The sequence below is a fragment of the Corythoichthys intestinalis genome, chromosome 11 (genome assembly GCF_030265065.1).
Source record: "Corythoichthys intestinalis isolate RoL2023-P3 chromosome 11, ASM3026506v1, whole genome shotgun sequence".
Lineage (NCBI taxonomy): Eukaryota > Metazoa > Chordata > Actinopteri > Syngnathiformes > Syngnathidae > Corythoichthys > Corythoichthys intestinalis.
Window position 1 is genome coordinate 55805062 of NC_080405.1, and position 55235 is coordinate 55860296.

The 55235-nt window shown below is 40.0% G+C and overlaps 3 protein-coding genes across 5 annotated transcripts; 2 read left to right on the plus strand and 1 right to left on the minus strand.

Annotated features, from left to right (window-relative positions):
• Positions 1-750: 750 nt before the first annotated feature.
• rap2c (RAP2C, member of RAS oncogene family) lies at positions 751-16155 on the plus strand. Its single transcript, XM_057851090.1, has 3 exons — positions 751-1633; positions 10739-11024; positions 13623-16155. Exons 1-2 carry the CDS (start codon positions 1361-1363, stop codon positions 11015-11017), a joined length of 552 nt encoding a protein of 183 aa, XP_057707073.1. The 5' UTR covers positions 751-1360; the 3' UTR covers positions 11018-11024; positions 13623-16155.
• A 2742-nt stretch (positions 16156-18897) lies between these two features.
• On the minus strand, positions 18898-49212 carry ubl3b (ubiquitin-like 3b). Of its 2 annotated transcripts, XM_057851093.1 has the most exons (8): positions 49040-49212; positions 48543-48736; positions 37482-37590; positions 33090-33176; positions 32932-33009; positions 31260-31308; positions 20277-20397; positions 18898-20149 (listed from the first exon to the last, which is right to left on the minus strand). In XM_057851093.1, the coding sequence occupies exons 2-7, from the start codon at positions 48567-48569 to the stop codon at positions 20304-20306; spliced, it is 444 nt and encodes a 147-aa protein (XP_057707076.1). In that variant the 5' UTR covers positions 48570-48736; positions 49040-49212; the 3' UTR covers positions 18898-20149; positions 20277-20303. The 2 variants fall into 2 exon arrangements, with proteins under 2 accessions (XP_057707076.1, XP_057707077.1); XM_057851094.1 differs by lacking the exons at positions 18898-20149; positions 20277-20397 and having other exon boundaries at positions 31117-31308; positions 49040-49205.
• Positions 21464-27483, plus strand: zgc:92907 (uncharacterized protein LOC436733 homolog). 2 transcript variants are annotated; one of them, XM_057851091.1, is made up of 4 exons: positions 21464-22056; positions 22391-22553; positions 22693-22831; positions 26420-27483. In XM_057851091.1, the coding sequence occupies exons 1-4, from the start codon at positions 21976-21978 to the stop codon at positions 26529-26531; spliced, it is 495 nt and encodes a 164-aa protein (XP_057707074.1). In that variant the 5' UTR covers positions 21464-21975; the 3' UTR covers positions 26532-27483. The 2 variants fall into 2 exon arrangements, with proteins under 2 accessions (XP_057707074.1, XP_057707075.1); XM_057851092.1 differs by lacking the exon at positions 21464-22056 and having other exon boundaries at positions 22405-22553; positions 22646-22831.
• Positions 49213-55235: the final 6023 nt, after the last annotated feature.

The window sequence follows — 55235 nt, forward strand, 5'->3', positions numbered from 1 at the left end:
CGTTATAAATAAGCGTTCCTGTCAGGGGGGACATTTCACGCGGGGCGGCTATTTTTCGGCACAACACCGGAACTGCGTTCCTGACCGTTCTGGGCCACTTTCACCCAGTGGCGCCTGCAGAAATTTTTCATAGGGGTGGCCAGATGGGGCCACTTAAAATCTTGGGGTGGCACACCAAAACTAAAAGCCATAATTTCAGGTTTTCATTATATTATTGCATTAAAAAGGTCAGGGGAAAACTATCAGAAAGACTTATGGACACGGTTACTGATATACTTTGGTGTCTTGTGTAATATTTGATGTTACTCATGATTTAATGTGCATAGTCCATAACTGTCCAGTCAACATTTTGAGTTCCACAACAATTCTTTTTTATTGTGTTATGGATATATTAGGCATATGGTGTACATTTAACAAAACAAAATAATACAGATACAAATAAAAGCAAGTACAGAGGCAATCATATCTTAACTGGATATTTCCCAACACAATGTTAATGTGACAGAAAAATAATTATTACTGAATGAACAAAATATAAAAAGTACTTCCCAACAGGGATCAACAGATTACCAGGCTATAACAATCTAACGATATAATGGCAAGCAGGGTGGCCAGTGGGGTGGCCAACAAATTTACCCCCTGGTGGCGCCACTGCTTTCACCCCTGCCTATAATGATTTAACCGCCATATCGTGAAATCATGTTTATCGTATCGTTAAGTCGCCACCCCTAATTGAGGATGTGTTTGCCTGCTGTTCCTGAACGCACCGTGGAACTGACGGTTGAGAGAGAGGTGCGGAGGAGTTGATAGCGCCTCCCCGATGAGGATCATCGCTTCGCGGTTTTGAAAAGCAACGTAAAAAATGGCTCGATTTCCTCTTTAAATCCCCAAATTTCTGCGTCCGCCGCCTTTTTTCTAAAGCCGGAAGCAGGCAAGAAGCGGGGACCTCCTGCCGGTCTTCTCCGAGCGGAGGTGGAAACGCGAACAGGCCTCGGGAGGACGCCGTTTGCGTCCGAACTGTTCCGACCGGCTCCGTAGCATGCGGGACACGACCCGGGACTCGACGACTCGTTCCCCGGCGGGGCCTCTTCGTCACCGGCCCGGACTCTCGAGGGAGCTCCGGGCATGCGGGAGCGCGAACGCCTAGCCACCGTCGAGCTAACTACCAGGCGGAGCGGACGGAAAGCAACTTTTTTTGGTCTTCGCTCTCCGGGTTTTTCAAAGTGGCCATATCGGGGAGGACTATGAACGCTCGGATAGTCTAGACGCCGTTTTGTGTCGTCGTTCGGTCCCCGACTTTAGGGGGGAAAGAGGCCCCGTTGCAGCTAATCCTTTAGCCGCTCTGAGTTAGCTAGCCAAGATGAAGGAGTACAAAGTGGTGGTTCTGGGCAGCGGCGGCGTTGGAAAATCCGCGCTGACCGTCCAGTTCGTTACGGGAACCTTCATCGAGAAGTACGACCCCACCATAGAGGACTTTTACAGGAAGGAAATCGAGGTGGACTCGTCGCCGTCAGTGCTGGAGATACTGGACACGGCCGGAACCGAGCAGTTCGCCTCTATGCGGGACTTGTACATCAAGAACGGACAGGGCTTTATCCTGGTCTACAGTCTGGTTAACCAGCAGTCTTTTCAGGTGAGCTTTCATCAAAGTCACATGCAGTGAATTCACTGTTTATCGCCGTGAAAAACCGCGATATTGATAGTTGCTAGGCGTGGGAACTTCGCGATACGATTTGCGATACAAGGCTCATGATTAGGGGTGTGACAAAATATCCAAATGGTGATATATCGTGATACTTTGTGTCCCAAAAGGTTATCGATATGCCCCTGCCAAGAATCGAGATATCGTTTTTAGGGCTGCAACTATCGATAATTTTGGTAGTAGATTAATCGATGAACCATTAGTTCGAATAATCGAGTAATCGGATAAGGAACATTAAAAATTAAATTACCTGAGCTGAGCCTCAAACGGTGTGAAAAATAAATAAATGAGGATCTATGTACAACAAAAGAACAATTGGCTAACTTACATAGCAACATTCTGTAAAATGCTAACTTTTTTACAATGCTCTTCACAAATGGTTTAGACACATATCCCCACAAAAATAGGCTAAGTATACCTAAACTAAATTACGAATGCATTTAAAAAAAACATTAGCTCAAACAAAAACTTATGTTGGTCTTAACAGGGAGCACCTGGATTCAGCCGTGTGAAATGAGGCAGACTAGAAGGTAATGTATCCACCCAAATCAAGAAAACTAAATGCAGTTTCAATATAAACTAGGGCTGTCAAAATTATCGCGTTAACGAGCGGTAATTAATTTTTTAATTAATCCCATTAAAATATTTGACGCAATTAACGCACAAATGCCCTGCTCAAACAGATTAAAATGACAGCACAGTGAAAGCTGTACTTGTTGTGTTTTTCGGAGTTTTGCCGCCCTCTGCTGGCGCTTGGGTGCGACTGATTTTATAGGTTTCAGCACCCATGAGCATTGTGTAAGTAATTATTGACAACAGTGGCGGGCAACTAGTTTATTTTTTGATTGAAAATTTTACAAATTTTATTAAAACGAAAACATGAAGAGGGGTTTTAATATAACATTTCTATAACTTGTACTTTCTAATTCTTTCTATCCATGGATCGCTTTAACAGAATGTTAATAATGGTAATGCCATCTTGTTGATTTGTTATAATAAATACGGTACTTATGTACCGTATGTTGAATGTATATATCCATCTTGTGTCTTATCTTTCCATTCCAACAATAATTTACAGAAAAATGTGGCATATTTTATAGATGGTTTGAATTGCGATTAATTACGATTCATTTTTAAGCTGTAATTATCTCGATTAAAAATTTTAATCGTTTGACACCCCTAATATAAACCATTAAGATGCCACTTAAATGAATACTCGAAGCAGCAAAATTTAATTTGAATCTTTTTTTCTAATCGAATACTCGAGTTAATCAATTAATCGTTGCAGCACTAATGGTATTAAAAAGGTATCATTGTCAAAAAATAAAAAGGAACCAACAAGTTGCTACCAAATCTTCCGCCATAATACTGTCTCAGTTAGGGATGTCCCGATCCAGGTTTTTGTACTTCCGATCAGATACCGATATTGTTTTGCACTTCCGATCCGATACTGACCGATACCGAGTTATCTGAGCATGTGTTAAAGTTTAAAGTTATTTAGCCTCCTTACTTAGTTGTCAGACTCATGTTGAAAAAGGTTTTAGTACTCTTGATAACAACTAGCCAGCTGAATTAGGTGAGTTTGAATAACACACAACGGTTGGTAACAAGAAACTGACCTGTTTATTGAGTGACAAACCCAAAACATTTTAAATAACAAACAGAAATGGCATAGTCAGTCAGTAAAATGTGGAAATAATATTGTAAACTGTCTTAAAAAAGCAAAACACACCAACAACCTCAGTGGAAAATCCCCCAAATCCCCCAAGCTATTAGATGCTTTTAATGTTTCGTGCATTAGTTAGAAAAATTGTATAAAAAGCCTCTCAGGTTTAAATAAACGACTATTTCAGTATCAAGTTAACATTTTAAAACGGCAAATAAAATACTCAAGTCCCCATTCTGTATCAGCAGCTTGAAACTACATTCAATTCATTTCATTTTGCGAATCAACTGTTAAAGTTGTTAAAATTGCTCCCGTTAATCCATAATTTCCCTTCCGTCTGCTTTTGACATGTGAAAGTTTTAAAACTGTTTTGACGATAGATTCAAGTCAAGATTTTGCCGATTTAGGGGTATTTTAGATAAAAAGTTAATTAGGTTCGCTTGGAAGGTTCACAACAGCCTACTAGAGAAGTCTCCTGATTTAAGATGGCGGCCGTTTAGTTTTCCATACTTCAATGTTGCTAACGCCGTCGAGTCTGTCGTAGAGCATCTGGTTCTATTTACAGTGCCTTGCAAAAGTATTCGGCCCCCTTGAATCTTGCAACCTTTCGCCACATTTCAGGCTTCAAACATAAAGATATGAAATTGAATTTTTTTGTCAAGAATCAACAACAAGTGGGACACAATCGTGAAGTGGAACAACATTTATTGGATAATTTCAACTTTTTTAAAAAATGAAAAACTGAAAAGTGGGGCGTGCAATATTATTCGGTCCCTTTACTTTCAGTGCAGCAAACTCACTCCAGAAGTTCAGTAAGGATCTCTGAATGTTGTCCTAAATGACCGATGATGATAAATAGAATCCACCTGTGTATAATCAAGTCTCCGTATAAATGCACCTGCTCTGTGATAGTCTCAGGGTTCTGTTTAAAGTGCAGAGAGCATTATGAAAACACACCAGGCAGGTCCGAGATACTGTTGTGGAGAAGTTTAAAGCCGGATTTGGATTTCCCAAGCTTTAAACATCTCAAGGAGCACTGTGCAAGCCATCATATTGAAATGGAAGGAGCATCAGACCACTGCAAATCTACCAAGACCCGACCGTGTGTCCAAACTTTCTTCTCAAACAAGGAGAAAACTGATCATAGATGCAGCCAAGAGGCCCGTGATCACTCTGGATGAACTGCAGAGATCGACAGCTGAGGTGGGAGAGTCTGTCCATAGGACAACAATCAGTCGTACACTGCACAAATCTGGCCTTTATGGAAGAGTGGCAAGAAGAAAGCCATTTCTCAAAGATATCCATAAAAAGTCTCATTTAAAGTTTGCCACAAGCCACCTGGGAGACACACCAAACATGTGGAAGAAGGTGCTCTGGTCAGATGAAACCAAAATTGAACTTTTTGGCCACAATGCAAAACGATATGTTTGGCGTAAAAGCAACACAGCTCATCACCCTGAACACACCATCCCAACTGTCAAACATGGTGGTGGCAGCATCATGGTTTGGGCCTGCTTTTCTTCAGCAGGGACAGGGAAGATGGTTCAAATTGACGGGAAGATGGATGCAGCCAAATACAGCAACATTCTGGAAGAAAACCTGTTGGTATCTGCACAAGACCTGAGACTGGGACGGAGATTTATCTTCCAACAGGACAATGATCCAAAACATAAAGCCAAATCTACAATGGAATGGTTGAAAAATAAACGTATCCAGGTGTTAGAATGGCCAAGTCAAAGTCCAGACCTGAATCCAATGGAGAATCTGTGGAAAGAGCTGAAGACTGCTGTTCACAAACACTCTCCATCCAACCTCACTGAGCTGGAGCTGTTTCGCAAGGAAGAATGGGCAAGAATGTCAGTCTCTCGATGTGCAAAACTGATAGAAACATACCCCAAGCGACTTGCAGCTGTAATTGGAGCAAAAGGTGGCGCTACAAAGTGTTAACGCAAGGGGGCCGAATAATATTGCACGCCCCACTTTTCAGTTTTTTATTTTTTAAAAAAGTTTAAATTATCCAATAAATTTTGTTCTACTTCACGATTGTGTCCCACTTGTTGTTGATTCTTGACAAAAAATTAAAATCTTTATGTTTGAAGCCTGAAATGTGGCGAAAGGTTGCAAGGTTCAAGGGGGCCAAATACTTTTACAAGGCACTGTACATATGATATCCATTATCTCCAGTAAAACGACGTTGACGTAGTTTGTTGCGGCTGTCATCAGAAGTCAGGTATTCTTGTGTTTTTTATCCAGCGGCATGAGTTGAGCTAAAGCCGTGAGTTGAGCATTGGCATTACCCGGGTCTAAGACAAGTTATGTTTACTTTGCGCATTGCGTCCCGAAGACCGCGCTATCGCTACCGCTTTACTTGACATATTTCAATAATCGGAATTTGGATGTTTGTGAATCGTTCTCGAATCTTCAGCGGCCGAATCGCGTGTTGGATGCTGCGTCTTTACTCACGTGAGATAATGGCTCGTCATCCAGAAGGAATTCTTCAGCAATGAATCTTGATTTCCCTGGGCTTTGGGACTGTCGAATGCCAGTTTGTGACGCATAGTAAAAGTTTCTGCCAGTGTTAGTTGTGTAGGACTGTTCTTTTTGTCTTCGGTTTTCTTAACATACTCCTCATATTGTTTATGGTGGTATTTCGCTAAATGCTTTATTAGGTTGGTTGCAATAAAACTTCTTACAGCTTTACCACTACGCTTGACTTTATTGTGGCATATGTTGCTCTCTGCCTCTTCGTCTTTGTCGTCCTTTAAGGTGAAATGATCCCACACAGCTGGCATTTTTACCGATAAAGTCTCTCGGTAAATTGGGAGACGGTAATGTAAATGTAGTGTGTTGAAGGTGTGCCATAAAACGCGGAACGGATTTTATGGAAACCGAAGCAAAAACTGGAATGGATTATGTAAATCTGTGCGCTGGAAAACCCGGACCGGACTTTCAAAAAAAAACTGAATCGGAAGTCTGGATCGGAATTTTTTCCGTGTTCCGATCCGATACCGATGCGCTTTTTTTGCCCATATCGGCGTCCGATCTGATATTTGGATCGGATCGGGACATCTCTAGTATTTGTATTATGTATTTCCACCTTCAAGCATTGCATTGAATTTGTATGGTTCAGCGTTTCTTTCACGGTGATCGCTTGATAGCCTTCTAGTTTGTGTTTTACGTACGAGAGCCGCTGACAGGTGACAACAACAAGCATGTTGGTAGGGTTGGGCGATATGGGAAAAAATATATATCACGGTATTCCCAAGACAATATCACGGTTTCGATATTATCACGATGTTTTTAAAACACTTTTTAAAAAAAATTGAGTAAGATATATTGAAAGATATTTATTAAAAACTCAATACTATGAATATGGGTGAATAACACAATGCAAGAAAACGTTTAAATGTGCTTTTGCCAACCAACGCAGCCAATCTGAGTTTGATTCAGTGCAAATACAAAAAAATATAGCAGCTGTATAGTAGTAAACATTAAATTACTCAAAAAAGAGAGTATTTTCAACAAACCGGAAATGCGCTGTGCAAAATTACAATATATTAAACAAATATCAATAGTAACACTCATGACATAATCAAATACTTAAGGTCAATAACAAAAGAAATTCAAGTTTTTATAGTAAGTTAGTAAAACGCGGTATAACGATGTCCTAAAAAATATGTACCTTCAGCACTTAAGATCGTGAGACGGTTTTATATGGTCATATCGCCCATGTATACATGTTGGTTTTAATGTCTGGCAGCGAATCAGCGAGCGCGCAGGTCACGCAGTGAATCATGGGAGATGCAGTCTCGGGACAACACTGAAGTGGTGCTTTGTAATCTGTTCGCTTGTGTGAAAAAAGCTACATTTCCTCACGCCATTAGACGCCACTTCCTGCCGAGAGCCCCGAGCTGTGTTCGTACTGTTAGCTCCATGTGTTAATAAAGAAACAAAGTTGTCAGCACGTCGTGCGTTCAATACATTTGTAAACAAAAAGCTCATAACAAGACACAATGCACGATCTGTTTAAGAGACACTGGAGTAGTAGGAGGCGAGGAGAAGATCAGCGAGAAGCAAAACTTGGCGGTCGAATCTGGCGGCAGTCCGCTATTATTTTCTTTTCTTATTGTTGCCACAATAAAGTGGAGAAAGCCATCAACGACTCATCTCCTTCTTTCCCCCCAACGTTTTTGTATTATTATTTTATATGCACGAGAGCTGCCGGATCTGCCAAAATGAACATGAAGTCTGATTTTTTTTTTTTTAAACAATGTCATCAGATAGACAAAAACATAAAATTATGTGCAAATGCCTGCATCTTCAAATCATGAAAATAATAACAGCCTATATCTTACCAACCTTGTAATCTCGATGGGTCTTGTCTCCATTCCATGTCAGGTAGTCTAGGCACATTGTTTGCATCCTGATTAGCGTCTGGCTAATACATGTTAGGTCCAACATGAAATTCCAACCTCCTCTTCTTCCTCCAACGCTTCAAAAACTTGGATCTCCTTCCTTGCGCTCAATCTATCGCTGTTTGAAGGGCTTTGTATGGCGGCCGTATGGAGCGTTGCCATCGCTGTTCTCGGTGTGACGTATCACTTCCGGGTTCGTCCCCTTTCAGGCTCGAACTTCGGAAACGCGATTATTTAGTCAAATATACGACACATGAATTATTTTTTCATGCTTTATTTGTTGGACAATGTTTAATTACTTTAATTGTGACCCTATTTGTCATGTTATGAAATTCACATTTCTGCTTTAACGGCATCGACGTGCAAACGTGTCGGTGGCATTTGTGTACGTAAGAGTCAATGGTTTTGATGTAAACGTGGACGTTTGTGGCCAAAGTGAACAGGAAGTGATTACAAAATGCCTCTAAATTAACAGGAAGAGAGCTGTTAGCAACCAGAAATTCTCCCTGAAATGCCTGCAAATGAAAAGGTAGTGACCCAATATGAACAGCAAAGGTTTTCCAAAATGCCCCTAAATTAATAGGAATTAGGTGAGCAGGAAGTTATTCCAAAATGCCTCATAACAGGAAGTAACCCTGAAATGACCCAACTCAACAGGAAGTTACCCCTAAATGCCCCTATATCAGTAGGAGGTGACCCAATATGAACATTAAGCGACCCCTAAAGGCCCTCGAAATCAACAGGAAGTGATAAGAAAACAACAATAAGTAACCAATAAGATATCAACAGGAATTGGCCAATGAAAATCAACAGGAAATGACAAGTTATTCCCCTAAAATTACCAGGAAGTGACCCCCAAAATGCCCCAAATCAACAGGAAGTGATCTTTAAATGTTCCCATATCAATAGGAAGTGGCCCAATATGAACAGGAAGTTACTCCTAAATGCCTCAAATCAACAGAAAGTAACCCTAAAATGACCCAACTCAACAGGAAGTTACCCCTAAATGCCCCATATCAGTAGGAAGTGACCCAATATGAACATTAAGCGACCCCTAAAGACCCCAAATCAACAGGAAGTGATAACAAAATGCCTCCAAATCAACAATAGCTGACCTGATATCAACAGGAAGTGGCCAATGAACAGGAAGTGGCCTAGAAATGCCCTAAAATCGCCAGGAAATGACGAGTTATTACCCTAAAATTACCAGGAAGTGACCCAGAGCCAACAGGAAGTGAACCCGAAATGCCCCAACTCAACAAGAAGTTACCCCTAAATGCCCCTATATCAATAGGAAGTGGCCCAATTTGAAGCTAACATGAAGTGAAACAGAAATGCCAGAAATTAACAAGAAGTGATCACAAAATGCCCCCAAATCAACAGGAAATGACCCGATATCAACAGGAAGTGACCCAGAAATGCCCTCAAATCAACAAGAAGTGACCCAATATCAACAGGAGGTGACTCTAAAATGTGCAAAACTCAAAAGGAAGTACCGCAATATCTACAGGAAGTGACCCCGAAATGCCCCAAGTCAATAGGATGTGACCCGATATTAATGAGAAGTGATCACAAAATGCCCCCAAATCAACAGGAAATGACCTGATATCTACAGGAAGTGACCCCGAAATGCCCAAGTCAATAGGAAGTGACCCGTATCAACAGGAAATGATTACAAAATGCCCCAAAATCAACAGGAAATGACCCGATATCAACAGGAAGTGACCCACAAATGCCCACAAATCAACAAGTGACCCAATACTAGCAGGAGGTGACTCTGAAATGTGCAAAAATCAACAGGAAGTACCGCGATATCAACAGGAAGTGATCCCAAAATGCCCCAAGTCAATAGGAAGTGACCCGTATCAACAGGAGGTGACTCTGAAATGTGCAAAAATCAACAGGAAGTACCGCGATATCAACAGGAAGTGACCCCAAAATGCCCCAAGTCAATAGGAAGTGACCCGTATCAACAGGACGTGCCCTGATATCAACAGGAAATGATCACAAAATGCCCCCAAATCAATAGGAAGTGACCCCGTATCAACAGGAAGTGAACCAGAAATGCCCCAAGTCAATAGGAAGTGACCCGTATCAACAGGAAGTGAACCAGAAATGCCACAAATGAACAGGAAGTGATCACAAAATGCCCCCAAATCAACAGGAAATGACCCGATATCAACAGGAAGTGACCCAGAAATGCCCTCAAATCATCAAGAAGTGACCCAATATCAACAGGAGGTGACTCTGAAATGTGCAAAAATCAACAAGAAGTACCGCGATATCAACAGGAAGTGACCCCAAAATGCCCCAAGTCAATAGGAAGTGACCCGTATCAACAGGAAGTGACCCTGAAATTTGCAAAAATCAACAGGACGTGCCCTGATATCAACAGGAAATGATCACAAAATGCCCCCAAATCAATAGGAAGTGACCCCGTATCAACAGGAAGTGAACCAGAAATGCCCCAAGTCAATAGGAAGTGACCCGTATCAACAGGAAGTGAACCAGAAATGCCACAAATGAACAGGAAGTGATCACAAAATGCCCCCAAATCAACAGGAAATGACCCAGAAATGCCCTCAAATCATCAAGAAGTGACCCAATATCAACAGGAGGTGACTCTGAAATGTGCAAAAATCAACAGGAAGTACCGCGATATCAACAGGAAATGATCACAAAATGCCCCCAAATCAATAGGAAGTGACCCCGTATCAACAGGAAGTGACCCAATATCAACAGGAGGTGACTCTGAAATGTGCAAAAATCAACAGGATGTGATCCGATATCAACAGGAAGTGACCCTGAAATGCCCCAAGTCAACAGGAAGTAACCCAATATGAACAGGAAGTGACCCCCAAATGCTCCAAAATCTATGTTAGGGTTTAGATTTTTAAAAATTTCTTGTGGTAACAATGGTGCCCTGTGAAAAAGTGTTGTTTTTTTTGGACTCAGGACATCCGGCCCATGCGAGACCAAATAGTGCGCGTGAAGCGTTTCGAGAAGGTGCCGCTGATCCTGGTGGGGAACAAAGTGGACCTGGAGTCGGAGCGCGAGGTGGCGGGTTCGGACGGCCGCGCCTTAGCCCAGGAGTGGGGCTGCCCCTTCATCGAGACCTCGGCCAAAAGCAAGACCATGGTGGACGAGCTCTTCGCCGAGATCGTGCGCCAGATGAACTACTCTTCGCTGCCCGAGAAGCAGGAGCAGTGCTGCACGGCCTGCGTGGTCCAGTGAAGCCCAGGTACCCTTGCCGTCTCCGTTAGATGAGGTCATCCCCTTGATGGAATTTCTGGAGGGAGGGGCAAGCATGTTAATACAGTACTTTTGGAATTATCAATGGTACAAAAACCTCCATTTACTCCCATTGATTTCTGATGGGGAAAAACTACATTGGCGCACCCAAAAACAACTCAATTGGTGGTTGTGATTTTTGACCAAAAACCAAATGGCCACCAAGTCAACAGGAAGTGACCTGATATCAACGGGAAGTGACTCTAAAATGCACAAAAGTCAACAGGAAGGGACCCGATATCAATAGGAAGTGATCCCAAAGTGCGCAACAATCAACAGGAAGCGACATTGAAATGCCCCAAATCAAAAAGGAAGTGACCCGTAGCAACAGGAAGTGACCAGAAGTGACCCAATATCAACAGGAATGGACCTGATATCAATAGGAAGTGAGCCCAAAATCCACAACAATCAACAGGAAGTGACCCGGCATTAACAGGAACTGATTAGAAGATGTCCCCAAATCAATAGGAAGTGACCCAAACCAATAGAAAGTGACCCTGAAGTGACCCAAAAGTGCCACAAATCAACAGGAAGACACGTTAACAAGAAGAAATGACCTGATATCAACAGGAAGTGACCCCAAAATGTACAAAAATACACAGAAAGTGACCTTGAAATGCCCCAGATAAACAGGAAGTGACCTGATATCAACAGGAAGTGATCACAAAATGCCGCAAATCAATAGGAAGTGACCCGATATTAATATGAAGTGACCCTGAAATGTGCAAAAAGTCAACAGGAAGTGATCACGATATGCCCCCAAATTAATATGACGTGACCTTGAAATGCCCCCAAATCAACAGGAAGTTGCCCGATATCAACAGGAAGTGACCCCGAAATGCGCAAAAATCAACAGGAAGTTCCCCGATATCAACAGGAAATGACCCTGAAATGCCCCAAGTCAATAGAAAGTGACCCATATCAACAGGAAGTGAACAGATATCACAAAATGTTCCCAAATCAACCGGAAGTGACCCCGATAAGTGCAAAAATCAACAGGAAGTGATCACCAAATGCCCCCAAATCAATAGGAAGTGACCCTGAAGTGAACCGATATCAACCGGAAGTGACCTGAAAGTGCCACAAACAAACAGTAAGACACAATAACAACAGGGAATGACCTGATATCAACAGGAAGTGACCCTGAAATGTGCAAAAATCAACAGGAAGTGACCTTATATCATCAGGAAGTGATCACAAAATGTCCCCAAATCAACAAGAAGGGACCCGCATCAATAGGAAGTGACCCCAAAAATGTGCAAAAGTCAACAAGGAAATGAACAAGAAATTCCAAAAATCATTAAGATGTCATCCTGAAATGCACCCAAATCAACAGGAAGCGACCCAATATCAACAGGAAGTGACCCATATCAACAGGAAGTGACTCTAAAATACCCAAGGTCAAAAGGAAGTGACCTGATATCAACAGGAAGTGACCCTGAATGCCCCAAATCAACAGGAAATGACCCGGTATCAACAGGAAGTGTCCCTAAAATGCCGTCAAATCAACAGGAAGTGACCCGATAGCGAGAGGAAGTGGCCCTGATATGTGCAAAAATCAACAGGAAGTGACCTGATCTTGACAAGTGACCCTGAAATACGCAAAAATCAACAGGAAGTGACCCTGAAAAGCCCCAATAGGAAATGACTTGTATCAACAGGAAGTGACCCCAAAATGCGCAAAAATCAACAGGAAGTGACCCCAAAATGGGCAAAAATTAACAGGAAGTGAGCCTATGTAACAGGAAGTGATCCTGAAATGCCCAAGGTCAACAGGAAGTGACCCTTAAATGCCCCAAGTCAGCGGGAATTGACTCATATCAACAGGAAATGACCCGATATTGACAGTAAGTGAGCCCAAAATGTGCAAAAATCAACAGGAAGTGACAGGTATTAACAGGAAGTGATCCTGAAATGCCGCAAGTCAACAAGAAGTGACCTGATATCAATTGCAAGTGATCCTGAAATGCCATTTAACCAACAGGAAGTGGCCCTAAAATGTCCTCAAATCAACAGGAAGTGACCCTGAAATGCCCAAAGTAAACAGGAAATGAACGCAAAGTGTGCAAAAATCAATAGGAAGTGACCCAAAATGCCCCCAAATTGAAAGGAAGTTATCCCGAAATGGGCAAAAATCAACAGGAAGTGACCCCAAAATGGACAAAAATCAACAGGAAGTGATCCTGAAATGCCCAAGGTCAACATGAAGTGACCCCGAAATAGGCAAGAATAAACAGGAAGTGACCTTATATAACAGGAAGTGACCCTTAAATGCCCCAAGTCAACAGGAAATGACCCGAAATTGACAGGAAGTGACGCCAAAATGCATAAAAATCAACAGGAAGTGACCCTAAAAGGCCCCCAAATCGACGACAAGAGACCCGATTTCGACAGGAAGTAACCCTGGAATGCCCCAAGTCAACAGGTAGTTACCCAATATTAATAGGAAGTGAACATCTAGCACTGTTCAATGGCAGCCAACAAGCCAAAAATTCTGCTCTCAAATATTTGTGAACCCTGAAACTAAAAGCTTGCGTCTTCTTTCCAGATGCAGTTTTTTTCCCATTTCTGGAGAAGAAGAGAGGACGCTTACGGGGCGCCGTCACGGCTAACTTTCGGAGCTTCCCGGGCGCCTCGACGCTCATCCGCCGACCGAGACGCGGCTCCTATTTTTCATATCCCGCTCACGGGACGTTGACGCCGCCCAGGAAAGTTGCACGAAAAGACATAAACGCGGAGCGGACTACTCTTGAATTTCAGTCTTTTTTTTTTTTTTTTTTTTTGGTGAGGCCGCAGCGCTGTTTTTAAAGCTGCTTTCAATCACACTTTTATCAATGGTATTACTTCATATACGGAAAGCCATTCGCTAATGCGCCCGCTTGTGCTACGAGTGAAGAAAATATATTTCATCATACAAAAACATTTTGGCTTTTAAGCACGCACACTAGGGTCGGGAACCTCTGGGTAGCTAACGATACGAAATAAATCCTTCCCACTTCAAACAAATTGAACGTCAGTGGCAGCCAATGAGTTCATTTTCAAGGCATTTTACGTCATTTCCTGTTGATTTTCGGTCACTTCCTTTGCGAGTCACTTCCTGTTGATTTTGGGTTGCTGAAAAAAGGAAGTGACGGGAAGGTCCCCAAATGAATAGGAAGTGATTCAAAATCAAACTGAAGTGTAAATTAATAGGAAGGGACCCTGAAATGCCTCCAAATCAACTAGTGACCTGACATCAACAGAAAGTGACCCTGACATGCCGCCAAATTAAAAGGGAGGGACCCGATATCAACAGGAAGTGACCCCGACATGTTGCCGAATTAACAGGAAGTGACCCAATCTCAACAGGAAGTGACCCTGACATGTTGCCGAATTAAAAGGAAGCGACCTGACATGCCCCCAAATCAACAGGAAGTGACCCGATATCAACAGGAAGTGGCATCAAAATGGCCCTAGATCAATAGGAAGTGACCCGAAATCAAAAGGAACTGGCCCTAAAATGCCTCCAAATCAAAAAGTGACCTGATATCAACAGGAAGTGACCCTGACATGTTGCCGAATTAACAGGAAGTGACCCAGTATCAACAGGAAGTGACCTGACATGCCCTCAAATCAACAGGAAGTGACCTAATATTAATAGAGTGACCCTGACATGTTGCCAAATTAACAGGAAGTGACCCGATATCAACAGGAAGTGGCATCAAAATGGCCCGAGATCAATAGGAAGTGACCCGAAATCAAAAGGAACTGACCCTAAAATGCCTCTAAATCAAGAAGTGACCTGATATCAACAGGAAGTGACCCTGACATGTTGCCAAATTAACAGGAAGTGACCTGAAATGCCCCCAAATCAACAGCAAGTGACCCAATAATGACAGGAAGTGACCCCGAAATGCCCCCAAATCAACAGCAAGTGACCCGATATCAACAGGAAGTGGCATCAAAATGGCCCTAGATCAATAGGAATTGACCCGAAATGAAAAGGAACTGTCCCTAAAATGCCTCCAAATCAAGAAGTGACCTAATATCAACAGGAAGTGACCTTGACATGTTGCCGAATTTACTGGAAGTGACCCAATATCAACAGGAAGTGACCTGATATCAATAGAAAGTGACCCTGACATGTTGCCGAATTAACAGGAAGTGACCTGATATCAAAAGAAAGTGACACTGACATGTTGCCGAATTAACAGGAAGCGACCTGACATGCCCCGAAATCAACAGGAAGTGACCCGAAATCAACCACAAGTGATCTGATCTCAACAGGAAGTGGCATTGAAATGGCCCTTAATCAACATGAAGTGACCCAAAATCAACAGGAAGTGACCCTGAAATCAACAAATGACCTTATATCGACAGGAAGTGACCAAATATAAACGGTAAGCGATGGCGAAATACCTCCAAATCAACAGGAAGTGACCTGATATCACTAGAAAGTGACCCTGAGATGTTTCCGAATCAACAGGAAGTGGCAATGAAGTGCACCTAAAATCGACAGGAAGTGACCCGATATTAACAGGCAGCAGCATCGAAATGGCCCTAGATCAATGTGAAGTGACCCCAAATCAACAGGAAGTGACCCCAAATTGACAGGAAGTGACCCTGGATGTCATTTGCTGTTGATTTTTTGGTTATTTCCTTTATTTTTTTTGCTGTTTCAGCGCCATTGACGGCGCTAGATGTCCAATCCAGTCAAATTGAATTAGATGTCTCGTGCGGTCAATAGCAGCTAGTGAGCTAGCATAGATGCTATTTAACAGAACATTTTAGTAAGCAACTTTATTTTTTTTTTTAATAGTGACACCTTCTTAAAAAAGATGTATCAAGTCTTGGCGGGAGCATCTTGATAACTTTTTTTGGCTACAAAGTATCGTGATGCATCACCTTTTCGTATATCGTCACACCCCTAATCTGCATGCTTAAAATGAAATTTGGATTTTTTTTTTTTCACACGGGCGCACGGCGGGAGGACCAAAAGTTCTCTTCATTTCAATATTTGTCGTTCTATAACGTGTTAAGCTGATTTAACGTTGCTTTCTGTATTTTTTTAATACTATATTTATTAAAAACTCATGTGAGTAGCCAGTTTGAAACCTTTTAATTTGATACTAGTTTTCTGCTTTTGGTGACATCAGGCTACAAGGTATATGGTGTGTTTGTTTTTTATTAATAAGCTGAAAATTTAACAAGAGCCTTAAAATCACTTCTGGTGCATCCTGGTGTCGTGTTCTTCTTTCTTCATCGCAAATTATTTACGGTGGTATGTACGCCGCCTCTAAAGCGACATCGACAGAAATAAAATGAAACTATCTGGTAAACATTAGCATGATATAGCATTTAAGCTAGTGGACTTTTGCTATGCATGTTAGCCAGTTGTTGTGAACATTAGCATTATATAGAATTTAAGTTAGCGGACTTTTGCGATGCAAGTTAGCCAATTGTTGTAAAAATTAGCATTATATAGCATTTAAGTTGGTGACTTTTGCCATGAAGGTTAGCCAATTGTTGTAAACATTATGTAGCATTTAAGCTAGCGGACCTTTGCTATGCAGGTTAGCCAATCGACGTAAACATTAGCATTATGCAGCATTTAAACTAGGGGACTTTTGCTATGCAACTTAGTTAATTGTTGTCAACATTAGCATTATATAGCATTAAAGCAAGCAGACCTTTGCCATGCAACTCTGTCAATTGTAAACATCAGCATTATATAGCATTTAAGATAGCAGACTTTTGCTGTTGTGGACATTTGCTATGCTAATTAGTCAATTGTAAACATTAATATTATTTAGCATTTATGCTAGCGGATTTTTGCCATGTTGCAAACATTAGCATAATACAGTATTTAGCTAGCGCACTTTTGCTATGCAATTTAGCCAGTGGTTATAAACTTTAGCATTAAATAGCATTTAAGCTAGCGGACTTTTGCGATGCAACTTGGCCAATTTTGTAAATATTAGCCATATATAGCATTTAAGATAGCAGACTTTTGCTATGTTGTAAACAATAGCATTATATAGCATTAAAGTTGGCAGACCTTTGCTATGCAGGTTAGCCAACTGTTTTAAACATTATCATTATAAAGCTTTTAAGCTAGCGGACTTTTACTATTCAACTTAGCCAACTGTTGTAAAAAAAATTAGCTTTATATAGCATTTAAGATAGCAGACGTTTACGTTTTGCTAGGCAAATTAGCTAATTATTGTAAACATTAGCATTATATAACATTTAAGCTTGCGATTTTTGCTATGTTGTAAACATTAGCATTATATAGTATTTAAGTTAGTGGACTTTTGCTATGCAGGTTAGCCAATTGACGTAAACATTAGCATTATGCAGCATTTAGGCTAGGGGACTTTTGCTATGCAAGTTACCCAATTGTTGTAAACATTAGCATTATATAGCATTTAAGCTAGCAGACTTTTGCTATGTAACTTAGCCAATTGTTGTAAACATTAGCATTACATAGCATTTAAGTTGGCGGACTTTTGCTATGTGTGTTAGCCAATTGTTGTAAACATTAGCATTATAAAGCATTCATGCTTGCGGATTTTTGCTGTTGTAAACATTAGCATAATATAGTATTTATGCTAGCAGACTTTTGCTGTAAACAATACCATCATATAGCATTTATGAATGCGGACTTTTGCTATGTTGCAAACATTGGCATTATACAGTGCTTAAGCTAGTGGACTTTTGCCATACAAGTTAGCCAAATGTTGTAAACAATAGCATGATGCAGCATTTAAGCTAGGGGACTTTTGCTATGCAGGTTAGCCAATTGACGTAAACATTAGCATTATGCAGCATTTAAGCTAGGGGACTTTTGCTATGCAAGTTACCCAATTGTTGTAAACATTAGCATTATATAGCATTTAAGCTAGCAGACTTTTGCTATGCAACTTGGCCAATTGTTGTAAACATTAGCATTACATAGCATTTAAGTTGGCGGACTTTTGCTATGTGTGTTAGCTAATTGTTGTAAACAGAGTTATATAGCGTTTAAGCTAGCGGACTTTTGCTATGCAAGTTAGCCAATTGTTGTAAACATTAGCATTGTAAAGCATTCATGCTTGCGGATTTTTGCTGTTGTAAACATTAGCATAATATAGTATTTACGCTAGCAGACTTTTGCTATGCAACTTAGCCAATTGCTGTAAACATTACCATCATATAGCATTTATGAATGCGGACTTTTGCTATGTTGCAAACATTGGCATTATACAGTGCTTAAGCTAGTGGACTTTTGCCATGCAAGTTAGCAAAATGTTGTAAACATTAGCATGATGCAGCATTTAAGCTTGGGGACTTTTGCTATGCAAGCCAATATGGAATGGGACGTACTACGTCACTGTTTGGCTAGGCCGCCATGCTGGCAATATCCTTCCGGCAGACTCAACGGGGATTGTAACGTGTGGTAGTGCTAACCTAATTCCTTTGGTGTATTAGAAAGAAAATATGGGTGTGCATTGTTGTGTTACCGGGTGCAACAGTGTCTCCTGCGACAAAAAAAAAAAAAAGGGCGAGGAAAACTGGACTCACTTCTCACCGTTTTCCTGCATGGAGGACCAAATATCAGATCACGAAGGCACGACGGATGGCTGGGTTGCAGCGGTTCGTCGGAAAAGCATTTCTTTTGATCATATTTCTGCTGGAATGAGAGCGTGTTGCCGTCATCTCTACTCTTGTAAGTTGAACGATTTATCCGTTTTGGTTTCAGTACGTTTTTTTATTATTTTTTTTACCCTTGTGTAAATCTGCCTCGGTAGCAATGCTAACCTACTCCTCCTCCTCACCTACCTGTTGTGTTACTAGGTAAACCTGCTGACAAGACATCCCGATTGGTCACCATCTCTCTTCTTGGATTATTTGACAAAGAAAATTTGTTCAATTGAGTGGTTCCATTTGTCTTGTGTCGGAATCAAACAAGCCCCTGCAGCAGACGCCGTCTGGGTCTGCCTTTCTTGCTGATAAACTGCGGGCTTTTAACTTGTGAAAATGCAAGAACTTTAATGCACATATTTATTCTGCCTGGCTATTTAACTAAGGCCAGTGAAGTGTTGTTGTTTTTTTTAACCACTTTGACAAAGACACGTTTCATTGTAATGTTGAATTGATCAATTCTATTATTATTTATAATTATTCTTGTTTGCACTAATGTAGACTTTAGACTGTCAATTCAAATAGTGTTGGAAAAGTTGCAATACCTAAAATAGAAACGCAAGAACTGTAATGTACATATTTATACACCTTTATCTACCTGAGGCCACTGAATGTTTTTTTAACTGCTTTGAAAAATACAGGTTTTGTTGTGATCTTGTATTTATATAGTATATAGCTTTTTATAATGTATTATAATATTTGCTACCCCCTGTCAGAGTGTGGGCCATTTTGCACTAAAAGGATTTTAAACTGTCAGTTCAAATATTGTGTTGGAGAACTTGCAATACCTAAAATGGAAATGCAAGAACTTTAAACCACATATTTATTCTGTCTGGCAATTTACCCAAGGCCAGTAAATAGTTTTTAAACTGCTTTGACAAAGACACATTTATGTTAAACTTGTATACATTACTTATAATTATATAATATGTGCTGACCCCGTCAGAGGGTGGGCCTTGTTTGCACTAATTTAAAGATTTTAAACTGTCAGCTCAAATATTGTATTGGAGAAGTTGCATTACTTGAAATAAATCTATTGCAACTTATCAGTCCCAGTTCTTGTCTACAACACTGTCCACACATTGTCAATGCATATTCCAAATAGAATAACAAAATTAAGTCACCTGACTTTGTAATTATTACACCTGTTTATTATGAAGACCTGAAGTAAACAACAAGCAGTTACAGTTTGTCATTCAAGTCATGTTTTGGTATTCATATTTTATTGACTTTTCACAACAACACTTGGGATCGTGTTTGTAAGAGCACAGCAAACTGAAGTTTCAGCGTGCACTCTTCGCCTTTCCAACCTCTCATAACGCTCCGATGTGGTGCGCTTGACCTCAGAATAACCCAAGAAGAGATATGGTGACCAATCGGGATGTGTTCTCAGCATTTCATATGCAGGTTTTCCTAGTAACACAACAGGTAGGTGAGGAGTAGGAGTAGGTTAGCATTGCTACCGAGGCAGATTTACACAACGGTAAAAAAAAAATTAAAAAACGTATTGAAACCAAAACGGATAAATCGTTCAACTTACAAGAGTAGAGATGACGGGAACACGCTCTCATTTCAGCAGAAATATGATCAAAAGAAATGCTTTTCCGACGAACCGCTGCAACCCAGCCATCCGTCGTGCCTTCGTGATCTGATATTTGGTCCTCCATGCAGGAAAACGGTGAGAAGTGAGTCCAGTTTTCCTCGCCCTTTTTTTTTTTTGTCGCAGGAGACACTGTTGCACCCGGTAACACAACAATGCACACCCATATTTTCTTTCTAATACACCGAAGGAATTAGGTTAGCACTACCACACGTTACAATCCCCGTTGAGTCTGCCGGAAGGATATTGCCAGCATGGCGGCCTAGCCAAACAGTGACGTAGTACGTCCCATTCCCTATTGTTGTAAACATTAGGATTATAAAGCATTTAAGCTAGCGGACTTTTGCTTTGTAGGTTAGCCAATTGTTGTCAAAAATAGCATTAAATAGCATCTAAGCTAGCGGACTTCTCTGCAAATTAGCCAATTGTTGTAAACATTAGCATAATATAGCATTTAAGTTAGCGAACTTCTGCGATGCAAGAACAATTGGCTAACTTGCATAGCAAAAGTCAGCTCGCTTAAATGCTATATAATGCGAATGCTTACCAGGATGCTTCTGGAGCACACCAGAAAAATTCGGTCCGCAGGGGATTGCCTAAACTTAATTTACTAAATGACCATTTAGGGAATATGTCATCAAAACATGAGAAAACCTATTGTGTTGAATCGACTTGTTCCTGCAATGCACGTTTTGGCCAGCAGATGACGCAAATGGACTCTGCCATTGATAGGTTGATTAGACGTCAAATCAATTTTGACCGGGAGTTCTTGCATCGATTAAATAACTCATTGGATGCCATTGACGGCGATAGGCGTCCAATCCATTTTGACAAATGGACTGGCCATTTGGGTGGACCTCTAAGTCGTCAATGGTGAAGCAATATAAAGGATTTGATGTCTGATTGTCAACGGCATTGAATGAGTTAGCAGGTATGTTATTAATTTTTTTTTTTTTTCATCAAAATGACGTGTGATTGTTTCCATTGTTTTTTTAATTACATTAATCATTGTCATCTTTCTTTTTTTTGAATGTAGTTTTGTTTAACGTTAACTGCATTGGTAGTTGCAGTTCAGCCTCCGCCCGTTAGATGCCGCACATTTTGCCTCAACGCAGTGTGACGTACGTTACGCATTGAACCTGGAAGTGGCTATCAAATGCGCGCGACTATTTATGCTCAAACTTCTTTAAATTTATTGACACGGGACGTTTTTTTTTAATGATTTGGATTCTATTTTAAAGTGTTTAAGTTCCGCTTCTGACACTTAGAAGCAGTATTTCTTTTTTTATTTAATAATTTAAACAGTGGAATCAGAGTGGAACGTGTGTAGCAAACCCGGAAGTGGCTATCAAATGCGAACGTCTCCGTAGGCTAATGGTGACATTTATTTTCAAATTTCTTTAAATTTATTGACGTGATTTTTTTTAACGATTTAGATTCTATTTTAACGTAAGTTCCGCCTCTGACTCTTAAAAGCAACATTTTTAATTTTCTTTTCATTTAAACCCTGTGACGTATGTAGCAAACCCGGAAATGCCGCTCTGATAGCCGCGGTGAGCTAAAGCACGGATTAGCTGGTGAATTTTCACTACATAAGTGCTGGAAAAACCTCTTTTGATGACAAAGGGCGTGAGCAGCGATGAAGACCGTCTTTGTGACTGTGGGCACGACGAGTTTTGACGACCTTATTGAGGAAATCACCTCTGACGAGGCTGTTCAGGTGAGTTCAAGTAGTTACTGATGACGTACAGTGGATTTTTTAAAAATGTCTGCCTCAATTCTAACCCCCCAAAAGAAATGCAGTATAAAAGTAGTTGAATAACAGATATTTTGTGTATTTATATAGTTATCTTGGCATTCTTGCGCCTACATAAGCGCTTGTTCTTCACGCCGTTTTTTTGTGTTTGTCTGTCAGAAGATGGCGCCAAAGCAGAGGTTTCAAATTTCCAACCAGTTATAGCGAATTTTTTGAACGCAAATAGAATATTCAATGCTTGGCTGTATATTTCCAATTGAATCAACCCGCGGTTGTTTCTATTTTTTTCTACCAACAGGCGTTAAAGCATCGCGGCTATGAGCGTCTTGTCCTCCAGGTGGGAAGAGGTTCGGTTCTGCCGGATCCTGAGAATTTTCCGCACGTTAGCTTGGAGGTTTTTCGATTCAAGCCCTCTATCTTGACGGACGTGGAGCGGGCTGACCTCATCATCAGTCACGCTGGTCAGTACACTGTCATGCTCGTTGCTCATTTTTGGGCTGTGTATTTTTCAAATTATGGCAAGAGACGAATAAAAATACCTTTACGCTCTTAGTGAAAACCCGCGAGCTTGTTTAGAAATGTGGATGTCGTTGGCGTCAGGGGCCGGAAGCTGCTTGGAGGCGTTGGGCGCCGGCAAAAGCCTGCTGGTGGTGGTGAATGACAAGCTGATGGACAACCACCAACTGGAACTGGCCAGACAGCTCCACAAGGACTCTCATTTACTCTACTGTACTTGCCCGTATGTACCACAAAAAATAAATGCAGGTAGTCCCCGGGTTACGAACGAGTTCAGTTCTTACGCTGGCGACGTCACCTGAATTTTAGCGTAAGTTGGACTTAACACTTTAAGTACCCCTAAATACCTCCTAAATTGCAAAACAACTATCCAAAAACATGTAATATACATCATATTGATACAATTAAGTGAAACATAAGATACTGTAAGGTACAACAAGGTACTGTTTACGCGAATGAAAAGAGAACAAAAACGGAGACAAAACGACATCGTCGTAAAGTCGAAATCGCATAAGTAGTAACCCGGGGACTACCTGTGTATTATTTTTTAAAAAAGAATCTTGCGGAAAATTCCATGATATTCATTTCTTAAAATGTAATTTAAAAAAAAAAAATACAGTATATAATCAAACTATATATTTGTCAAATGATTAAAAATGTTAATCGAGTAAATCACAGCTAAATTAATCGCAATTCAAACCATCTCTAAAATATGCCATATTTTTCGGTAAGTTATTGTTGGAATGGAAAGATAAGATGGATATATACATTTAACATACTGTATGTAAGTACTGTATTTGTTGATTGTAACAAATTCACAAGATGACATTAACATTCTGTGAAAGGAATCACGGATAGAAAGACTTGTAATTCTTAAAAGATAAATGTGAGTTTGTATATTGTGACTAAATATTGCCATCTAGTGCATTTGTTGAGCTAAACCAAATGTTTGATTAGAGTCTGACCAAAGTGAGTATTATTTTGGATAGCTATCTTGATTGGAAATGCCACTTCTCTTTGCATTGAGCGCTTTTCTTTTTGTGAACATTATTTTTTTTTGGAAAGATAGCAATATTTTTGTTGTGCTTTCAGTAAATGAAACTATAGCGACTCAAATGTTCCGCCCAAATGCATGATGGGAAGTTGGGTAACCATGACTGTCAGTGGTGGCTGCAAATGGTATATCTTCTCTGCGTTGTGTTCAATACAGGGTGTTAAGAAAAAGATCTCCTGTCAGTCTTCCTCACGTCGCTCAAAACAATAGTTATAATTAGAGATGTTCCGATCACGTCATTTTCAAAGTATCGGAAACGGCAAAAAAATATCGGCCATGCCTTTTTTTTAATAGATATATACAGTATATTTTTTTATTAAATCGTTTTCTAATTGTATTTAACATTACAGACTTAATATGTTACACTCTTCCAGAGTCTTTAGTTTAGGTTTAAGGTAGGGTTATCCCTATAACCATGGTAACTAATTTTTTAAAATATCACGTTAAAATATTTAACGCAATTAATGCATGCGCTGCACGACCCACTCACGCATTGTCGCGCTCAATCTGTAATGGCGCCGTTTTACCTATATAGAGAGATAAAAGGCAGTGTAAAATGAGTAGAGTGAGTTTTGGCACCCTTTGGAGCCTTTTTTTAATTGGCTAAAGCCTTACAATCCCTCTCCCTACGATTAGAAATATCATGGGAAGCAATGTAGGGAAGCAAGGTAGCAATTGATCTGTTTCTTAACACCTTAGGTTATTTCCCAATGCAGACAAAATATCAATTGGTAGCACTACGCACAGTCATGGTTCCACTTCCCATCATGCATTCGGGCATGGCCACAGTATCATTTACTGGAAGCTCAACAAATACACCAGATGGCAATATTTAGTCACAATATACAAAGTCACAAGTGAATCTATCCGTGGATCCCTCTCACAGAAAGAATGTTAATAATGTAAATGCCATCTTGAGGATTTATTGTCATAATAAACAAATACAGTACTTATGTACTGTATGTTGAATGTATATATTCGTCCGAGTTTTATTCATTTTTTTCTTAAAGCATTGCCAAAATGTATATGATCGGGGAAAATTATCAGGAATGATTGGAATTGAATCGGGAGCAAAAAAAAAACAAAAAAACAATTGGATCGGGAAATATCGGGATCAGCAGATACTCTAAAACAGACATGTCCAAAGTCCGGCCCGGGGGCCAAATGCGGCGCGTGGGCAGATTTCATCCGGCCCCCAGCCTCTGTCATAAAATCAATAACGTCTGGCCCGCACACAGACTTAATAAATTGGTCAGCAGTACTGCTACAAGCATATGAAGTAGCTTACACACTAAATGCTGCTCCTCATTTACCCACTAAAAGGGAGCAGCACTCTAAGCAACATTACCACATGTGACCCTTTACTCCCAATTTTCTAAAATGGCGACAATCAACAAAAAAAAGTTGACTGCAACGGCTGGCACTTCAAGGGTAGGTGGAAACTGGACTATTTCGTCACTCAAATATGCAACGACTGTGTCTGCCTCATTTGCAAAGAGACAGTCGCTGTTTTTAAAGAGTTCAATATGAGGCGATATTACCAAACAAGACACGCTGACATGTACGACAAGATTACAGGGTAGATACGTAGCGAGAAATTGAAGCAAGTTTAATTTCACAGCAGCATTTTGCAAGAGCCCAAGAGTCTAAAGAGAACGCCACAAAGGCTAGTTGCAAAATTGTTGAAATTATTAAAAAAAAAAAAAAAAAGTAGTGCTGCAACGATTAATCGATTAACTCGAGTATTCGATTAGAAAAAAATATTCGAACTAAATGTTGTTGCTTCGAGTATTCGTTTAATTGAAGTGGCATTGTAATGGTTGATTTTAAAAGTGTTTGCATTTCATTTTACTGATGAGGGTGGATACAATGCCCAATGGTCTGCCTCTTTTCACATGGCTAAGACCAACATAAGCTAAGTTTTTGTTTGAGCGAATGTTTTTTTCAATGCATTCTTAATTTACTTTGTAGGTATACTTAGCCGTTTTTTTGTGGGAATATGTGTCTGAACCACTTGTTAGGAGCATTGTTAAAAAAACAAAAAAAAAAAAACGAGCATTTTATAGCATTTAAGCTAGCAGACTTTTTCTATCCAAGTTAGCCAATTGTTCTTTTGTTGTACACAGATCCTCATTTAAAAAAAATAAAATTATATCGTTTGAGGCTCAGCTCGGGTGTTTTAATTTTTCATGTTCCTTATCCGATTACTCAATTATTCGAAGAAACTAGTCCATCGATTAATCGACTACTAAAATATTCGATTGCTGCAGCCCTATAATAAAGCAAATGTGACACACAGAACGGCTTGGTAAAATTTGCTTAAATATATTGTTCTACGTAAAGGACGTCAGCCAAGGTCGCCCCCCCCCCCCCCCCCCCCCCACACACATTTTTACCACACCAAATCTGGCCCCTTTTGCAAAAAGTTTGGACACCCCTGCTCTAAAACGATCGGATCGGGAGCAAAAAACATGATTGGAACAACCCTAGTTATAATTGTTGTGGAAGAGATGCCAAAGCTTTTGCCAATAAATAGCACGGCCCCAATGAATGCCTGTCTCCACTCCACTCGCTTGTCTTTCCTCTTAGCTCTCACTATACGTAAAACGGCGCCATTGTAGTCTGTTTGCGGCAATGCGAGTGGGTCGTTCCGCGCATGCGTTAAATGTGTTACATATTTTAACGTGATTAATTTAAAAAAATAATTACTGCCCGTTAGCCCTAATTTTCTCTAATATTCTTGTTGTTGTCTATCAGCACGCTGACGAAAACCCTGCGGAGCATGGACCTTTCTGTGCTCAAGCCTTTCACGCCGGGTCAGCCTGAGAAGTTTGCAAAATTCATGGACAGAGCTCTCGGACTCCAGTGAAATGACGTCCCCCATCAATCTTGTGTACGTGGGCCACCAAAGATTTTATTTAATTCCATTTTTCCAGTATCAAATGGTCAAAAATGTACCTTGAGTGTATTTTTACAGTTTGGATGTGACTTTTTTTTTTGTTGTTGTTGAAAATTCAAGCAAATTGATGCACTTTGAAGTATTTTCTGTTACAAACAACTGTTTGCATTATTCTAACACTTAATATAGTCAATCAGGGAATAGTAGCTTTTCTCGTATTTACCGATCAACTGTTTGTATTACTCTAACACCATATGTAAAATAAATAGCACTTATACCATAGTTTAAGGAAAATAAGCAGATTATAGGGCATAAGAGATACATGACGCCTTCTTATCACGGAAGCCCAACGTGTGCGTCATGCAACTGACGCTGACAAGCCCATGTCTGCACCATCAACTCTCGCATCAGTTCTCCCGGACAGTCCAGAAAAAATGGCGGGACGCCTTGTCCCAGCACAAGGAACACTGGAGAACGCCCGATATCCAACTGATAACACGACCGACAAGACTCCAAGAGCCCCTTTGATGCTGAGGTTGCAAAATCCACAACCCACTTTGATCATTATTAAATGGTTATTAAATATTTGCTTTCACCAATGAAGGCTCACAATAAAGTGTTGATTGCTATGATAGTATGTTCCATGATTGATTGCAGTTAAAAAAAACCATTTTAGCAATTGATAACTATAGACATGTTTAGTACTTGATAAAACTGCCTTGTGATTCTGACCAGTTTAAACCGGCCTAGGTTCCACAGATCAACTTCGAGGACAAGCCACAGACATTGGGACACTAAACTGGGACATTTTGGAAATCATATTGTTGCATTTTATTACTTACCAAATGCTATTGCTTCATGAAATGTATTTGATGTGATTTGACGTTTGATCGCCGTTTACGTGAATAAAATATCAACATGTGCTTCGAAGCCTTTTTCCAGCTTACCAAATGGAGTCAGTACAAGGGGTTAAGACTAAGGTGAATGCCCAAAGTTTGGCATTTTTACTGGGCTGTCACGGCCCTAACGGCCCAGGTCGCTGGAGCTGCCCCAGCGTGGGTTTTACAGGTTATACTTTTTTGTGGGTTTATCTATATTACTTTTTCTCTTTAATCTTAAATCCAGAGATTAAAATTGTTTTATAAACATCAGGTCTGGTTACTATACACAGAAAGGTAGTGTATCACAAAAGTGAGTACACCCCTCGCATTTCTGCAGATTTTTAAGTATATCTTTTCATGGGACAACACTGACAAAATGACACTTTGATACAATAAAAAGTAGTCTGTGTGCAGCTTATATAATATTTTCCCCTCAAAATAAATCAAAATATAGCCCTTAAAATCTAAACCCCTGGCAACAAAAGTGAATATACCCCTTAGAAACTACATCCCTAAATGTCCAAATTGAGTAGTGCTTGTCATTTTCCCTCCAAAATGTCATGTGACTCGTTACAGGAGTGCTGACTGCACTCCTGTAAGCACTCATATGCTTTGTTGACATGTCTTCAGCAAAGTGTTTGCGGGCTTTCTTGTGTGATTTGGTGTTGCGTTTTTTAATTTGTTTTTTTGTTATGTGATTTGGTGGGTTTTTTTCTATTTGTATTTTTGTTATGTGATTTGGCGTTTTGTTAATTTGTATTTTTGTTATGTGATTTGGTGAGTTTTTTTTTTTTTTTTTGGTCATTTGCGTTTTTTTTGTTTTTTCATGTGATTTGGTGTTTTGTTTTTAATTTGCAGTTTTGTTATTAGAGGTGTGCGAAATTTCCGATTCTTAGATTATTCGTGATTCGGCCGTGGAAGATTCAAGAACGATTCACAAACATCCAAATTCCGATTATTGAAATATGTCAAGTAAAGCGGAAGTAAAACACACTCAGCGCGCCGCGCGGTCTTCGGGATGCAATGAGGAACGGAGCGAAAGTAGCTAAACATCATGCTTCTCATTACCCGGCCCCTTGGGTAATGCCAATGCTCAACTCACGGCTCTAGCTCAACTCATGCCGCGAGATAAAAAAAAAACAACAACAACATACCTGACTGTTGCAGACAGCTGCTACAAAGCACGTCCACATAATGGTACGGTAGATATCATTTATATAGGACTAGATGCAAAATAGACTCGGTGGCGATCGCGGCACATGTAGAGAAAGCTAGATGCAAGCGTTAGTAAACGGCCGCCATCTTAAAGCAGTAGACTTCCCTGCAAGGCTGTTGTAGCGAACCTTCCAAGCGAACCTAATTAACTTTTTAGCTAAAATACTCCTAAATTGGTAAAATATTGTATTTAAATATTATTTAAATATCTATAATATTTAAAATAGTTTTTAAACTTTCACATGTCGAAAGTAGACAAAAGGGAAATAATGGAATAACGGGAGCAATTTTAACAACTTTAACGGTTGATTCACAACATTAAATAAATTGAATGTTTATCTATTTAATCCTGCGAGGCTTTTTTTTCTCTTTTTTTTAGTTTTTGTAACTAATGTACAAAACATTAAAAGCAGCTAATAGCGGGGGGGGGGGGGGGGGTAATAATCAATAATCGATTTATAATGGAATCGTAGCCTCTGAATCGTAATCGAATCGTTAAGTGCCCAAAGATTCCCACCTCTATTTGTTATGTGATTTGGTGTTTTGTTCTTGAATGTGTCTTTTGTTATGTGATTTGGCGTTTTGTTTTTGAATTAACTTTTTGTTGTGATTTGGCGTTTTGTTTTTTAAATTTGTTTTTGTTATGGTATATGCCGTTTTTTTTAATGTGATATGGTGTTTTGTTTTTAATTTGTATTTTTGTTATGTGATTTGGCGGTTTTTTTTTGTTTTGTTTGTTTGCTTTGTTATGTGATTTAGCGTTTTGTTTTTTTTGTTTGCCGTTTTGTTTTGTTTTTTATATGTGATTTGGTGTTTTGTTTTTAATTTGTTTTTTTGTTAAGTTCATGAATTTGTTTTTTGTTATGTAATTTGGCGTTTTTGTTGTTGTTTTTTTCCTTATTTGCTTTTTTTGTTTGTTTTTATGTGATTTGGTGTTGTGTTTTTAATTTGTATTTTTGTTATGTGATTTGGTGTTTTGTTCTTGAATTTATTTTTGGTTATGTGATTTGGTGTTTTGTTTTCAAATTAATTTTTTGTTATGTTATCTGCCGTTGTGTTTTTTGATTTGCTGTTGTTTTTGAATTTGTTTTTTAATATGATTTGGCATTTTGTTTTACAATTTGTATTGTTGTTATTTGCCGCTGTTTTTGATTTTTTGTTGTTGTTGTGATTTGCTTTTTTTATTTTTTATTATTTTTTTTTATTTCTGTTACGTAATTTGCTGTTGTGTTTTTGAATGTTTTTGTGTTATGCGATTTGGCCGTTGTGTTTTCTCACTTCATGGCCACCGTATGTCTCTCGCTCTCTAAACTTATTTTACAAATTGTATAAAAACAAAACACCAAGTCTTTCTATCTGTGGTTTCCTTAAAAAAACAACATTTTGGTAAGAAAAAAATGGACTTGGCCACATCATAGACATAACCCAAAACTAAACCATTCAACATTTTCACGACTATACCCCTGAAAAATCATCACCATTCACCTTTAGCCCCGCGCTGATCGATCACACGGAAGAGCGTCTCGGAAAAACCCAAACCAAATTTTGCACGTGAGAGAAATTTATTTCAGACAGAATTCATCATTATTATTATTATTATTATTCACACTTTGTATACAAGATGCCATTAAATCCAGAGGTAATACTTAGAACACCAAAAAAGTCAACCATTTTAAAGACAGCCTATTCAATGTATAAAACAGATGACGAGACGGGGAAGCTTTTCGAGTAAAAAGTCGAGGTTTTCGGAACTATACAAGCGCTGACGGAGCACATCTCGTGTTAGTTTATTTATTTCTTTTTAACATGAATTCATATCGACTAGAGTTCATCGCCGTGACACAGAAGACGAAAAATCACAAAGCAAAAAAAAGACACTCCAATTGTTTTTTTCCCCCCCCACCCCCGCACTCGCACACGAATACCTATACACGAGATAAAAATGGATATATTTCAATTCCGATATGAATTCATCGACCGGCGCTGACGGACGTCCGATACGACTTGAAATGTTATCGTCCGATTCGTTCGAAGCGGGAGGGATGGCGGCGAATGATTCGCCGCCATCCCTCCCGCTTCGAACGAATCGGACGCCCGTCGCCGTCACCCGATGTCTTGACGATATTACTGGATTCCACGATAAAAGGCAAACGATTAAAGACGGCATTCAAATAAACACGAGGACTCAAAAAATGTCCGTTTTTTTCCCCCTCTCTTCTTCTGGCGTGTTCCCTTTTCCTTCCTTCAAAGTTTTCCCTTGGTCCGAAGAAACGAACGCGCGCCGTCGTCGGCGCTGAGGCAGAAACGTGGGGGAGATGGCACGAGTCTTCGAATGAAACGGAAGAGGATGAGCAACTACACGCTCGCCGTTAACTGGTTAAGTGCATGAAGGGGGTTAACGGCGTTCAGTCGGCATCCGGCCCGGTTCGGTCGGGGCGCGAATGAAATGTTTGGCGTGGATGCGTTGGCACAAAAAAAAAAAAAAAAAAAGCCTCCCAGTGGACCAAAAAAAAAATACATGAACTAGATTTCCAGTGATTTTAGTGTGTGTTGATATATATTTCTATTCATATAAGGGTGCGAGGAAGGCTGGATTCCTTACAAGAGGAGGCAGCAATTGCTCTCTGTTGTTTTTTCTCTGTTTCTTTGACCTAAAAGACAGAAAATAATACAGTGATCCACAAAAAACTTTTCAACAATCCAATAAAACCGAGAGTGATGGAAGAAGATGTTATTCATACTAATTGAAACCTTAAAACATGCCTTTTAAGCCGTTAAAGCCGCTAGCTAAAGCCTAGTTTGTACAGTGTATCACAAAAGTGAGTACACCCCTCGCTTTTCGGCAGATATGAAAGTATATTGTTTCGTGGGACAACACTGACAAAATGACACAATGAAAAGTAGTCTGTGTGCAGCTTATATAATACAGTTCATTTATTTCCCCCTCAAAATATAGCCATTAATATCTAAACCCCTGGCAACAAAAGTGAGTACACACCTTAGAAACTACATCCCTAATGTCCAAATTGAGTACTGCTTGTCATTTTTCCCTCCAAAATGTCATGTGAGATTTGCCACAAGTGTTTGCAGAATTGCACTTTCATTTCACAAAAGCAATAAATGCATTTAATATTTAAAATACCTGAGCGTAGCCTCAAACAGTACAAAAATAATGTAATAAATGAGGATCTAAGTACAACAAAACAAAGTGGCTAATTTGCATAGCTAAAGTCGGCCAGCTTAAATGCTATAAAATGCTCACGTTGCTTTTAACACTAGAACTACCAAGGGTGGATGAGTACAAATTACAAATCACTTTTGTAACCAGAGACTGGTCATCTGACCCTAATCAGCATATCTTTTGTGAGGACTGAGGTCCTCATTAGTCATTCCCATTCACACTCACAAAACCATAGGGTTGGATTGCTCCAATTAGCATCTTGAGTGTTTGCGAGGCAGGGCTGCCCTGGCTTTGTCGGATAGTGGACCGCTCAGGCAGGCAATCGGGTGGACAACCTTTTTACATATTCCAAAAGCTGCAGTTTACCTACACTTCCTTTCTATACAAGGCACAGTGTAGCTTCAGTATGCATTCAGTGCTGCCATGTCAGTCATATTGTAGAACACGGTGACTGGCCATCTCCGTGTTCCTACGTGTTTGACAAAGCCAAGGGAGCCCTAGATTTGCAAATATTCAAGATGCTCATTGCAGCTATTCAGAGTGACCTAGGCTGTGACTCCACAGGAGTGTGTAGGGGGGTTGCCTGCTTGATTGCTTGTTTGAGTGGTCTATTGTTTGACAAAGCCCAGTGGTCAGTTTGGTATCAGGGTCATTTGACAACTTTCTAGTCTTTATAGCCAAAAAAAACCCCGGGACTTCCAGTTTTTAACAAATCTTTTAAACACCCATTCCCACAAAAAACTGCCAAATCTACTTTTTAACTAATGAATGTATAAAAACATTAGCTCAAATAAAAACATACCTTATGTCGGTCTTAACAGGGAGCAGCTGGATTCAGCCTTGTTAAATATGTCATATTTACTGTCGCCACTAGAGGTCAGTGTATCTATGCAAATCAATCAAATTAAATGCAACACTTTCAGAACAAAACATAATGTCTCTAACGAATTGTCAAAGTGGAAAAATTTGACTTGAAACTTTTTTCCCCAATCAGATTACTTGAGTTAATCGATTCATCGTTGCAGCACTAATTCTCAGATAAACCCCTTTAGGTAGCCTGGATAAAATATTAAGATTACGATAGGGTTCTCACCGTGAGAGTTGGGTTCCGGAAGAGTCTCCCTGGCAACCAGGTGCATGACGGTGGTCCGGCCCGGAGGCAATTTCAGAGCTGCGACAAAGAAATGGTTGGAATGAGCAAAACAACAAAAAAAGACGCCTCGCGGTGACATTTGTTTGAGAGGGCATCACCTCCGAGGGTCACGTTGCCATGGAGGAAGCGTCCCTGGAAGATGAGGCGCAGTATGCTGGGGCTGCTCACTCGCTCCTCTTCCCATCCTGCTTTGCAAAAGGAAGACATTACAAAATGGTATTCGAAGGGTGTAGTCGTCAGCTCCATTTGAACTGGGACAATTCGAAGCACAGAAATCTAATGATGGTAAGTGGTAAGACGCTAACATAACGGTCACCAGTAGGTGGTAGTGTTGCGTTTCACTTCCTAGGACTTTTTCAGGACATTTTTCATCCACTGGAATTTGAAGTTTTGAAGTCTCATTGGCATTATTTTTTAAGTTGGAAATGCCATAAGAATCATTTAAAAACAAAAGTAATAAAAAAGAAAATGCTTAATTTTCTCCCCATTTGTTTTTCAAAGTAAAAAACATTATGATTAGGTACAAGATGAAAAGTAGAAAAAGTCCAAGTAGTAGAAGTACAAGTAGAAGTTACAGATGAAGTACACGTACAAGCACAAGTAGAAGAAACAGGAGAAGTAATAGTGCAAGTAGAAAGAGTACAAGAAGAAGTAGGAGAAGTAGAAGATGTAGATGAAGAACAAGTAGTGGAAGCAGGAGAAGTGCAAGCAGAAGTGCAAGTAGTCAGAGTACAAGTAGAAGTAGTCGTAGAAGTACAAGCAGATGAAGTACAAGTAGTGGGAGAAGTACAAGTGGAGGAAGAAGCAGGAGAAGTTGAAGTAGAAGTACAATTACAAGTGGAGGAGCAAATAGAACAAGGGTGCTCAATCCCGGTCCTCGAGAGCCCCTACCCAGCTTGTTTTCCATGTCTCCCTCTTTTTAACACACCTGAATCAAATGATCAGCTCATCAGCAAGCTCTGCAGCAGCCTGATAACCATCCTGGATTACAGTGCCTTGCAAAAGTATTCGGCCCCCTTGAACCTTGCAACCTTTCGCCACATTTCAGGCTTCAAACATAAAGATATGAAATTTAATTTTTTTGTCAAGAATCAACAACAAGTGGGACACAATCATGAAGTGGAACAACATTTATTGGATAATTTAAACTTTTTTAACAAATAAAAAACTGAAAAGTGGGGCGTGCAATATTATTCGGCCCCCTTGCGTTAATACTTTGTAGCGCCACCTTTTACTCCAATTACAGCTGCAAGTCGCTTGGGGTATGTTTCTATCAGTTTTGCACATCGAGAGACTGACATTCTTGCCCATTCTTCCTTGCGAAACAGCTCGAGCTCAGTGAGGTTGGATGGAGAGTGTTTGTGAACAGCAGTCTTCGGCTCTTTCCACAGATTCTCCATTGGATTCAGGTCTGGACTTTGACTTGGCCATTCTAACACCTGGATACGTTTATTTTTGAACCATTCCATTGTAGATTTGGCTTTATGTTTTGGATCATTGTCCTGTTGGAAGATAAATCTCCGTCCCAGTCTCAGGTCTTGTGCAGATACCAACAGGTTTTCTTCCAGAATGTTCCTGTATTTGGCTGCATCCATCTTCCTGTCAATTTTAACCATCTACCCTGTCCCTGCTGAAGAAAAGCAGGCCCAAACCATGATGCTGCCACCACCATGTTTGACAGTGGGGATGGTGTGTTCAGGGTGATGAGCTGTGTTGCTTTTACGCCAAACATGTCGTTTTGCATTGTGGCCAAAAAGTTCAATTTTGGTTTCATCTTACCAGAGCACCTTCTGCCACATGTTTGGTGTGTCTCCCAGGTGGCTTGTGGCAAACTTTAAACGAGACTTTTTATGGATATCTTTGAGAAATGGCTTTCTTCTTGCCACTCTTCCATAAAGGCCAGATTTGTGCAGTGTACGACTGATTGTTGTCCTATGGACAGACTCTCCCACCTCAGCTGTAGATCTCTGCAGTTCATCCAGAGTGATCATGGGCCTCTTGGCTGCATCTCTGATCAGTTTTCTCCTTGTTTAAGAAGAAAGTTTGGAAGGACGGCCGGGTCTTGGTAGATTTGCAGTGGTCTGATGCTCCTTCCATTTCAATATGATGGCTTGCACAGTGCTCCTTGAGATGTTTAAAGCTTGGGAAATCTTTTTGTATCCAAATCCGGCTTTAAACTTCTCCACAACAGTATCTCGGACCTGCCTGGTGTGTTCCTTGGTTTTCATCATGCTCTCTGCACTTTATACAGAACCCTGAGACTATCACAGAGCAGGTGCATTTATACGGAGACTTGATTACACACAGGTGGATTCTATTTATCATCATCGGTCATTTAGGACAACATTAGATCATTCAGAGATCCTTACTGAACTTCTGGAGTGAGTTTGCTGCACCGAAAGTAAAGGGGCCGAATAATATTGCACGCCCCACTTTTCAGTTTTTTATTTGTTAAAAAAGTTTAAATTATCCAATAAATGTTGTTCCACTTCACGATTGTGTCCCACTTGTTGTTGATTCTTGACAAAAAAATTAAATTTCATATCTTTATGTTTGAAGCCTGAAATGTGGCGAAAGGTTGCAAGATTCAAGGGGGCCGAATACTTTTGCAAGGCACTGTAGTTGGTTCAGGTGTTTTAGAGGAGGGAGACATGGAAAACAAGCTGGATAGGGGATAGGGGCTCTCGAGGAACGGGATTGGGCACCCCTGAAGTAGAAGAAGCAGGAGAAGTAGTAGAAGTACAAGTGCAAGTAGTATGAGAAGCAGAAGTAGAAGAAGTACAAGTAGAAGTAGTACAAGCAGAAGTAGAAGAAGTACAAGAAGACGTACAAGTAGTGGAAGAAGTACAAGTAGAAGAAGCAGGAGAGGTACAAGTAGTAGAAGAAGCAGGAGAAGTACAAGTACAAAATGTAGATGAAGTACAAGTAGAAGATATTGATGAAGTAGAAGTAGTACAAGCAGAAGAAGGATAAGTACAAGTAGAAGAAGTAGGAGAAGTAGTAGAAGTACAAGTGCAAGTAGTAAGAGAAGCAGAAGTAAAAGAAGTACAAGATAATGATGAAGTACAAGTAGAAGAAGTACAAGTAGTGGGAGAAGTACAAGTAGTAAAAGTAGTACAGGTAGAAGAAGCAGGAGAGGTACCAGTAGAAAATGTAGATGAAGTACAAGTAGAAGGTATTGATGAAGTACAAGTAGTACAAGCAGAAGTAGAAGACGTACAAGTAGTGGGAGAAGTACACGAAGCAGGAGAGGTACAAGTAGTAGAAGAAGCAGGAGAAGTACAAGTAGAAAATGTAGATGAAGTACAAGTAGAAGAAGCAGAAGTGCAAGTAGAAGTACAAGTGCAAGTAGAAGAACCAGGAGAAGTAGTAGAAGTCCAAGTGCAAGAAGTGGAAGCAGAAGTACAAGTAGAAGAAGTACAACTGGAAGTAGTAGAAGTGTAAGTAGGAGAAGTAGTAGAAGTACAAGTGCATGTAGTAGAAGTATTAGAAGTAGTAGAAGAAGTAAAAGTAGAATATGCAAGAGAAGTACAAGAAGCAGGAGAAGTACAATTAGAAAATTTAGATGAAGTACAAGTAGAAGTAAGCAGAAGTGGAAGTAGAAGAACCAGGAGAAGTAGGAGAAGTACAAGTAGTGGAAGCAGAAGGAGAAGTACAAGTAAAAGAAGTAGGAGAAGTACAAGTTGAAGAAGTACAAGTGGAAGTAGTAGAAGTGGAAGTAGAAGAAGTAGTAGAAATTGAATATGCAGGAGAAGTACAAGTAGTAGAAGTAGAAGAAGCAGAATTACAAGTAGAAGAAGGACAAGTCGAGAAAAAGCAGGAGCAGTACAAGTAGTAGAAGCAGGAGAAGTGCAAGCAGAAGTACATGTAGAAGTACAAGTGCAAGTGAAGGACAAGTAGAAGTAGCAGGAGAATTAGAAGGAGCAGGAGAAGTACAAGTCGAAGAAGGACAAGTAGAAATAGTAGAAGTACAAGTGCATATAGAAAAATACAAGTAGAAGAAGCAGGAGAAGTATTAGAAGTACAAGCAGAAGTAGAGACGTACAAGTAGTAGATGTCGAAGTAGAAGGAGCAGTAGATGTACAAGTGCAAGTAGAAGTAGAAGTGCACGTAGACAAATTACAAGTAGTAGAAGTACAAGTGCAAGTAGTTGGAGAAGTAAAAAGTATAAAGTAGAAGATATAGATGAAGTACAAGTACAAGTGGAAGAAGAAGCAGATATAGATATAGAGTACAAGTGCAAAGTAGAAGAAAAAAAAACAGCAAAATAGATGGTAGCTTTTGCATTGTATGGAAAACGACCATCAATAAATAATAATTACCCTTAACTGCAATAGACACAAAAGATTTGAAATATATTTGGTTTGAGATAGCTAGCATTAAATGACAATGTTTCAATGCCATTGACTCCACTGGACGTCTAGCGCCGTCAATGGCAGCCAAAGCTCCTTTCCATTTGATGAATTGTTAGCAACCACGACGTCACTCACCCGTGGGCCAGTTTTCAAAGACGTGCTTGGCGATGTCCGTGGCCGAGTCGTTCGGCGAGAAGGTGAAGTCCTGCGTTTTCCCGCTGACCAGAATGAGGCGGAGGTGCACCTGGGGCGGACAAACGAAAACGCCGTTCATTCCCCGAAGGAGATTTACCAGGAGTCGTGGCGAGAATAAGAAGGGGCGGGGCCGCCGTCCACACGTCCGTCCGGCCTGTTAGCTTAATGCGATAACCGCGGGTGTCCCAGACAGCTCTGAACATCTTATTAAATGTGCGTAACAAAGGAGTAAGGGGCGGAGGGGGCATGCCGATAGAACAAAAGAACCGAAAAAGCTGGGGAAACAGCGCCAAAAAGAACGGAGAGACATTAATTTCTTTGCAGGAAGATGATTTCAACTAGTTTTCAGCAATTGATCCAAAGTAAGCATTATTTTAGATATCATTAGGGTTGGGTGCCAAAACAAAGTATCGATTCCGTACCGAGTCAGTCCCAGGTCGCTTCGTTTATATTTTGGATCATTTCCTATTGATTCAAGGGCTTTTTTTCAAGTTACCTAAAATTCATTGTTCACCTCCTGTTGATTGTGGAGCATTTCTGGATCACTTTCTGTTGATTTTGGGTCATTCCCAAGCCACCTCATTTACATTTTGGGCCATTTTCTGTTGATTTAAGGTCTTTTTCAATGTTATTTCCTATTCATTGGCCACTGCCAATTGATTATGGGGTATTTCTGGATCACTTTCTGTTGATTTTGCGTCATTCCCAAGTCACTTCATTTAGATTTGGATCATTTCTTATTGATTTAAGGGCTTTTTCCCCCAAGTTACTTCCTATTCACTGTTCACTTCCTTATGATTAAGGGGCATTTGCAGATCACTTCCTGTTGATTTTGGGTAATTCCCAAGCCACCTCATTTACATTTTGGGCCATTTTCTGTTGATTAAGGGCTTTTTCAATGTTATTTCCTATTCATTCGTCACTTCCTATTGATTATGGGGTATTTCTGGATCACTTTCTGTTGATTGTGCATCATTCCCAAGTCACTTCATTTACATTTTGGATCATTTCCTATTGATTTAAGGGCTTTATTTCCCCAAGTTACTTCCTATTTATTGCTCACTTCCTTATGATTAGGGGACATTTGCAGATCACGTCCTCTTGATTTTGGGTCATTCCCAAGTCACTTCCTTTACATTTAGAATTATATCATGTTGATTTAATGCATTTTTTTTTCAAGTTACTTCCTAGTCATTGGTCACCTTCTGTTGATTATCACTTCCTTTTGATCTTGGGTCATTCCCAAGCCACCTCATTTACATTTTGGGCCATTTTCTGTTGATTTAAGTTTTTTTAAAAAAAATGTTATTTCCTATTCATTGGTAACTACCTGTTGATTATGGGGTATTTCTGGATCAATTTCTGTTGATTTTGCATAATTCCCAAGTCACTTCATTTACATTTTGGATCATTTCCTATTGCTTTAAGGGCTTTTTTCCCCCCAAGTTACTTCCTATTCATTGCTCACTTCCTTATGATTAGGGGATATTTGCTGATCACTTCCTGTTGATTTTGGGTCATTCCCAAGTCACTTCTTTTACATTTAGAATTATATGTTGATTTAAGGGATTTTTTTTTCCAAGTTACTTCCTATTCATTGCTCCCCTTCAGTTGATTATGGGGCATTTCCCGATCACTTCCTTTTGATCTTCGGTCATTCCCAAGTCACTTCATTTACATTTTGGATCATTTTCTGTTAATTTAAGGGCTTTTTCAATGTTACTTTCTATTCATTGGTCACTTCCTGTTGATTATGGGATATTTTCAGATCACTTCCTGTTAATTTTGGATCATTCCCAAGTCACTTCATTTACATTTTGGATAATTTCCGGTTGATTACAGGGCTTTTTTCAAGTTACGTCCTATTCATTGGTCACCTCCTGTTGATTACAGGGCCTTTCCGAGTCGCTTCCTGTTGATTTTGGGTCTTCCCAAGTCACTTCCTTTACATTTTGGATCTTTTTCTGTGGAATTAAGGGCTTTTTCAATGTTACGTTCTATTCATTGGTCACTTCCTGTTGATTGTGGGACATTTTCAGATCACTTCCTGTTGATTTTGGATCATTCCCAAGTCACTTCATTTACATTTTGGATCAATTCCTGTTGATTTAAGGGCTTTTTTGGAAAGTCTGTTAGTTTAAGGGGTTTTTTTCAAGTTACTTCCTATTCATTGGTCACCTCCTGTTAATTATGGGGCATTTCTGGATCACTTCCAGTTGATTTTGGATAATTACCGGGTCACTTCCTTTACATTTTGGATAATTTGATATAAGGGCTTTTTCCAAATTACTGGGAATGGAGAATTTCACTTCATTTACATTTGGGATCATTTCCTGTTGATTTAAGGGCTTGTTTCAAGTTACTTCTGATTCATTGGTCACTTCCTAATGATTAAGGGACATTTGCAAATCACTTCCTGTTGATTTTGGGTCATTCCCAGATCACTTCCTTTACATTTAGGATTATTTCATATTGATTTAAAGGCATTTTCCTGTGTTACTACCGATTATTTGTTCATTTCCTGTTGATTATGGGGCATTTCCGGATCACTTCCTGTTTGAGTCATTCCCAGGTCACTTCCTTTTAATGAATTGTCAAAAAGAATTACCACCAATAAAACACACATAGTTCAAAAATAATAAATTTAATTTAGAATTTTCTATTCATGTAGTAATGAAAATAGTCTTGCATTTTTGTTTTTAACGGATCGATATAGAGATGAAAGTTTTAGTACTGTCATAAGTAATCGGTGCTAGACATCTTATCCATTTGGACAATAAAACCCTACCAGTTCTAATGGTTTTGGAAGTCCCTTGCCTTCAACGGTGCCGAAACGTTCGGCAGCTTTTCTCCCGGCGTGTTTTGTGAAGGACACGAGGCGAGAACAAAGCGACTTAACGAGGTGTGACGCGGCACGGCGATCCCGCTCTCTGATCTGTTTACAAACACTCTTAGCCGTCCCCCTTTCTGAACCCAGTAACCTCCGAGCGGGGTCATGTAGCCATGTCATATTAACAAGCTTCCCCGCCATCCCTTTCATCCCCCCGTCAAATGAAAACAAGCTCCAATCTGCCTCGTTCCCCTTGGCAACAGCGCCAGCGTCCTTGAGCTGCTCCAATCCGAAGGCTCGCAGGCGTCAAATCCTTCAAATGCTGTTACAAATGACTTTTTGTTGTTGTTTTTTGTTTTTTTAAATCACGATAATGAGGAGCTACCGAAGCTCTCAAAGGATTAGTCGCTCTTGATAGCCTTACATATTTCCTGGAAACAAACAAACAAAAAAAGACCACAAGAGAGCTTTTTATTTTTTTTAAAAAAAGTTCCGAACATGTTACTGTACTGTACTGTTTATTAGGGTTGTTCCGATCATGTTTTTTTGCTCCCGATCCGATCCCGATTGTTTTAGTTTGAGTATCTGCCGATCACGCTATTTCCCGATTGCTTTTTTTTTTTTGCTCCCGGTTCAATTCCAATCATTCCCGATAATTTTTCCCGGTCATATACATTTTGGCAATGCATTAAGAAAAAAATGAATAAAACTAGGACGAATATATACATTCAACATACAGTACATAAGTACTGTATTTGTTTATTATGACAATAAAGCCTCAAGACGGCATTTTACATTATTAACATTCTTTCTGTGAGAGGGATCCACGGATAGAAAGACTTGTAATTCTTAAAGGATAAATGTGACTTTGTATATTGTGACTAAATATTGCCATCTAGTGTATTTGTTGAGGTTTCAGTAAATGATACTGCAGCCATTCAACCCAAATGCATGATGGGAAGTGGAACCATGACTGTGCGTAGTGCTACCAATTGATACTATATATCCTCTATGCGTTGAGAAATACCATAAGGTGTTAAGAAAAAGATCAATTGCTACCTTGCTTCCCCACATTGCTTCCCATGATATTACTAATCGTAGGGAGAGGGATTGTAAGGCTTTAGCCAGTTAAAAAAGGCTCCAAAGGCTGCCAAAATTCACTCTACTCATTTTACGCTGCCTTTTATCTCTCTATATGGGTAAACCGGTAAAACACCATTACAGATTGAGCGCGACAACGCGTGAGTGGCTCGTGCAACGCATGCATTAATTGCGTTAAATATTTTAACGTTATACTTTTTTTTTTTTTTTAATTAATTACCACCGTTATGGGGATAAATTTGATAACCCTACCTTAAGCCTAAACTAAAGACTGGATGAGTGTAACATATTATGTCTGTAACGTTAAATACAATTAGAAAACAATTTAATTTAAATATATATATATTAAAAAAAGGCATGGCCCATATTTTTTTGCCGATTCCAATACTTTGAAAATGACATGATCGATCGGGACATCTCTACTGTTTATAGTACTTTCTCTTTTTAATACTGATCGGTAGGGCTGCAACTAACGATTATTTTTTATAATCGATGAATCAGTGTCCAGGAGGCATCCAAACCGAATGCCCGAGCCACCTCAGCTGGCTCCTCTCAACACTGAGGAGTAGCGGCTCGACCCAGTGTCTCTCCCGGATGACAGAGCTTATCAACCCTATCTCTAAGGGAGAGCCCGGACACCCTGCGGAGGAAACTTATTTCAGCCGCTTGTTCCCGTGATCATCATCTTCGGGTCACAACCCACAGCTCGTGACCATAGGTGAAGGAAGCAAAGTAGGGCTCAGCTCCTTCTTCACCACAATTGACCGGTACAGAGTGCGCATCACTGTACCGATCCGCCTGTCATCCCTCCTACCCTCACCCGTGAACAAGACCTGTAGATTTGAACTCCTCCATTTGGAGTAGGATCTCATCCCCGATCCGGAGAGGGCACCCCATCCTTTTCCAACCGAGGACCATGGTCTCGGATTTGAAGGTGCTGATCTTCATCCCAACCACTTCACACTTGACTGCGAACCGCTGTTCCAGCTAGTGAGTCTAACGACTGTCCCGCAGATCAAATTCCCAGAGCGGGGCAAGCCACAGCAAACAGACAGCAGAGTGCACCAATTAGCGACAGGCAGACGTGACGTTGGTAAGGTTAAGTGACAAGACTAACGCCAGGACGTAAACATACGAGGAGAGCAGAGAAGTTTATTCAACATGGCTAGCGCGAGACAGACTGTTGGTTTTAGCGACTCAACTTGTTTTTGGTCATTTAAAAACTGCATTTACCGCGGATAGGAACATACTCTCGGCTCTCCCGTTCGCCATCTGTGTTGTTGTGGAGACGACTTCCCACGCGCAAGAGTGACGTTGCCCGTTAAGAACACAACAAATCTTGCGCGGATGATTTCGTTCGAGCTTGAAAGGCCAATAAGGAGCTGGGTCCCAGACTCTATAGCTGGAACAGCGGTGAGTCTGGAGTTCCAGGCTAGCGAACAGCTCCAGTGAGGGTTGGAGATCACAACTTGATGAAGCCAAATGCACCACATCATCTGCGAAAAGCAGAGATGCAATGCTGAGGCCACCAAACCCCACCCCTTCAACGCTTCAGCTGCACCTAGAAATTCTGTCCATAAAATTTATGAACAGAATCGGTGAAAAAGGGGCAACCTTGGTGGAGCCCAACCCTCACTAAGAACGAATCCGACTCACTGCCACCAATGCAACTCTAACACGCTCTAAAACTCTAACGCACTCTAACACCTGTCGTACAGGGACCGAACAGCTCTTACCAAGGGGCTCGGTACCCCGTACTCCCAAAGCACTCACCACAGACTCCCCGAGGGACACAGTCAAACGACTTCTACAAATCCACAAAACCCACGTAGACCAGCTGGGCGAACTCCCATGCACCCTTCGAGGGTGCCCAGTCGAGGGTGTAGTGCTTCTCCACAGTTCCACGGCCGGTATGAAAACCACACCGCTCCTCCTGAATCCGGGATTCGACCTACCGATGGACCCTCCACTCCAGCGCCCCTGAATAGGCTTTACCAGGGAGGCTGAGGAGTGTGATCCCTCTATAATTGGACCACCACCCCGGTCTCCCAATCCAAAGTACTGTCCCCGATGTCCACGCGATGTTGTAGATGCGTGTAAGACACAACAGCCCCAAAACATCCAGAGCCTTCAGGAACTCCGGGCGGATCTCATCCATCCCCGGGGCCCTGCCACAGAGGAGCTTACCTTAGTGACTTCGACCAAAGAGATAGGAGAGCCCTCAGAGTCCACAAACTCTACTTCCTCAAAGGAAAGCGTGTCGGTGGAATTGAGGAGGTCTTCACAGTACTCTCCCCACCAACTCGCGATGTCCTGAGTCGAGCTCAACAGTACCCTATCTCCACTATACACAGTGTAATGGTGCACTGCTTTCCCCTCCTGAGACACCGGATGGTGGACCAGAATTTCCTCAAAGCCGACCAGAAGTTATATTCCATGGCCTCAACGAACTCCTCCCATGTCTGGGTTATTGCCTCAGCGACCGCCACATTCCGCTTGGCCAGTCGGTACTTGTCAGCTGCCTCTGGAGTCCCACAGGCCGAAACGGCGCGGTAGGCTCTAGTAATGTCACATTAACTGTTGCCACGAGAGGGCAGTGTATCCACCCAAATCAATAAAACTAAAAGCAAACGCTTTCAAAACAAACCATTACAACGCCACTTTCATTAAACAAATACTCAAAGCAGCAAAATTTCATTGTAATTCTTTTTGTTAATCGATTAATCGTTGCAGCACTAGTCTTTATTAAATGCTTCATTGACTGAGTCCACTCACGCTGCTGAGAACAGCCTCTAACCTACACGATGAGTTGTCAAAGCACACATGCAAGTTTAACGATGACCGACACATTTGTGCCTATGATCGTAGAGGTACCAAGCTTCTCTGGCAAGATCAAAGCTACAAACCTGTCAATCATCATTAACCTTACGTACCAAACGCAAGCTAGACAGTTTGGCCACACTGCTTAGCAGGAGGGAGGGTGAGAGGCAGTGGCAATGTACGAGCATGAAGCAGAAAAACAAATATATTTTTATCATTAAAAACCCGTTCCTTTTCACCTGATTCCGATCCTCTGAAAAATTGCGACATTGCGACATCCTGAGCAGATTAAGGAAATTTTCTCCAGGTAAACGTAGCCAATGATAGACATCGACACTGGGACTACTGGGTAGGAATTCTCTATGTCCAATTTGTTATGACTGGACTGAACCCCTCCCAGTCAAAATGAATTGGACGTCTACTGCCGTCAAAGGCGCTGAAGCATGACCATTCACTGCCGTTTGAGATACATTGGATTTGGCGCCGTTCGGGGTACAATCAATGAGTGCCTCAACCTTAAAAGGAAAGTAGGGCAACCCAGATTAGACAGATGGCATTGACGGGGGCGGCAGTCACCGTCTCAGATAAATGATTATGGATGTCTGTTAATCTGTTACCCGTCGAACCCGCGACCACCCACTAACCACTGATCACCAGGAAGCAAAATTTTTGCCCAAATTGCATCAAATCTGTCTTTTAGTGCTTATTTTTTTAACAGGCTAAAGGTCAAGTTTCCAGTTATTGTTTTTGTTCTTGTGAACGCCAACTTTGAAATCCGACTCTTTCATTTTTTGTGAACCAATCGTCTTAAAACTTGTTAGCCATGTAGCATGGGCCGGTAGCTATCAATCTTTGGAGCCCAATTTTTCCTTTTTAAGCAACAGGGCTGAATAACTAATTGCGGAATTATAATGGCGTACCGTACGCAGGCTATTTTTAAACCGTGACGTCGCATCATAAAGCGGAAATAAAGCCGAAGTGGGACATTATAGACCCGCCCTCGCATAGACACAACGTAATTTGTGCTACTTTTCCCCGGTAATCTTTCAAAAACGAACATGCCGATCACGCATTGCTTTTTTGGAACTTGTAGAAACCACTCTAGACATTACGACACATGAAGGATGTTTTCTTCATACGTTTCCGGAAACCAAAAACTCGGGAGGAAAAAATGTGAAGACCGAATCAACTTGCGTGGACTTTAACACCAGCTCGTTGAATCCATTCACGTTTCATATGCAGTAAACATTATGTTGGGTTGTCATGGTCTTTCAGAGGACAAAGAGGTAAGCCATTTTTATATTTTGAACTTATTTTTTTAGCGTAACGTTGTGCCGTACTGCTTCTGTCTGACAATGAATGACCTGAAAAGAATTACAATGGTATCTGACTGCCACTGTTACCGTTTCTGTTATATATATATATATATTTATATATATAAAAAACTTTAGTAAGGGGGAAGTGTAAATAAATTATAGAATTAAGATGTGTTATCAATGAAAAAATTAAAAGTGTTCGTTGGCTGTCACTGAGTAGCATTTGCGATCGCTACACAAAGCTAACTAAATTACCCCCAAGAAAGGTCAGAGACGTAGGACAACCAGAGGATATTTAAGAAAGACAGGGCTGATGGTAAAGGATAGCTGGTTGAAACAGGAGAATGTCATTGTCAGTCGCGTCGATAAAAAAGCTAAAGCTATGCTTAGGTCGGCTCATTTTTTCGTCTTTTTCAGCCTTCAACACTCAAGCCATCTCTTTAACTGAACATTTTTATGTTCTTCCACATCTTTGCCAGTGAATTTGGCACCAGGCACATCATTTTCGGAGAGAATTGGTAGGTTTAGCTCTGTAAACATCTCCTTCGTACACGATTTCCATTCATTTCCTATTAGGGACAAACGGTGGCTTGTCCCTACTTAGCAACAGTAGCTAATGTCATGAATATTAATGAGCGGGAGTGACGTGTTGCTTGCGCTACGCCATTAGGAGTTAGCCGGTAAAGAGCGGCCTTCTGTAGGTTAGGAATTTGCGAGTAAAGGGCAGCCAGATATTATCAAATCGTTTTTTTGTTGTTTTTTTCGCCCTCTAATAACGTCGGGCGGAGTTACAGGAGGAAGAAAAGAGTAGGTCGAATGTTATGGTCATGTGCAGATGAGAATGATTTAGGCACAAATGTCCTACCCATAATATGGCCCAAAAAAAAAAAAAAAAAAGATTGCTTCAATCAAAGAAAACGGTTTAAATGATATTTTATCGCATTCAAAAACTTCTTTCCTGTAATTGATTTTTCTTGATTTTTCTTTTGAAAATATTTTTTTTTGTTTGAAGCAACTTATTTTTTGATTAAATAATACAGGCCCAAATGCAAAACTACATTACTTCAATCAAAAAACTTGTTTCAATAAAAAAAAAAATAAACGACTTCAATCCTAAGAAAAAAAAAATCAATCAAAGAAAAATAGTTTTCAAATGCATTTTTTTGAGTTTCAAATTTATTTTTGTATTCAAACACATTTTTTTCATTGAAGTGACTTTTTTTTGTATTGAAAATATCTATTTTGATTGAAGCGACTTTTTTTTTTTTTTTTTTTTTTGATTGAATAACAAAGACACAAATCTACCTCCATAGAAGCCTAGCCCTCCGCAGGGCTAACGTTACGTGAGCGAGTGACAGCTAGCAACAACTTATTTACTAGCGCTGAGAATCTACTGCTTAAAGATGGCGGCTGTTTACTAACACTGCTCGGACGCGGCCGAGTCTGTCATTTCGCATCTAGTCCTACATGCATGCGATATCTTTGAGACGCATCGGACACTACCTGCTACCACACTAGCATCATGCGGGCTAGAGGTGTGCAAAATTTCCGATTCTTAGATTATTCGCGATTCGGCCGTGGAAGATTCGAGAATGATTCACAAACATCCAAATTCCGATTATTGAAATATGCCAAGTAAAGCGGAAGTACAACACACTCAGCGCGCCGCGTAGTCTTCGGGACAATGAGGAATGGAGCGAGAGTAGCTAAACATCATGCTTCTCATTACCCGGCCCCTCGGGTAATGCCAATGCTCAACTCACGGCTCTAGCTCAACTCATGCCACGAGATGAAAAAACACAACAACATACCTGACTGCTGCCGAGAAGCTGCTACAAAGTACATCCACGTAATGTTACGGTAGATATCATTTATATAGGACTAGATGCAATATAGATTCGGTAGTGTGAGCAGCACATCTACAAAAAGCTAGATGCAAGCGTTAGTAACGGCCGCCATCTTAAAGCAGTAGACTTCCCTGCAAGGCTGTTGTACCGAACCTTCCAAGCAAACCTAATTAACTCTTTATCTAAAATACTCCTAAATCGGTAAAATATTGACTTGAGTCTATCTTTAAAATAGTTTTAAAACCTTCACATGTCGAAAGTAGACAAAAGGGAAATTATGGAATAACGGGAGCAATTTTAACAACTTTAACGGTTGATTCACAACATTAAATTAATTGAATGTAGTTTAAAGCTGCTGATAAAGAATGGGGACTGGAGTTTTTTAGTTACTGTTATTTTTGTATATTTTTTTTACTGCTATATGTTAACTTGATACTGAAATAGTAGTTTGGTTTAGCCTGAGAGTATTTTTGAACAATTTTGGAACTAATGTACAAAACATTTTAAAAAATAAAATAAAAAAAGGAGGGGGGTGCATCAATAATCGTTTTATAATCGAATCGGAGCCTCTGAATCGTAATCGTAATCGAATCATTAGGTGCCCAAAGATTCCCAGCTCTAATGCGGCGTAGTTTTTAGCAACGTCGGCGCAGTTTGTAGCGGCTGTCGGCTGCAGTAAGTTTAAAAAAAAAAATTTTTTTATTGCTTCTTCCTCTACGCACATGACGTCTGCGCGTTATCCCGCATTTAAAGTAGTTCGGGCAAAACGTGATGGTTAGAGCTGGCAAAATTAAACGATTACTCGAGGTGAATAAAAATTACTCGGACCAGTTTTGAAACTCGAGTTACTCGAGTATACGTTTCAGCTCTAGACAATATTTTTTGGTTTGCTTTTTTTTTTTAAACAGTGACACCTTTTTAAAACTATCTCGATTCTTAGCAGGAGCATATCGATGAACCTTTTGGGATACAAAGTATCATGATATATCACCATTTCGAGATATTGTCATACTTTTCAAACCCCGATTTCAGATTAAAACTTCCCTAAGGAGTGTGTAGAAGGCAGCCAAGCTTGATTTGAACTCACTATGTCGAGGTCCCGGTGGCTGCTCATGGCTCAGCGAGAAGACGGCTGGAGAGGAGAGGACAGGACGGGCGTGCTGGATTCAGGCTGCGGCAGACGGGGCCAGAGCCCTGGCGGCCCAGACAACACGACGACTTGAGCTTTTACAAGCGCCACAGCTCCACGGCATCCATTAGGTGGACGGCACCGAGCAATTCCTACACATGACAAGACGTCAAAATGTCAGGGTGTTCCCAACACCTCCATTTTAGCAGCAGGCTAATCATCTAAGAAGGGAGGAATCTACTTAGCGATGATTATAAATGAACTCAATTAGGAAGGAAATGAGGCGGGAAGATTAGTAAGAAAAAGACAAAGCGCCGAAGAGCAGCATTTCCTGACCAAATAGAAAAGAGTGGAAAGGAGGGGGTTCTTGCGCTAACGTTAGCATTTAGCTTCCTCCGCTAGCCGTCGGGAAAGCTCGAAATGGACGCCGTTCGCGCGCTTGACGTCGAGCTCACCTGCATTTGACGACGACGCTCAGAGTACGCGTTCAGCAGCGTGGCAAAAACATCGACTGGTGGTTTTCTGGCCAAAGCAAATGTCGAAGGCTGGCTACCGCGGAGAAGCTCGGCTAATGGACGGGAAGACGCCGGATGTCAGCTGATTGTAAACACACAAAACAGCCGCGAGGCACGCTGGGAAGTGGAGTTTCAACTTCACAGCGAAAAGGAGGAATGCTTTGATTAACCCATTTTAGGCACTCGTGGAACTCATTAGCTGCCAATGACAGCGATAAAGGCCTGATTTCTTTATTAATTAAAAATAAAACAAATGAATAAACAGTAAATTTCCTCTTTATTAGGCCCCAAGCACTAAAGTGTGCGAGCGTGGGCGTAGGTAGGTTTGGATAGGGACGTAACACTACCAACTTTTTCGGATGCTCAAATTGTTCCCAGCAACTTTTAAGCAACCTCATTTGCATTATATAATGACTTCAGTTATATAGGTCATTTAGATTGTCTTCCCATATGTTGTAAAGATAGAATTGACCCTACCATTATTAAGTGAATTATTTTCATTATGTTCAGACTTACATTTAACCCTTTTCACATGCTGAATGTGCCAGTCCATTTTTATTCCTAAACGCACATTCGATTGGTTGATGACCTATACATCATGTCGACAACAAGCTGCTTCCTCCACCCCCATTGGAGAGAAGAGATATTAGAAGTAAAGATGTCCCGATCGATCGATCGGGTCCGATCACGTCATTTTCAAAGTATCGGAATCGGCAAAAAAATATCGGACATGCCTTTTTTTAATATATATGTATTTTTTAATTAAATCGTCTTCTATTTGTATTTAACGTTACAGACAAAATGCCTTACACTCATCCAGAGTCTTTAGTTTTGGCTTAAAGTAGGGCTATCAAACTTATCGCGTTAACGGCGTTAATTTTTTTTTTTAATTAATCACGTTAATATATTTAAAGCAATTAACGCATACGCTGCACGACGTACTCATGCATTGTCGCATTCAAATTATAATGGGCCATTTTACCTATATATAGAACTAAATGGCAGCGTGAAATAAGTAAAGTGAATTATGGCAGTCTTTGTAGCATTTTTTTAATTGGCTAAAGCCTTACAATCCGTCTCTCAACAATTAGATATATCGTGGAGAGCAATGTGGGGAAGCAAGGTAGTAGTTGATCTTTTTTTCTAAACACCCTATGTTATTTCTCAACGCAGAGAAGATATATCAATTGGTGCCACTACGCACAGTCATGGTTCCACTTCCCATCATGCATTTGGGCAGAACAGTTAAATGACTACAGTATAATTTACTGAAAGCTCAACAAATACACTAGATGGCAATATTTAGTCACAATATACAAAGTCACATATATCCTTTAAGAAACACTGTACAAGTCTTTCTATTCTATCCGTGGATCCCTCTCACAGAAAGAATGTTAATAATGTAAATGCCATCTTGAGGATTTATTGTCATAATAAACAAATACAGTACTTATGTACTGTATGTTGAATGTATATATTCATCCGAGTTTTATTCATTTTTTTCTTAATGCATTGCCAAAATGTATATGATCGGGAAAAATTATCAGGAATGATTGGAATTGAATCGGGAGCAAAAAAAAAAGCAATCAGATCGGGAAATATCGGGATCGGCAGATACTCAAACTAAAACGTTCGGGATCGGATCGGGAGCAAAAAAAAAAACATGATGGGAACAACCCTAATTAGAAGATTTTTTTTCGGCCAGCAGGAGCCACTGTGAGTAATGTCAAAAGACGTCAATGTTGTGAAGGTGGGGAACACACCAAAAATGTTGCTACTGACAGTCCGAGCTACATCAGAGTTAGCATAACATTAAACTGTGTGAATTTGCTAACCTGAAAAACTGGAGTAGGCAGCTGCTTAGTGAGAAGTGTGGTCCTGTATGTGTTTTCTACTGTTAACGTTAATTAAACAATGAGAAATGTAGGTAACCGAAGCAGGAGTGAATGGGCCCTTGTAGTTTGGTGCAACTCGGACGGCACCCAAGTCAGAGTAGTGGGAGATCGTCCCCCTCTCAACATCTCATGAGAACCTAATTTGCTCGAAACTCGCTTCTTTTTTGGGGGGGATTAGAAATACATTCACACACCTAGGAGAAAAAAGCCCTTATCGAAGAGAGTCCAACAAAAAAAAGAGGCGCCACTGAGCTGTGCAGCCGCGCCCTTATTCAAAACCAAAATGAATCTTCTAATTGGACCAATCTGACAAAGTGTGCCAAATTTTGTTGCGCTGTAAGCTGCCTAAGTCCCTGAAGAAATCTACTTTCTTTTAATGGCGAACAAACGTCACGGCAACAGACAGCTTAAAATGTAGCATTACAAACAGCCTTGTAACTACAATGACTAACCTGAAAAGAACTGGACATGTATACGTAAAACGAGTAACTTTTTGTTGCCACTAGTTGGCGCTGAAAATTAATGCAAATGACCCCTACAGGATCCTTTCTGGTGAGACAAAATGGCGACGTTCATTTTGACTTTACTGTTTGGACCCCTCTGCTTCAAAGAAACCTCAATGTTTTTCATCAGGCACCTGAACACATGTCTTGAGCCTATCCTGATGCAGGTTTGAGGTCAATTGGAGGAGGAGCCTGCCTGGGAAAAAACGTCATTTAATGTTTCCAGCAGGGGGCGCCCGGCCTAAGCAGTAATATTTCAATGCAGTTGTGTTCAGGCTAGGATACCTCACATGCATTCTAGATATGAAAAAGACTGAACCTTGGGTTAGAGAGTTATTAGTCATTTACTGAATTTGGCGTGTTGCCCAAAAAAAAAAAACGCCCAGGTCAGGCCCGTGAATGAAAACTCACCATTTTGATAACTTAAGATCTCATACGTCTATTGAACAGGCTCACCAATTTTGAGGAGGATCCCATCACTCCGTAGGCGACAAGGTCTCAAATGCGCACCCCGTATATCGAGTAAAATTGCATATTTTTCCCACATTCAATCCAAAATACCGATTTCCTGTTGGGTTTGGAAAATTGGTGCAAGAGACTTTTTGGAGCAGTTTTGCACAAGCTATCGACTCCCCAAATTTTATTGTTCTGCGTTGAAAAAAACTGAACCTTGCGTTAGTGAGTTTAGTCATTTACTGAATTTGGCGTGTTGCCCAAAAATAATGGCTGACTTTGGCACCCTGCCCAGGTTAGGCCCGTGAATGAAAACTCACCATTTTGATAACTTAAGATCTCATACGTCTATTGAACAGGCTCACCAATTTTGAGGAGGATCCCATCACTCCCTAGGCGACAAGGTCTCAAATGCGCACCCCGTATATCGAGTAAAATTGCATATTTTTCCCACATTCAATCCAAAATACCGATTTCCTGTTGGGTTTGGAAAATTGGTGCAAGAGACTTTTTGGAGCAATTTTGCACAAGCTATCGACTCCCCAAATTTTATTGTTCTACGTTGAAAAAAACTGAACCTTGCGTTAGAGAGTTTAGTCATTTACTGAATTTGGCGTGTTGCCCAAAAAAACTGGCTGACTTTAGCACCCTGCCCAGGTCAGGCCCGTGAATGAAAACTCACCATTTTGATAACTTAAGATCTCATATGTCTATTGAACAGGCTCACCAATTTTGAGGAGGATCCCATCACTCCCTAGGCGACAAGGTCTCAAATGCGCACCCCATATAGCGAGTAAAATTGCATATTTTTCCCACATTCAATCCAAAATACTGATTTCCTGTTGGGTTTGGAAAATTGGTGCAAAAGACTTTTTGGAGCAGTTTTGCACAAGCTATCGACTCCCCAAATTTCATTGCTCTACGTTGAAAAGAACTGAACCTTAGGTTAGAGAGTTATTAGTCATTTACTGACTTTGGCGTGTTGCCCCAAAAAACTGGCTGACTTTGGCACCCCGCCCAGGTCAGGCCCGTGAATGAAAACTCGTCATATTGATAACTTAAGATCTCATATGTCTCATGAACAGTCTCACCAATTTTGAGGAGGATCCCATCACTCCCTAGGCGCCAAGGTCTCAAATATGCACCCTGTATATCGACTAAAATTGCATATTTTTTCACATTCAATCCAAAATACCGATTTCCTGTTGGGTTTGGAAAATTGTTGCGAGAGACTTTTTGGAGCAGTTTTGCACAAGCTATCGACTCCCCAAATTTCATTGATCTACGTTAAAAAAAACTGATATTGTTGGGGGGGTCAACTTCACGGAGGTCACACAAAATGATGCTTTGGGCCGGATCTGGCCCTTGGGTTTACAGTTTGACACCCCTTGCTGAGAAGTTAACGTGTAATGTATTTCACAAACATTCTAGAAAGCACACGCCTTATCTAGACTGTGGAAAAAATGGCTTCTCTATGTACATTGAGATATGAGTTACATATTAGGAAAAGCTGCATGATTGACAGTTTAATAAGTCTTTCTGCCTCCTTGGGGTTACCGTTACATGTGTTATTTACCTGCTTTATCTGCTTTAATATCGAACGTTATAATAATAAAACTAAAAAGAACAGAACAGATAGCTACCAGGCAGGTAAACAATAACCAACATGGAGTACACTTTGTCCTTTCACATGCGATTGCTCTCCTAAACCTTGTCGTATGCATAGTAGGGGGAAAATATAAAGCAGATTACAATACACAATCTGAGAACTGTTTATTGTTTTACTATGCGTATACGTATTTCTCATAAGAATCAATATACTTGTAAACTAGCTTGAGTATTTTTTTCTTAAGAAATACAAATGTTACATTGGGGGACAGAAAGGAAACTAGAAGACGAGAGGCAGAGGAGAAAATAAACAACAACAAGAAATCGTTGAAAGTCTATACGAATATGTTTTCACATGATAATTTTCATGTTTTTACATGATAGCATCACATTTTTGCATGCTAATTATCACATTTTTACATAATTTTTTTCACATAATTGTCACGTTTTTACATGCTAGTTAACATTAAGTAATATATAAAAACCTGATAATTTTTGTATGATAAAATAAAAACGTTAAAATTACATAAAAACGGGGACATTTTGCAATATAATCTCATGTAAAAATCTGATCATTATCATGTGAAAACTATCACGTAGAAACATTTTTGCAATAAACTCTCATGTAAAAATGAGATCATTATCATGTGAAAGCTATAACGTAAAAACTTCGCAAAAAAGATCTCATGTAAAAATGTAATAATTATGTGAAAACCGTGAAAATTATGCGGAAAAAAAAATTCCATGTAAAAATGTGATGCTATCATGTAAAAACGTAAAACCTCATGTAAAAAATGACATTTTTCGTGTGATAAAACGATATCTATAATGTAAAAACATGATACTAAAATGTAAATATGTGAAAAAAAAATTTAATATCATTGAACATGCTACAAAATTTTCATGTTTTTACGTGATAGTTTTCACATAATTACCCATTTTTACATGAGATGTTATAGCAAAAATTTGCACGTTTTCACATGATGATTTTCATGTTTTTACATGATATCACATTGATGATACATACCTGGCATCTATCATTTTATTATACAAAAAATATTTTCACATAATTATCATGGTTTTGCCAATAATGTTTTCCACAAAACAATGTTTTCACATGATAGTTTTCACATTTTTAAATAATGGTTTTCTCATTTTTACACGATAGCGATCCTTTTAATACACAAAAAAAATCTGGTTTTTGCATGCTAATTATCACGTTTTTACATATTATTTCATAACAATCATGTAAAAACGTGATAATTATGTGAAAACAATTATATAAAAATTTGATAATTATCATGCAAAAATGTGATACTATCATGTAAAAACGTGAAAATTATCATGTGAATACATGAGCATTTTTGCAATAAAATCTCATGTAAATGTGATCATTATCATGTGAAAACTATCACGTAAAAAACATGAAAAATTATGCAAAAAAACATCTTGTAAAAAAGTGATAATGATCATCACGTAAAAACGTGAATATTATGTAAAAATATAATTACTATGCAAAAATGTGATGCTATCACGTAACATTTTTAAGAAAAAAAAATTATTACACAAAAATTGTTTTCATGTGATAGTTTTCACATTTTTAAATGCTTTTGTCATTTTAGCTGTCATTTTATTACACAAAAACACAACTATCATGTAAAAAAGTGATAATTATGT

Bases quoted from the DNA above. Each gene is read 5' to 3' on its own strand.
- rap2c (XM_057851090.1), top strand. From the start codon at position 1,361: ATGAAGGAGTACAAAGTGGTGGTTCTGGGCAGCGGCGGCGTTGGAAAA. The intron at 1,634-10,738 runs GTGAGCTTTCAT...TTTTGGACTCAG, and splicing joins TTAACCAGCAGTCTTTTCAG to GACATCCGGCCCATGCGAGA.
- zgc:92907 (XM_057851091.1), top strand. From the start codon at position 21,976: ATGAAGACCGTCTTTGTGACTGTGGGCACGACGAGTTTTGACGACCTT. The intron at 22,057-22,390 runs GTGAGTTCAAGT...TTCTACCAACAG, and splicing joins CCTCTGACGAGGCTGTTCAG to GCGTTAAAGCATCGCGGCTA. The intron at 22,554-22,692 runs GTCAGTACACTG...CGTTGGCGTCAG, and splicing joins CCTCATCATCAGTCACGCTG to GGGCCGGAAGCTGCTTGGAG.
- ubl3b (XM_057851093.1), bottom strand. From the start codon at position 48,569: ATGAGCAGCCACCGGGACCTCGACATA. The intron at 37,591-48,542 runs GTGAGTTCAAAT...TGTCCGCCCCAG, and splicing joins GCCACCGGGACCTCGACATA to GTGCACCTCCGCCTCATTCT. The intron at 20,398-31,259 runs GTAAGGAATCCA...TCCTGCATGGAG, and splicing joins AGCAATTGCTGCCTCCTCTT to GACCAAATATCAGATCACGA.